Below are 71806 nucleotides of genomic sequence, written 5' to 3'. Positions count from 1 at the left end.
TGCATAGGTTGTATTCCCGTTTCCATTCAAAGAGACTTGACTTAGGGGAAGGCGGGGCCGGGGAGAGAGGAGTAAAAGTGCTAGGTCAGAGAAAAGAGGTTTTAGAGGTTGGGAGAGATCTCTTTCAGGAGACATTTCAAGCATGTTTCACACATGTTCTATAGAAGATGAATATTGTTGAAGTCCACTGCAACCACGAGGACTAGAAATTTAGTAAATTAATGGGATGAGTCATTAGTCCTGGCCATAATAATATAACCACATGGGGGTTCCTAGAGAAGAATCTGTTGGAGTTTGCAAGTCCTCTCCCTGAAGTCATGAAAGAATGAGCTGTTTGTTTACGCTGATGTTTTAGCTAGCTTAAGGTTACAGACTAATGAAATAGCCTTCACGTTTTTGCCACCAGAACAAGGTGACAATATGCATAATGAGTTAGGTAGGTTTGGGATACTCCAATTGGGTAATCAGAAGATGTCCCAGAGGGTGGAGACTGAAAAAGTTAATTGTTCTTTCTCCTGGGCAAATACATGAGTTTTAGATTTTAGAGCGGAGAGTGGCCAAATAGCTTAATGTAAGAGCCACATAGAATAAATGTCAGATGTTTTAGAGCCACAAGACAGGAATGTCAAATTTTTGAGGGAAGGAAGGAAAGGTAGAAAGAAAGCAACTTTAAATGCATTCTCCAAGCCACCAGCTGGCTTGACTTGGATAAGTTCTTTAATGAGACAGATGCCTTCTCCAAGCTGGTCAGTGGGTCGGTGGGGGTTTTGAGAGCCACACAATATGTGTGAAAGAGCCACATGTGGCTCCTGAACCACAGTTTGGCCACCCCTGTTTTAGAGAATCAACATGTAGGCTTATGAAGTCAAGAGAAAATAGTAATTCTTTGTTTTCTAGACTTTCCCGGTTTCTCTTCCCTCTCTAGATGAATAAAGATTACTTTTTTAAAGGTAATACATGTGCCTAAGCTGCTTTATTTCCATTTACCTTTTGCATATCTCTGCTACCAGAAAACCTAACAGAATCTACCGTATTTTGGATTGTTTACATAATTTTCCATTCACCCTTCAGCTTTTTACCTTTAATATTGTGTTCTCATGTATTTTTCCTTTAATTATGAGACATTTATACCTAAACATTTCACCCACTGCTTCAGGCATTCTTGTGAACCTTTCGGAGCATTCACTGAACAGCAAACAATGCTTCGGCTTACCAAAGTGCTGCGCAATAGCCGTTTGCAATTTTTTTAGTCCCCTCTGTGTTTTGCCAAGGTTTAGGCTGGGTCACTTGAGTTAAAGCTTGTGTGCTTACTTGGTTCCAAACCAGGATGCAGCTCGAGGTGCTTGGGAAGAAAACTCAGCATTGAGAGAGCATTTTCCAAGTGCAGAACTAGACTTTTCAGTTGCCCTGACCTGGATAGCCCAGAGGAGCCTGATTTCATCAGATCTCAAAAGCTAAGTGGGGTCAGCCCTGGCTGGTGTTTGGATGGGAGACCTCCAAGGAATACTAGGGTCATGACCTGGAGGCAGGCAAAGGCAAACCACCTCTGAATGTCTCTTGGCTTGAAAACCCTCTGGGATCACCATAAGTCAGCTGCGACTTGACAGTATCAACAGCATAGGCTTCTCCTTTCTTTCTGCAAACATAGATGTCATTTTTGCCATGCATTGTAACATTATCCTTGCCAAGCCCAGCAAAAATCCCCATACAATTACTAATGTAGCTTGGCAGGCAAAGCATAGTGGACGGTGCCTCTATTGTATAACGTCCCTTGGCAAGATGGAACGATAGCCACTAGGCCAGAAAGAATTGAGCAGAAACAAACAAGCAAACAAAACCCTGGAATTGGAAGAACACTCACAAACATATTTAACATATTTCAAGTGCTCATTGGGTGGATGGTCTCTTGTGATTTTTACATCACCCAATAAGGTAGGTCCAGTAATATTATTCCCCAGGGCTTTTTTTGAGCAGGAATGCAGTTCCGGCTGGCTTTGTGTCAAGGGGTGTGGCTTAATATGCAAATGAATTCCTGCTGGGCTTTCCCACAAAAAATCCCTGTGTGGAACAATGGTGATGTCGGGGTGTGTGGCCTAATATGCAAATGAGTTCCTGCTGGGCCTTTTCCACATAAAAAGCCCTGTTATTCCCATAGATGAACCAAGCGAATAGTCTCTTGCTTGGGGCTTGCACAAGGGAACTGGGCCTTGAACAAATGGCTATTGCATCATATGTGCCAGGGAAGAACAGAAGGTAGGGAACATACATTGGGACGATGTGACAATTTGAGAGGAGAAATGCATTTTACAGAGAGGGAAGGAAGCAACAGAACGAGGTCGGTTTTGATGGCAGCCTTATGGAGCTCACAACCCGCATCTCGCTCTCTAACGTTAACGATTTCGTTTGGAAATCAAGACTCCCTGCTGGTAGGGGAGCAATATTGGTTGATGTGCAATTATTTGAAACTTGAAGAGTTTTGTAATTCAAAGTAACTAAGCAGCAGTTTTTAAAACTTCATTTGCTTTATTACAAACATTTAAACGGCAGTCCCAGTACAGACACATCCCATTTCTCAAGCTGCAGCCACCGCCGGGATTACGCTCTCTGAGCAATTCAGCGGCTGCCATGGACTTTGCGCAAATCCTGCAAACCTAATTAATTTTTAACAGCTAGTGAGAATGTTCACAAGGTTTTGGCGCACAGCAGCCACCAACCACTCAGAAATCACATGGCGGTTTAAAAGCTTCCCTGCTAAAAGACTTTCTGTGTAGCCATCCGTTTCCAGTTACGTATTTAAAGGCTAAGAAACTTCCCAAATCCCTTTGTGCACGTTAAGGGTGTATGCAGAGCCCAGTTTTAATATTGAGCTCAGTGTAAGTAAACATTTAGATTTTGAATTAAAGTTCTACAACATAACAGTTCTATCAACAGGAGAAATGACTATAAAATGCGTTCAACACAATGCACAAAGGGGATCTTTGACCAATTTTAATAAACCCAATTAGCTGCCTGCAACTCCTTGTTCTCAGAAGAAAGGCACACCGTTCATTTGGCCTGCAGTCATCTCAATTTCACCAGCAAGAGAGGCTTGAAAACATAAAACACCATGAGTAACTTCATGGTGCAGGGTGGAGTGGGGGTCAGCAGCCCAGTACTTCACTGACTTTGATTTGGAGACAGTGCTGTTGAGTGGATAACATTAGATTTGAGTGCAGGAATGCTAGATTCAGATTTCTGCTGTGCCTTTGTTTTTTGATCTGTAAAATGGCTGTGACAATGAACCAGCTTCACACTATTGTTCTGAGGACAATGCGTTTCACGGTGCTTCTTTTGCTTAGTACGTGCTATGCTCAGATCAAACACTGCTTGGTTGAGAAATTTTTAAAAGATACTGTGATGTTTTAATTGAGCACTTTATTAAATTGCATGATTCAAGCAGTAATGTTATTAAATTGCAGCTTGTTTCTTGCCTACCTACTGGGATTCTAAACCAGGGTCTCTGGAATCCTGGTGTGCAGGTGAAAAACAAACTACAGTTCATTAAAGCATCTCCTTCAAGTTCTGCAACAAATTTGGGTCAGTCAGTTTCAAACCAACAAGGCTTTTATCTTGGTGGATTGGGAGGGAGGTCATTCAGACCCGGATTTCACAAGTTAATTCTCAATTTCTTTGCATCACCTGACTACAACCTGTCTGTTGTTCAAATCTCACACCAATCTTGCACAACCCCTGTTTACTCAAAAGTTCGGTGTGATTTATGTGTTAGTGAATGTGTTCAGTATTGCGGCTTTTACCAATATACTGGGCCAACGCCACACTGCACTGCTACTTAAGTTTTGATTAAAACAGGTAATAATGTGCAAACTGCTGTTCAAGCTGTTATGGTTCATTTTGCAGACATAAAAATTATGGAAGCAATGCAAGACCTTTTCATTCCAGAAAGATCTGATTAGTCAAGGGATTTCTAGTGGTAACATCATTAATGTTTAATTTTTTTAAAAAAAATACTTTTATTTTGAAACGTTACTGCCTGAATCATGCACTATACCACTTAGCATGTTAAATGAGAACTGGGGAGAGATTAAAATCCCTGTTCTCCTATGAAGCTAACTGGGCCAGTCATTCTGTTAGCCTAACCTACCTCTCAGGGTTGTTGTGATGATAACATAGAAGAGAGTAGAACCACAGTGCTCCTTGGAGGTAGGGTGAGATAAAAATGTAATTTTATAGATCAGCATAGTGTACCTACTGTAATCTGTATTCCAGATTTTGCAGTTGATGATAGAGAAAATACAAATGACATTTATCAAAGTGAGCTGTGGCTTTTATCGTTAAGTACATATCTTACATGTGAAACCCTCCTTTCCTTCCTTCCTTCCTTCCTTCCTTCCTTCCTTCCTTCCTTCCTTCCTTCCTTCCTTCCTTCCTTCCTTCCTTCCTTCCTTCCAAAAAAGGCATCAGTACTAAGAACTTGCCATTTAAATGTAATTGCTCAATTTAAAGCCAGATGATTGGCAACCATGAGCTACTGAGAAGGAAGGAGTGGGAGGCAATTATAGTCTCATAGCACGAGGGAGGGAGGAGAGCAGTTTAGGGCAGTAAGTAAAAGGTCTCCACAATCAAAGTTAGTGAAAGTCCTCCTTATACAGTCTTGAGTTGTGGGGTAACTTCAGGGGAGAGAGGATGGGCCTGTACAGGCCTCTTAAACCCCACCCTGCCACCACAAGGGCATTCTATAGACTATAGCAGTGTAATGGCTGCCTTTCTGGATTGTTACATTTAAAGCAGTGGTCTCCAACATGGTATCAATGGCAAACATTTTGTTATTGGTCCTGTCTCACATGGCACAGTCAGTTTGTGGTGACACCCACTACAATTTCTCAGACCTCCCTAAGTGGCTCAGAAAAAGTGATGAACCCCTGATTTAAAGAATAGTGCATCCTGCCTTTCATTAATCCTGGCCTGGTAGTGATTATGCAGCAAGAGGTCATGTTAGTGGCTTGCCCATCTGAGTTTTTGAAGGTAAAAGTAACACTGAGGATGAATCTGGGGGGGGAAGCAGTTTGTAATCTGCTGCTCTAACATTTATTGATCATATTTATAGTCCAGTTTCCCAACGCTTAGCTCCCAAAGAGGCTCAAAAGGCATGATCCTTGCGACTTAATCTTAGTACCAAAAACCAGACCAAACAAGGTGATAAGTATTTATGTGTCAACTTGGACAGATCTATATTTACATAAAACGATGCCTCTTATCTATTCATGAGAACATGTCCTCCAGAATGTGTGCCACAACTGAGACATGAATGTTTTGAAGACCAGCCAAAACCTCAAACTTCTGAAGAAACCCTGGCATTAACCTTGCTTTCTTTTCTTTCATCTCCTTGCAGTATGCCACCACGGGCTGTTCGCTGACCCTCCATCATACAGAAAAGCCAGAGCACGAAGACATTTGTGAATACCGCCCGTACTCCTGTCCATGTCCCGGTGCCTCTTGCAAATGGCAGGGCTCATTAGAAGCGGTCATGTCTCACCTCATGCACGCCCACAAGAGCATCACTACCCTGCAAGGAGAAGACATTGTCTTCCTCGCCACAGACATTAACTTGCCGGGGGCTGTCGACTGGGTGATGATGCAGTCGTGCTTCGGGCACCACTTCATGCTGGTGCTGGAGAAGCAGGAGAAGTACGAGGGCCACCAGCAGTTCTTTGCCATCGTCCTGCTGATCGGCACCCGCAAGCAAGCTGAGAACTTTGCATACAGACTTGAGTTGAACGGCAACCGGCGGAGGCTGACCTGGGAGGCCACACCGCGGTCCATCCATGACGGTGTGGCGGCGGCCATCATGAACAGCGACTGTCTTGTTTTTGACACTGCCATAGCACACCTTTTCGCAGATAATGGAAACCTTGGGATCAACGTCACTATTTCTACATGCTGTCCATGAGACTTCGGTGTAATTAGTGAGACGGATGTGGTTGTCTGGACATAGTGTTTTTTTCCATTCATGGTTTTTAAAATGTATTCAACTATGTCTTCATGAGTAGTCGGGTTCTTCTTTAGCCTACCATTTTGTAACTCCTCCCCTCCCTCCTTGGGCTCTTTGTTAAAGCACAGATCACAGGGCAATAAACTGATGGAAGACGAGTTTATCCTGTTAAATCAGAAAAAGAAAGCAGGAGTTAATTTTTTCAACACACTGTGTTTTTGAAGAGATGAAAAGCAAAGTTTCATTTAACATACAGAGTAGGAGATAGGGAGTGTACATCAGAGTACCATCCCCTTTAGCAAAAAAAAAAGAGAGAGAAAAAGGCAGCTTATGGCTGTGAAAGATGAGGTGGTGAGAATCTTCAGAAGCTAAAATGGTTCATACAGTTTTGGAATTCTCCCAGCACAACTCCTTTTATGCTGATGCTCTAGTATTTCTAGGAGAGCAGCACATCCCTGCTGTTATTTTTCTGCAGGCAGGAAATTTGTAATGGTGGGGAAGCATTCAAAAATTCAACCCTTCACCTGTAGTGGAAGACCATCACTCCAGGATTCTACCAGCTTGTTCTGGCTACAGTTGCAGCTGCCTCCAAGGTAGAAAATGAGGACATTCTCCAGACTGGCCTCATAAACTAGAATTACAGGGTGGAATTGGGAAAGATTTGCTCTATTGGTTAAGACAGTGACACAGGAACAGAAGGCACTTTGCCTTCATGTTGCTGTGCTTCTGCTGGTTTTTTTTTAAAAATAGGTTTGCCCTGTTACAAGAAAACAGTTCCATTGGCCTGCAAAATGTTTGACCGTCCTCGTCATCCATCCATTTCAGCAAGAGCTAAAGGGGCTCAGTGCTTTTGTGAGAGCTGCTTTGGTCTGGATTGCAAAAAATAAAAATAAAAAAGCCCTGAGATGTTTTTGAGCCGTTAAAAGTAGACCCCATCTATAAATATATTCCGGTTGTTTACATGTGGCTGCCCTTTGGGAAGACATACTTGACATCGACATTGTAAAGACTGGCTAAAATAACACATTACCGGCCTATGTCTTGTCCTTTTTGCTATTTAAGCTTTTTTTCCTTGTTGTTGCCATATTTACTCTAGTTTTTTAAATAAATATTTTGCAAAAATAACCAGGCGGTCTGCTCAGTTGTCTAGATAAACATTGGTCAAAGAATAGCATCAGTGCTCTGCTACAGTTGGCTAGACATCCCAAGATACACCTCAGTGCTGAAGCATATGCCTTGCCTTTATTAAACTAAAAAAGAATGTGGGGAAAACATCCATTTGGAGCCTTGGAAACACTTCTGATCTGGTAGACTGGTTCTTACAGTCAGTGTAAGGTAGCAGTTCTATCTCTTTCTATCCTGCCATTTCTCCTTTGCATTGCATGGTTTGGTCTCCCAAGTATGCCTTACAGTGTTCCACTCCATGCGCCTCAACACTGCCTCAAGCAGCTATCACTCCAGTCTGATTTACACCTGTAGGAGAATGAGGTATTAGATTGTTGAAGTGGTTAAATGGGCTACACCACAGGGAGAGCAGTGGTAGATCATCTGCTTTGCATGCAGAAGGTCCCAGGTTTGATCCTTGGCATCCCCAGTTAAAACGATCAGGTAGTAAGTGAAATAAAAGATCCCTACCAAAATGCTGAACAGCTGCTGGCAGTTAGAATAGGCAGTACTGATAAAAGAACATAAGAGAAGCCATGTTGGATCAGGCCAATCCAGTCCAACGCTCTGTGTCACACAGTGGCCCCCCCAAAAAAGTGCCATCAGGAGATCCATTAGTGGGGCCAGGACACTAGAAGCCCTTTCTCTGTGCCCTCCCTAAGCACCAAGAATACAGAGCATCACTGCCCCAGATAAAGAGTTCCTACAATATACTGTGACTAATAACCCCTGATGGACCTCTGCTCCATATGTTTATCCAATCCCCTATTGAAGCTGGCTATGCTTGTAGCCGCCACCGCTGCCACTTGATCTTGATAGACGTGAGATACTCAGGATAAAGTGACTTTGTACTGCAAGTGATGCTTCTTTACTTAAATAGCATAAACTTGGACAGAAAACTAGCAGAACAAGGAGAAAGCCATAGCTATTGCAGGAGTTGACCTTCAAAGGGCAGCTGGTGTGAGAGCCCTCTCAGCCCCACCCACCTCATAGGGTGTCTGTTGTGGGAGGAGAAGATATAGAAGATTGTAAGCCGTTCTGAGTCTCTGATTCAGAGAGAAGGGCGGGGTATAAATCTGAAATCTTCTTCCTGCTATTTGTTTACTGTGATGGGATTTTTTTCCTTGTTTGCAGGGAATTTTTAATGTAGGAATATTCCAAAATGTGAACCTCCATGATCTTCCTCCTATGACAATGGAGTCCATTTTACCACCTTCCGCAACCCTAGAGAATAGTGTCTCTGTGTATGCATTGCATTCCTAGAAAATACTCAGCTCAGAATACAAGGTTCTCCCTCCATTTTATCCTCCCAGCAGCCCTGTGAGTTAGGTTAGGCCAAGAGGTAGTGACTGGCTCAAAGTCACCAAGCGACCTTCCTAATTGACGGGATCTCTGCAGTTCTAGTCGAGCCCACTAACTGCTAGACCGCCCTGGCTGTTGGTGTGCCATCATGTCCTTGGGGGCTGGGCTATGAACTGGGAAGTACTTGACTGGAATCTTGCCTGTGCCAAGGACTTACTAAGCAGCCTATACCACCACCCCATCTGCAACTTATGAATAATACTTAATGGGCTGTTATAACGATTGCACTAGGTAATGTTGAATGCTTGAAAGCACTATGTAGTGTTAAACATTATTAACAGCCTCCAAGTTTCCATCTGGCCAATGCCTGCCCTGCAATATCTATATCAGAGGTGTCCAACTCATTTGTTATGAAAGCCAGATCTGAAATAAATGTCACTTTGTTAGGCTGGGTCATGTGTGCCATAAAATATAACACAAGGTACTTAAGGTATAAACTTCATAAAGATGATTTCAGATGTTAAATGGCAATAGCAGGCTTGGTTGGATTAGGTGTGACATGCAGAGGGGTAGTAGGTGTGGAGATACCAGTGTTGGTAATGAGACTGGAAACTAGGTCTCAGTTTGGTCCAGGAGGATGCAAAGAATACATGGACATGTGGGAGAAAATGTAAGAATACTGAAGCCATCAGAAACGAAACAACTACATATGATATCAGCACCAGATTGTTTTAATTATTGAATTTTAAATGGTCATATTAGTGCTATGCAATTTTTAAATTGATTGTTTTCATTTTATTGTTATGAGCCACCCTGAGCCTGCTCCGGTGGGAAGGGCAGGATATAAATCAAAATAAATAAATAAATCTGACATTGGAAACTGCAACTTTCAGTTGCTGACCTAAGAGTAGCAGCACTCTTACAAAGGAATTTCAGAGGGAGATTAGAAAGAAAGCTGAATTGCAATTCATAATGAAGTTTAAGACAATGCATTCTCCTGGACTGAGCTGAGAGCTAGTTTTCCTCTCTGTTACCAATGTGTGCTATTATCATTTGGCATCTGAAATCATGCCACTTTCCAAGATATAAAGACCAATCCAGGTATTCAAATTCCTAATCAGGATCTTTTTGAAAGCAAAAAAATCCAGATAGGAACAGAGAAATCATTTTAAACCAAAAAAACAGTTTTTCAGAATAAGCCAAAATGTGCATTGTGCTTGTCAGAAGAATCCACCTTCCCTCCAAAGGAGTAAACATTGTTGGTCTTGAAGCTGTTTTCTCTGTCCTCCCTTTCCCTTTCTTCTCAAAAGAGGAGCAGCAGCCCTGGATAAGGAAGCAGAATCTCTTCTCTCTCTCTCTGTATGTGTGTGAAAGAGAGAGACTTTATCCTGCAGGAAGCAGCCCCAGAGTATGCTGGGTGCCTGTGTGTGTGTGTGTGTGTGTGTGTGTGTGAAAGAGAGAGATATGGGAGGGATACAAGAGGCGGGAAACTGAGGGAGCTGGGGAAAATTAAGCTACAGGGCAGCTGCAGCAGCAGCCTTCAAAAAGGAAGCAAGAGAAGGAAATTGCTCAGGGGACAGATTTGAGCCCTGCTGGCTAACTAGCCCTGTAACTAACTAGCCACAATACAAGATATAGACCAGGGATGTTGAACTTGTGGCTCTTGGGCTACATCATGAGCCACATGTTTGACACGCCTGGTCTATACCTTGTACTGTGGCTAGTTAGCCAGCTAATGTGGTGAATGGCTCCTTCCCCTGTTCTGATATATAGGTCTATACCTATATATCTGATATATAGGTCTATACACAAGCAGCCCATATTGACCTGCTGGAAATTTCCCCTGCCCCCCCTCTCCTGCTCTGCTACCTTTCTTTAAACACTTCAAGAAGGATGTGGACAGAATGGAGCAGGTGCAGAGGGGAGTGGCTGGGATGATCAGGGATGTGGAGACCGAGCCCTTATCAGGAAAGGCAGAGGGACTTGGGAATGTTCAGTTTGGAGAAGAGGAGGTTGAAGCGGTGACACAATTGCTCTCTCTAAGTATTTGAAGGACTTTCACTCACAGGAGACCAGGGAACTGTTCCCACTGACAGCAGAGGAGAGGAATCACAGTAATGGGATTAAAATAAGTATGGGAAGGTACCAGCTGAATATTAGGAAAAAACTTTTTTACAGTAAGAGTCATTCAGCAGTGGAATTAACTACCTAGGGAGGTGGTGAGCTTTCTGCTCACTGCCAGTCTTTAAGCTGCGGCTGGATGAACACTTGTCAGCAATGCTCCTGATACTGCATTGAGCAGGGAGTTGGACTCGATGGTCTGTATGGCCTCTTCCAATTCTATTATTCTATTTGAATATGTTTGGAAGAAAGGGCAGCATTTGGAATTGGACAGAACAAATGGAAAACTTTTTATCGTCCTTTGATTTTATCCAGTTCAGCAATCTTTGCTACATTATGCATCTTCCACAAGATTATCAGCACCAGGGCTTCTTTTGTAGAAAAAGCCCAGCAGGAACTCATTTGCATATTAGACCATACCTCCTGATACCAAGCCAGCTGGAACTGTGTTCCTGCTCAAAAAAAGCCCTGATCGGCACTACTGGAGCACAACATTCCCTAAACCAGGTAATGAGGGTGTGTGATCACAGACTAGTGTTATGTTGCCCTTCTTGGGTTCTCCATGCAAAGTGAGAACGGTGGTATAACTGAGGTGGTGGACCCTTTACCAGCCTTGGAGCCATGGAAGATGCCTCCTGGACCCAGCCATGATATTCCATATATTCCATGATGCAGAGTGCAAATGCAACAATTCATAGTGGGTATAAAATTCAGCCTCCTGAGAATCTCAGGCTTTACACTGACCTGCATGTGTTGTAAAATTTCAAAAACTCAAGGAAGGGGATGTCTGAGTGGCATTTCCCTGAATAGGGAAGTGAGGCTTCAGAGCCCTGTATAGTTGTGCCCCTTCCCCTGAATAGGACAATTTGCCAGTAAGCACACTGATAAGATATTACAGATGGCAGAATGTTCATTGGTTTTAGTCAATGATGTCTCACATTGCTGCCAGTGCAGAGGAAGAACAACTGTTGTTTGACATTGCCAGATGTCTTCTCAGCCAGTTGGCATTTGTAAGTGCAAAAGGTGGCTGGAAGAATGTTACACTATCTCCCTGTTGCCTATTTCCAGCTGTTCATCTTTCTTGGTGTGTTACTCTGTACAGACATCCCCCTGTCCTCTTTCAGCCTAAAGAATCTCAGAACCCCACAAACCCAGATGCTATGTATTTTTGATTTCCTCCATTTTGTGTAATGTTTCCATTTCTGGAGTGCTTGAAATGTTACCCAGAAAGGTTATGACTACCTTTGCCACTGAAAGGAAAATGTGGCTTTTGAAGGACTCAGCAGAACTTCTCCAATTATCATTCACTTATTCCCTGGTCTTGCTCCAACTACCGGGGGATAACCCTGCTCTCCATCGCAGGCAAAATCCTTGTCAGAATACTCCTGAACAGACTGGTGCCCGCCATTGCAGAAGAACTCCTCCCAGAGAGCCAGTGCGGCTTCAGAGCTAACAGGAGCACCACTGACATGGTATTTGTTCTCAGGCAGCTCCAAGAGAAATGCAGGGAACAGAACAAGGCTCTGTATGTGACTTTTGTCGACCTTACCAAAGCTTTCGATACCGTTAGCAGGAAAGGCCTGTGGCAAATCTTGGAACGTTTAGGATGTCCCCCAAGGTTCCTCAGCATGATCATCCAGCTACACGAAGACCAGCGAGGCCAAGTCAGACACTGCAACGACCTCTCGGAGCCCTTCCCAATAGGCACAGGTGTAAAGCAAGGCTGCGTTCTCGCGCCAACTCTCTTTACGATCTTCTTTAGCATGATGCTTCAAAGAGCCGCAGTAGATCTAGATGATGACGATGGTGTCTACATCCGCTATCGCACCGATGGCAGCCTGTTCAACCTGAGGCGACTAAAGGCCCACTCCAAGACAATGGAAAAACTCATCCGAGAGCTACTGTTTGCTGATGATGCTGCACTCGTCTCCCACTTGGTATCAGCTCTGCAGCATATGACGTCCTGCTTTGCAGAGGCTGCCAAGCTATTCGGCCTAGAAGTTAGTCTGAAGAAGACAGAAGTTCTCCACCAGCCTGCACCCCAGGAAGATTATCACCCTCCCTGCATCACTGTGGGTGAATCAGTTCTGAAGATAGCCCAGCAGTTCAGCTACCTGGGGTGCATCATCTCCTCAGATGCTAAGATCGACAAGGAGATTGACAACAGGCTGGCAAAGGCAAACCGTGCCTTTGGCCGACTGCACAAAAGAGTGTGGAGCAACAAGCATCTGAAAAAAGGCACAAAGATCAATGTTTACAAAGCGGTTGTGATGACAACCCTCATCTACGGCTCCGAATCGTGGGTTTTATACCGTCATCACCTGCGACTCCTCGAGCGCTTTCATCAGCGCTGCCTTCGCACCATCCTCAACATCCACTGGAGTGACTTTGTGACCAACACTGAAGTTCTCAAGCGGGCGGAGGTTACCAGCATCGAGGCACTACTGTTGAAGACGCAGCTGCGCTGGGCAGGGCATATTTCTAGGATGGAAAACCACCGCCTTCCCAAGATTGCCCTGTATGGCGAACTCTCCACCGGCCATCAAAATAGAGGGGCACCAAAGAAGAGGTACAAGGACTCCTTGAAGAAATCCCTTGGCACCTGTTGCATCAACCATCACCAGTGGTCTGACCTAGCCTCAGATCGCAAAGCATGGAGGCACACCCTCCACCAGGCTGTCTCTTCTTTTGAGAACGCACGCATAGCTGGTCTTGAGGCCAAGAGGAGATTGAGGAAGAATCGCACTGCTACAGCACCAACCCCAAATCAGACTTTTCCCTGCAGCCACTGTGGCCGGACCTGCCTGTCCCGCATTGGTCTTGTCAGCCACCAGCGAGCCTGCAGCAGACGTGGACTATTGCACCCTTCTTAAATCTTCGTTCGCGAAGCCAAGCCGAGAGAGATTCCCTGTGTTAGGCAGGTGCCTCTTTGATTTCCTCCCAGCCCTGTTCTTGTTCTTCTTATGCTAAAATCTAACAGTTTAGTCCTTTCCACATGCCTAGCACTATTCTTATGAAAAATTTAGTTTAAATATCCTTCTGTGTAATAGTTCCCTCACAAGCATTTATATCCTGTCACTTTTACTATGCTGGAGTCCAAGACTATCTGCTGTTATTACTTACAAAAATTCCATACATTTGTTTCCCTGAATCATGCTGTGCTGGAACTTGCCAAACAATAACAGTTGATATTGTCAATTGGAAGTCTGTGCCACCTTTTAAAAAGGCTATACCCAGGGCTTTTTTTTTTTAGGAAAAAAACAACAGGAACTCATTTGCACATTAGGCCACACCCCCAGATGTCACCATTATTTTGCACAGGGTTTTTTGGTAGAAAAAGCCCAGAAGGACCTCATTTGCATATTAGGCCACACACTATGACACCAAGTCAGCTGGAACTGCATTCCTGTGCGTTCCTGCTCAAAAAAAGCCCTGTTCTTACCTGTTTTCCATACCCCAAAACACATAGTAGGGAGACTCATCAGTAATCCATAAAAAGGGGATTCTAGTTGCTAATATCTAATTCAGAGCAAGATTAAAATTCAGCAGCACCTTGAAGACTAACAATATTTCCAGAGTAAAAGCTTTCATGAGTCAAAGATACCCTAGAACTCATTGTTGATTTTTAGGGGGCTACTGCTCTTCTATTGCAGACCAACACAGCAAATCTCCTAAATCTAAAGCTAATTCAGAGCAACATACTAAATTCAGACTGCCATATTATGGGAGGTAGCTAGAAACAAACTTTCTTAAGATGGCTACACTGGCCTCACGTTCTCACATAGGCTGAAAACTTCTAGCAAGAGCCTCTTACCCTTGTTCGAGAATAATGATACTTAAAATTTTTAGAGTACTCTGTGGCATTCAAAGCATTTCACATGCAAATATTGTGACATCAGTAACAGAGTCCCAGAAACAGAAAGTAGCCCCATAAGAAGTGATGATTAAGATTAAGCCTGTCACCTGGTCCTTCTTGCATTTTTACTTTGTAGTAGAACTGGACTGCTCTTGTGCAGTTGTTTACTTTCCATGATAACTTACTTGCCACTCTGAGAATAGAAAGCTTTTCTGACAGTTCATCTGGAGAGATACACCATGAGTAAAATGTTAAGAATATGATGTTGAAAAGTTCCCTAGATCTTTCCCAACATCTTGAGAATTCCACATTTGCACATCTCTGCTCTGGGCTGATTTATGGGCTGATTTTGCAATTTCTGGACATTTGTTGTACACAACAGGAGTTCAGCAACTAAGGACCAAGGTCAGATTTGACTAAAAGTTCGGTTTCCTTTTTTCTGTTTTCAAATCCTGTACTTAGACATAAGCCTGTTTTTCTGCATGGCAGTTAGTAAAACCACCTCTGATTTGATTGCATTGGGCAGCTGAGAGAAATCTGCCTACACTTACTAAAAAGAGCCCATTTTTTTCAGTTGTGAACTATTTCAAATCGTTTGTACAACTCCAGTGGCAGAGATTAAATGGCAGTGTTAATGCCTATGCAAGTTGTGGAGGAAGGAAACCTTTGGGGACATGTATTTTCATTTGTTTTTGCGTGTATTATTTGCCTGGGGTAGATTTACTGGACTATGAGGCCTGCAAGATTCCTAGAACTTGGAGAGCCTTTAAATTGTAACACTGGCTCAGGAGCCTTTAAATTGTGACACTGTCCTTAGAATAGCTACTGTACATTCCAAAAGTGACCTCACCAGGATATTGAAAGCAAGGATGCCAACACAGCAATGCCTGCAGCTGCTCTTCCCTGTCACTTCCCAGGATGGTGTTTGCATTTCTCTCATGAAGGGAGCTAGAGGGACAAACATGGAGGTGTCAATGGGCAAACATCACCTTTTGACCATATCAATGCAGAGGATAACTGAGCACAACCTACGGCATAAGACAAGAATGCCAATTACTTCCTAAGTGATGTTTCCAGGCCAGAATGAGAACCATCTGAGCAAGCAGAGAGGCTGCCAGGTCCTACTGAGGGCATTAAATGGATTTCCCCCAGCAGAAGCTTCAAGCTTTGTGATGAGCAAAGTAACTCTATTCTTGAACTCTTTCTGTACCCTGTTCACATTGGGTTTCCCCATTTAAGGATTTGTTTGCGTTCTCTTTGAGTCATCTTAAAAACCTTCTCATTTGCAAATCTCTCACCATAGGTCTGTTTGATCTCTTGAATGCACATCATTTGATCGCCCTTGGTGACTGGCCGCTGAATGTGTGAAAGGCTGCTTTTGAAATGCGTTGTGATGATGAACGTGATATGACAGTTTGGTTAATGGTGTTTAATAAGTGATAACTTGTTCACGAGCCCTGAAGTGGATAGCCAAGGCCTGATCTCAGAAGATAAGCAGGGTTGGCCCTGGTCCACACTTGGATTGGAGACCACCAAGGAAGTCCAGGGTTGTTACGTAGAGAAGCCAATGGCAAACCACCTCTGAATGTTTATTGACTTGAAACCCCCATGGGGTCACCGTAAGTTGGCTGCAACTCGAAGGCAAAAAAAAAAGAGATAGTTTAAAAATAGTATTCATCAGTCTAGCCTGATCTCATCAGAAGCTAACCAGGGTCAGTCCTGGTTAGTGCTTGGGAGACCACAAAGGAATTCCAGGGTTGCTTTGCAGAGGAAGGCAATGGCAAACCACCTCTGTTAGTCACTTGCCTCGAAAACTCGGTTGGGTCACCATAAGTTCACTGTGACTTGAGGGCACTTCACACACACAGCTTGTCTGCAGAGGTATTCAAACACTCACCAGTTCAAACACCCATCAGCTCACATCTTGTTCCTCCCTTGTAAACAGGGAGATTTGGGGGTGGACTATTCATCTTCTTGCCAACCAGTATGTGGGTGTTCAGCAGTTTGCTGGACCCTATTCCTTCCCAACAATACAATGCAATGCAATGCAATTGGCTTTTTACACATGTTCATTCTCACACAGCCTGATTGAGCTCTGCTCCCCCTGTTCTTATTGTGCTGCTGTCCTACTTGGTGAGCAGTTGTTTATTTTAAATAGACAATCAAATCAGTCACAAACCATTTACGTCAATCATAAATATAGGTTGGACTTTTTTCAAATAAATCCTACCTTTCCATGTTCATCTAAGTAGACATTAGGGGAGGGAGTTCTCCCTTTCTCCATACAAGGCTGCTGAGGGTCTGCTAAGTGTGAAGTAGCATTTTGCAGTGTCTCCAACCAAACTATTTATTTTGCTGTCTATGCTTCCAGGGCCTTCAGCAAACTGTTTCCATGAGAGACAGGACATTTTCTGTGGTGGCCCCTCACCTCTGGAATGCCTCCACTCTTAAGGCTTGAGTACTTCCTACCTTACTTTCTTTAGGCACCAACCAAAGCATTTATTTTTGTTTAGGCTTTTAACTGAGGGTTTCCTTGTTTGTTTGTTTCTAGATTGATTACTATTTTATAAACATTATTTTAGGCTGCTGAATGTTTTATGTTGTTTTTATATCCCTGGCTTGATTTTATGGCTTCCTTTACATTGATAATTCTTACGTTGTTTTTGTGCTTTTGTTGTATAGTACTTTACAGGTCTCTGGAGAGGAGGCATATACATTTTTGAAATAAATTTTACTTCTTCATTAAAGTCAAGATACTTTAGAAGAAAAACAAACTGACTCCTGAGGCTGACGTCTGTTCAAATGTGTTCAACAGATGTGCAAGCAAGGAACTGGCTTCAATAATATGATGAATGTGGGGATGTGTTTATCATATGGCAAACTTCAGAGTCCATTCTGCAACTGTTCTGGGGCTCAGATCCTCCATTTGGAAAGAATGTTTAATCATAATTCCAGGTCCATCTTTGCTTACCCTCTTTTAGTATCCAAATACTTTACATATTTAAGCCAGTTCAAATACCAGCATCTTCATTTGCTGATGAGGTAGGTCAACAGCTATCACTGGGACAACTTGTAAATTTGCAAAGACTCTAGCTCAGCAAAGCAAGACAGATATGCATTCGTCTAGCAAGAAAGGTACAAGCATATTTATCACATGTGATGACCTGGAGATGGAATTAATGGTATTTCCTGCACAGACATTTCTACAAAAGTAGTCTTTTTCATGTAGTTGTGTTAGAAGCAGCCCTCGGTTTATTTAGTCACTGTAATGAAATGGTGGCGATCATAATTTTATATTCCAAATTTGCATTCATGTATGCACATGCTAAATTTTACTTTAATGAATAGATTCCTCAAATGATATAAAAAAGGGATAGTAGTATCCCACAGGGCTTATACGAAGGAATTGTTTGGAAAGTTTCAAAATGTTTCTATGTCAACAGTTCTGATCATTCAAAAAATTTCCATTCACCAAACAGGGTGGAGCTGATGTTCTATTCATAGAGTGGGGATTTTTGTTGTGCAGCTAAAATATGTGAACATTTTGCACAAAATTTTTTATTGTTTTCATACTTGGGATATTCTTAAACATTTTTTTATGGTTTAGTTATACAATAACACAGTATAATTTTTATTCTGTATAACTTGGTAATCCTCTTATTTTGTATAAAGGCATGATGATGATGATGATGATGATGACAATAACACAGTAATAGTCTTAACAGTGCAGTATTTAGCTTTTCTAATGTGTACTGTTATACATGTTTGTATTTTGTAACAACTCATTGGCTCAAAAGTACATTTTGATGAGAAGCAAGTGTTTCTATGGAACCAGAGAAACTTCTGCTACCGGACATGTTCACTCTCACAGATCTACATATGGTTTCCAGGCATGGCAAGGCAACTAGTGAGAGACCAGGGGGCAGGAACAAGGGGGGAGGTTGTCAGCAATGGTGTGACTGCACTTTCAGGGGAACCCAGAAGTGACAGCATGCTTCTCTAGGAATTGCTAAAAACTCTTAAAATGAGACCAGATTTACACTACGGCAGCAGTCATCTTGAAGAATCACTGGACACTACTGCTTTACCATAGAGTTTCTGCAAATTCCTAGAGAGGTCTGATGTCACTTCAGGGTTTTCCTTGGAGATAATATCACACTACTGGCCCAAAGACCATTGCAGTTATTTTTCTCCCACCATTGCTTGGGGCATTGACAGAAAATGGGATCTGTGGGGGGGGGGAGGAGATCCCCATCCCCACCAGGGCACTAGCAGCCCTGATGACATCCCCTGTGCTGCAAAGTGCAGAAAAGCTGAGATGCAATTACAAATCAATCATCCTCCTAGGCAAACAAGTCAAAATCTGATAAATGTATTTACAGAAAATATTTATAGTCCACCTTGCCCATTCAGCTCAAGGTGGCTTATAAAACATGGCCGCCTGCCAAGCAAAAAACAAGAGAAGAAATATAAGGCAAAAATTGCAGTATAGAGCCATAGATTGCTGAAAAAAAACTCCAGCCAATACAAATGAATGGCCCGTCATAGAGAAATGAATTTATGCACTAACTTAAGACATGCACTATTTTGGACAAGGACTATCAATATAGAGCAGTCTTAACTCTGCTCCCAGCAAAAGACATCAGCATGCTGCATCAGTGCCTTCTGAATTCCACAGCATAAGAGCAGCCACTGAAAAGGCCCTGTTTCTTACACACCCACAACTGCATTCAAAGTTCTCTTTCTGCACACATCTGCCATGGAGGTGGATGAAAAGTTCTTCTGAATTTAGTCTGGAATCAATGATGTTGCAGACACTGACATGTTCAAACCCAATGTGCACACTCTTTTTGGGCAGAGCTCCTGTTGAACACTTTTAAAAAATCCTCCATGGGCACTTCCACATATTTAATGAGATACTCATAAAATGCATGCACACAGCTGCCTGAGTCCCACCAGATATTTCTTCCCAACAAGACACAGAGCCGGCTGTTCAAAAGAGAGAAAGTAACCTGCTGCAGGACTTTAAATGAAGGACCAGGGATCATCTTTCCTATAAATTATTATTCCCAGCCCAATCTCCTGCCAAGATTTATGGGAACTGTAGTTGCCATGGCCACCTTGAACTGAATGGGCAAGGAAGCATGTGCCAAAAGTGAGCTATGAGCCAACAGCAGTGGTTGGCTGACTGCCTCTGTGCTCATCAGTGCTGGCTTGCTGTAGAGATGGAACCATGCTTGCATTTGCAAACAAGAGAAAGCAAGCACTGCCAACAGGTTACATTTGATTTTTCAAAGACATTATAAGCAAGGATTACAGCATCACCTTGCCACTTTTCAGTTGCTTGATGGCTTTAACAGTCTCTTCTAGGGTGGGGATCTCATCCAACTCTGTTTTCACTGGTTGAAGTGGGGTGAGGTGGATTGCTGGATCTTGAACTACGCGGTTGGCACTGAAGAGAACCTGAAAATACTCCGACCACCGGTTCAGTATGGATGCCTTGTCTGTGAGGAGCACTTGGCCGTCTGCACTACGCAAGGGACTCTGAGCCTGATATGATGGGCCATATACTGCCTTCAGGGCTTCGTAGAACCCTCTTAAATCACCAGTGTCTGCACACAGCTGGGTTCTCTCTACAAGCTTGGTCCACCACTCGTTCTGAATGTCTCGAAGCTTGCGCTGGAGGTTGCTACATGCAGTGCGAAAGATTGCTTTTTTCCCGGGACAGGAGGGCTGAGCAAGATGTGCTTCGTAGGCAGATCTCTTTTTCGCTAGTAATTCTTGGATCTCTTGATTGTTCTCGTCAAACCAGTCCTTGTTCTTCCTTGTGGAGAACCCGAGGACTTCTTCAGAGATCGACAGGATGGTAGTTTGTAGGTGTTCCCAGAGTGCTTCTGGAGAAGGGTCTGTGGGGCAACTGGGGTCCTCAATTCTTGACTGGAGTTTTGCCTGGAAGACAGCTTTAACTTCGGCTGACTGAAGGCTGCCAACCTGAAGCTTCCTCCGAGGGATACCTCCTCTCCTGGGTGTGGGTTTAAAGTGAAGACGGAGATTGCAGCGTACAAGACATCTCGAAGGTCTCTCTGGCACACCAGAATGTAGTCGATAAGGTGCCAGTGCTTGGACTGTGGGTGCATCCAGGTTGTCTTCAGGCTGTTCTTCTGCTGAAAGATAGTGTTGGTGATGGTGAGCTGGTGCTCCGTGCAGAATTCTAGCAGGAGGCGCCCGTTATCATTGCAGTTGCCAATGCCGTGTTTGCCAAGTACTCCTTTCCAGGCTTCCGAGTCTTTACCTACTCTGGCATTGAAGTCGCCAAGGATGATCACCTTGTCCTCTGTAGGGGTCTTCCGTACGAGGTAGCGTAGATCAGCATAGAACTTGTTCTTTTCTGCAGGATCTGCTTGAAGGGTTGGGGCATACACACTGAAGAGTGTTGCATGCTGCTTGTTTTGAAGTGGGAGGCGCATGGACATGATGCGATCTGAGTGACCTGTTGGCAGGTTTTCGAGTTTGGAGGCAATGGAGTTCCTGACCATGAAGCCAACGCCAGAAAGGCGGCTCTCAGCCTTTGACTTACCCGACCAGTAGCGGGTATAGCCAGCACCATGTTCTTGAAGACTACCTTCCTCAGGGAAACGGACCTCAATGAGAGGCAGCGGGAGTTGATGGAATCCCACCAGAGATCTGGAAGCATGGGGGCACAGTACTACATAGCACACTTCACAAAGTACTTGTCACCTGCTGGGAACAAGGCAAACTACCACAGGACTTTCGCGATGCAATCATCATCACTCTACACAAGAACAAAGGGGAAAAGTCAGACTGCTCCAACTACCGGGGGATAACCCTGCTCTCCATCGCAGGCAAAATCCTTGCCAGAATACTCCTGAACAGACTGGTGCCCACCATTGCAGAAGAACTCCTCCCAGAGAGCCAGTGCGGCTTCAGAGCTAACAGGAGCACCGACATGGTATTTGTTCTCAGGCAGCTCCAAGAGAAATGCAGGGAACAGAACAAGGGTCTATATGTGACTTTTGTCGACCTTACCAAAGCTTTCGATACCGTTAGCAGGAAAGGCCTGTGGCAAATCTTGGAACGTTTAGGATGTCCCCCAAGGTTCCTCAGCATGATCATCCAGCTACATGAAGACCAGTGAGGCCAAGTCAGACACTGCAATGACCTCTCGGAGCCCTTCCCAATAGGCACAGGTGTAAAGCAAGGCTGCGTTCTCGCGCCAACTCTCTTTACGATCTTCTTTAGCATGACGCTTCAAAGAGCCGCAGTAGATCTAGATGATGACGATGGTGTCTACATCCGCTATTGCACTGATGGCAGCCTGTTCAACCTGAGGCGACTAAAGGCTCACTCCAAGACAATGGAAAAACTTATCCGAGAGCTACTGTTTGCTGATGATGCTGCACTTGTCTCTCACTCGGTATCAGCTCTGCAGCATATGACGTCCTGCTTTGCAGAGGCTGCCAAGCTATTCAGCCTAGAAGTTAGTCTGAAGAAGACAGAAGTTCTCCACCAGCCTGCACCCCAGGAAGATTATCACCCTCCCTGCATCACTGTGGGTGAATCAGTTCTGAAGACAGTCCAGCAGTTCAGCTACCTGGGGTGTATCATCTCCTCAGATGCCAAGATCGACAAGGAGATTGACAACAGGCTGGCAAAGGCAAACCGTGCATTTGGCCGACTGCACAAAAGAGTGTGGAGCAACAAGCATCTGAAAAAAGGCACAAAGATCAATGTTTACAAAGCAGTTGTGATGACAACCCTCATCTACGGCTCCAAATCGTGGGTTTTATACCGTCATCACCTGCGACTCCTTGAGCGCTTTCATCAGCGCTGCCTTCGCACCATCCTCAACATCCACTGGAGTGACTTTGTGACCAACACTGAAGTCCTCAAGAGGGCGGAGGTTACAAGCATCAAGGCACTGCTGTTGACGCAGCTGCGCTGGGCAGGGCATATTTCTAGGATGGAAAAGCACCGCCTTCCCCAGATTGCTCTGTATGGTGAACTTTCCACCGGCCACCGAAATAGAGGGGCACCAAAGAAGAGGTACAAGGACTCCTTGAAGAAATCCCTTGGCACCTGTTGCATCAACCATCACCAGTGGTCTGACCTAGCCTCAGATCGCAAAGCATGGAGGCATACCATCCACCAGGCTGTCTCTTCCTTTGAGAACGCACGCATAGCTGGTCTTGAGGACAAAAGGAGATTGAGGAAGAATCGCACTGCTACAGCACCAACCCCAAATCAGACTTTTCCCTGCAGCCACTGTGGCCGGATCTGCCTGTCCCGCATTGGTCTTGTCAGCCACCAGCAAGCCTGCAGCAGACGTGGACTACTGCACCCTTCTTAAATCTTCGTTCACGAAGTCAAGCCGAGAGAGACAGCATCACCTACTGTCATTTTCCTTATCCAGGACTGATTGGTATTTCTTTATTTTCTTCCTAGTGGAGGCTTACATCATTCTCCACTCCTCTGTTCTTTCCTCACAATAACTGTGTGATGTGAGGTAGATTAGAGTGTGTGACTGGCCCAGGACTACACAGTCAGCTTCCATGGCAGACTGGAGATTCCAGCCTGGGTCGCCCAGATCCTAGTCAGACACTCCAACCATGGCACCACCCTAGCCTTAACACTAAAATCCTCCAGCCACTTGCACAGGAACAAATATCCCAAAGAGATCAGTCACACCACAGTTTTGCGATCACAGTCATATCAGGATTGTCCACTCACTTCTGTGCTTGTGCAAAAGTCATCTTAAAAAAAAAATGCTACCTGCTGATCAGCAACATTGAGCTCCGTGAGCTGTTCTGAATATAGCATGTTCTGCATAAGAACATAAGAGAAGCCATGTTGGATCAGGCCAATGGCCCATCCAGTCCAACACTCTGTGACACGCAGTGGCAAAATACACACACAAACTGTGGCTAATAGCCACTGATGGACCTCTGCTCCATATTTTTATCTAAACCCCTCTTGAAGGTGGCTATGCTTGTGGCCGCCACCACCTCCTGTGGCAGTGAATTCCACATGTTAATCACCCTTTGGGTGAAGAAGTACTTCCTTTTATCCGTTTTAACCTGACTGCTCAGCAATTTCATTGGATGCCCACGAGTTCTTGTATTGTGAGAAAGGGAGAAAAGTACTTCTTTCTCTACTTTCTCCATCCCATGTGGCTGGAAGATGCACATCAGTTTGCTTGGAACAGCATCATGGATATACAAAGATACAAGTGGGGATATGTGCATCTGGAGCCCTATATTTTGCACTGCTCCAGATGTGGGTCTTTAACCTAATTCATAGATGTTGGGCCCAGCAGACATGCTCCTGTTCCATTCCCTGCACGAATCACGTGAAGGAAGGGTCAACGGTCTGGCAAACCGACCTTGTCCTGAATTCATCTATAGACTTAGAAGGCAGCCTTAAGCCTTTTGTACTTTGCCCTATGCAAGAATGCTGAGGGCCTCGGAATGTTCTGCCCTTTCACCTCATTCCTGGAATACACATTTGGGGTAAGAAGCTAAGGTAAACTTCTGTCTCCTTGTTCTGTATACTTCTATTAAATGAGTGTGTAAAGACAAGTGTATAAAATAAAATGACCATTGTAAAATAAAGAGACCACTGTCAGACAAGACAGAGACAGACTGGTACAAGATCCTCAACGCTGAGTCGTGTGACATTCCTACAATCATGCATTTGAATGTCTGCACAACCTTGCAAAGTCAGAATAGGGTTGCCACTGCCAGCACCCCGGTTAGGAAACACCTGGAGATTCTAGGGATGGAGTCTGAAGAGGGGCAGTGTTTGGGAAGAAAATGATTAAAGGGTTGGTACCAATGTTCCCTCTAAGCTGTAGAGTCTTGTGAGCAAAAATTCTGCTTTATGAGCTATTGGCATTAAAGTTGTGAGCTAGTGGCATTAAAGTGCTGAGCAACTGCATAAATTATTGTGTGACACAGCGTGTTGGACTGGATGGGCCATTGGCCTGATCCAACATGGCTTCTCTTATGTTATGTTCTAAGGGACTTCAGTGGGATATAATGCCAGAGAGTCCATCTTCCAGAGTGGCCATTTTCTCCCGAAGAACTTCTCTCTGTTGCCTGCAGATCAGTTGTAATCAATATTCATTCTAAACTGAGTTAGTGTGAGCTAGCTCAGATTTTTAGCCTCCAGCTTACGCATTGTCTTAGCTCAGGAAGGATTGTCCCAGAGGAAATTAATGTATGCAGTATTCAAATAGCTCATTCACAACTTTAATGCCAGTAGCTCTTCAAGAATTTTTGCATACAAGACTCCAGTTTAGAGGGAGCACTGGCTGTAATCCCAGGAAATCTCCAGCCTCCATCTGGAGGTTGGTTACCCTAGGAGTAAAGTAATGCTGCTAAATAATTTCTTCCATTAATGAGCCCAACAACAGTTCCCAAGATTGGGGTCGTTTCAACACACCCACTGTCATTTATTTTGTATTCCACTGGATTTTCTGTGGCAGAATTAAAGCTGCGTGGAGTTTGCTCATTTGTGCAACTTTGTTGACGTAGCTTCTAACTCGTTTTTCTTCCAAAACGGAGCATAACCTTTTGATATTGGCCCTTCTAGGCCCACATACACATCTCTTTCTGTGGGAAGAATAGGTCTCTGCGTCCCTTGAGACCACAGCTTGCACCCGGCACACTAAAAAATTACCACTGCATATGGTGTCTGCAAATTCCCAAAAGATACACGCACTACTATGGTTGTGTGCTCTGGGTTGTGAAATCCTTATTGGGGCGGGGGGATGGAGTCTGGGGAGGACAGGGACCTCACAGGATACAGTGCCTCCAAAGCAGCCATTTTCACTAGAGGAACTGATCTTGGTCTTTTGACAATCAATTTAGCAGATCTTCAGGCGCCCACCTGGAGGTCGGCAGCCTCATAAAGTACCGATATATTTGGACTTTCCAGCCACCGCTGTTTATTTGGAAGCAACTAGCAACTTACTCCGCCTCCTGACAGAGTTTCAAAGGCACAGAATAGAAATGAACAAGAGAGAAAGGAGGAGCGAGTTTGATTCCAAATAGGTCAGGCCTAGAAAAAGCAGGATTAAAAAGGAAAACCTGCCCCAACCGTTGTCGCCTTGACGGCAGGAGGCGGGGCCTTGGCAAAGGCTACCTCCAGCTCCGAGCGTCTGAAGTCTGCGGCGGCGTCTCCCCGGAGACAAGAACGCAAAACATTGTTGGACGTCACAGAGGACGCAGAACACCGCCTCTCCGAGCGCTCCAAGGAGTCTTAAAGGGGCCGCTGCCTCCGCGGCGATGCGCTTGCGAGGAGCGGTCAGGTGCACCGCATCATGGAAGGCGCTTCCGAAAACGCAGGGAAGGAGGACCATGGAGCCGAGGATCCAGGTGCTGCTCGAGGGTCTCTGCCCTGGACCATCGATGCCGCTGGAAAACAAGGAAGAAAAAGCCCTGGGGGGAAGGAGGCAGTGAGATTTTGGGTGCAGTGCATTTTGAGTGCCCCAAGAGGATAGCTGCCAGCCTAGGCTCTAGGGAGGGAATCAAAAGTGCGCGGAATCCGGTGATGTCACGTGGCGCAAGGAGACAGCAGGGGCACTGGAGGAGGGTTGCCAGACTCCAGGGGGTGGCTGGACATCTCCCCCATTATGACGAAGATTAGTTCACCTGGAGAAAATGGCCCCTTTGGAAGGTGAACGCTATGGCATATCCGATTCTCATTGAAGTCCCTCCCCAAACCCCGCCCTCCTCAGGCTCCACCGCCCAAATCTTCAGGTATTCCTCAACCCGGAGCTGGCAACCCTCTCCTGGAGTGCTTAATTCAGCTAACTTTAGGCCCCTCGCAAGATGCCGGGTTAGCACAGTTGGGCCCTATGAAGTCTCAATTTTCGATCCGCTGTGGTTCAAAGAGGCGAGCTGGTTCTTGCAAACGCAACGCAGTGGTACTTCTTGTAAGTTTTGCCGTGTTTCCGACGGCTATGGCGGTTCTCATAACTGAGCCCCAACTTCGTGCTGCCCTCTGGTGCCGCCCTGACGCTATGAACGGTTGAGCAATTCCCCCTTTTCCTTTCCACTGCGTCATCAGGATCAAAGGGGGGTGGGAGAGGGGGTCAAGATGAAGCGAAGATCAGTTCCACCCCTAAGACGTCACATGCCAGGTTTATTTATGATTTATATTTTCGTCCCACTGTATGCCTGGGGGTTAAGTGCGGCTTGCAGCAATTTCCTCCAAGTCATTTCAGTCACTGCCTCTGAAAGGCTTGCAATTTAAGTTCCTCCTGCCACATCCACTCAATAAAGGCATAATAGCATCAGTGGATCCTTGTGACATTCTGGTGGAAAGGCACAGGGGGTGAGGGAAGTTGTACAGAATGGGCGAGTCACACATTACAGAGTGCACAGGTTAAGGTTCTGAGCTTGCATCACAGAAGTGAATTGTGAGTTCTCTCACCATTCCCCATCAAGACACAGCCTGATTCTCATTGTCTCTAGTAGCAAGATAGCTATTTTAATACAGTGTTTAGTGGAATGTTGGTAGATTTGGACAATACAGCATCCCTGGACACACCTTACAGATATAAAGAGTTCCAACTAAATAACATGTCGAAGCAAAAGCATTCTGCAAGCTTGCAGAAGAGAGATCAAGCATATGAACTTTTCTGCTTTTTCTGTTATTGAAATGGTGGTGGTGCTGTTTTTGTTTCCTTACCATTGAATGACCAACTAAAATCAGCAGTGACTCTCTGTGCTTCTAAATTGACTTAAATTGATTAAAATCTTCCTAAACTGAACTGTTGAATTCAGAGCTAGCTTCAAGTGTGCACAGAACTGTGGTTGCCACCATGGCTGACTTTAGCTGAAGTAGAGCCGATATTCTGCCAAGCATGTGTGTTTTACTTTAAACTGTATCACCAAAGTGTTGAAAACTATACATAGATACATTTGTTGTATTTCTATTTCACTTATGCCCCACCTTTCTTCCCAGTGGAGACCTAAAGTGGCTTACATAGGTTTCCACTCCTCTGTTTTATCCTCACAACAACCCTGTGAGGTAGGCTAGGCCCAAGGTCACCCTGTTAGCTTCCATGAAAGAGTGGGGATTCAAACCCAGGTCTCCTGGATCCTAATCTGACATTTTAATCACTACACCATATTGTTTTTATATAGACACAATTAGTAAGTTATTTCAAGCCACCTTGCCTACAACTTTTTGTGTTTAACAGAGAGTGAAGATTTTGAGCAAGGATATTCAGCTCCAGCAACTGATATTTCTAGTGGGTAAGTCAAATGGTAAAGCTCTTATTTTCTTCACTACTTCAGTGTCATTGTTTGTCCCATTGTTGCAGGAATCCTGCAGTGTATCACTGGAGACTGACTATTCATTCAAGACCCATCCACTCACAATAACTGGCAACAGGAGGTTCAGGACTAATGAAAGAAAGTACTCTTCATATAACACATTATTAACTTACATAATTAATTGCCCATGATGGCCATGTGCTCAGAAGGCTTTAAAGATAGAGAGCAAGCCTATGTGTTTAACAACCAAAAATGGAACCTCCTTGTTTAGTAACAACAAACCTGTAATCTATAAATGCTGAGGTTAAATTACAAAAATGGTTGTTTACCCCATGCCTTCTTAGTAAGTTTTCTGGATCAAGCTGATTGGCTGCTTAGACAAAATACGTACCTGCTAAATACTTATCTGGTCTGATTGAGCACAACAATTTTTACATAGGCAGAGCTTGTACTGCATTTTGTGCAGTGTTGTAAACAGTCGTCTATATTTCCAGAGATTGCAGAGTGCTATGTTGGTCTGAAGAAATCTCAACCTGAAGCCTTTTATTAGGTCCAACCAAAATGAAACAAAATAGTGTGCAAACTGTCAAGTCCTCCAGAACTCTTTATTAGGAGGGATGTTTGAAATAGAAGGGTAAAAGAAAACAACAACACTGTTTCAATACCTGATATGCACATACACACGAGGCTGCCATTTCCCCTTTTTCCTTCTACTAGATCACTGATACCATCTCCACTCAATACTACTTTGTGCAAATCTGCTTAGGATTTTACAAGGAGCCTCAAGATCAGCCTGAAAATCTTATTTTTCCCTGTCTCTCCCCATTTTTGCTTTATATATGCATTCTAGTAAACAGTTCTGAAGAACTCGAAAGCTTTCATGTGTTTGTTAACAACAACAACAACAAAATTTTATTTATATCCCGCCCTCCCCGCCGGGGCAGGCTCAGGGCGGCTAACAACACAATTCAAGTTTAGCTATCAAGTGCCATCAAGTCATTTCCAGCTTATGGTGATCCTATGAATGAATGTTCTCCAAAGTGCCCTATTGTTAACAGCCATTCTTTGGGCTTGCAAACTGAGGGCCAAGGCTTCCTTGATTTTATTTATTTATTTTATTCAATTTCTATGCCACGCTTTCCACATACAGGCTCAGGGCAGGTTACAACATTAGATTATAACAATAAAACATTAACATTTGTATAACTATCACTCTAACAAGATGGTATTCAGACAATAGTGTCCCAATAGCACATAGTATAAAAAGGTAAAGATAACCCCCTGTGCAAGCACTGGGTTGTTACCGACCCATGGGGTGACGTCACATCAGAACATTTTCATGGCAGACTTTTATGGGATGGTTTGCCATTGCCTTCCCCGGTCATCTACACTTTCCCCCCAGCAAGCTGGGTACTCATTTTACCGACCTCAGAAGAATGGAAGGCTGAGTCAACCTTGAACTGGCTACCTGAATCCAGCTTCTGCTGGGATTGAACTCAGGTTGTGAGCAAAGCTTGGACTGTAGTACTACAACTTACCACTCTACATCATGAGGCTCTTAGTACATAGCATAAGAGATAGTAAATGCTCTGCTCTTGGCCAAGCCAAGGCGAGGTCTGTCATTTAAGATCCTCAGTTGACCTTCTAAATGATGACAGACAGTAACAAACCTGAGTTGAGTCAATCTATCTCATGTTGGGGCTTCTTCTTTTCATGCTGCCTTCAACTTTTCCAAGCATTCTTGTCTTTTCCAGTGACTTTTCCAGTCTTCTCATCATGTGACCAAATTACTGTAGCCTCAGTTCAGTCATTTTATTTTCTAAGGAGAATTCAGGTTTATTAAAAATGCTTGCATGATTTGTATTATTTTGGCTGGCCTAAATAAATTATATATATTTATAAGCAGGGGACTCGCAAGGATTATTTAATTCATTCATACCCTGCCTTTCTCCAAAGTGAGGAATGGCAAACCATTCCTGCTGTGAAAACATTGTGAAAGCAACGTCACCCCAGAGTAAAAAATGACTGGTGCTTGCACAGGGGACTACCTTTACCTTTTTAAAGCAGCTTACACCATTCTCACCATCTCCTTTTTTAACTTTACAACAATTCTATGTGGTAAGTTAGGCTGGAAGGATGTGAATGGCCTAAGGTCAGCTAGTGAGCTTTCATGGCAGACGGGTAGTTTAAACCTATGTTTCTCAAACTACTGTGAAGTTCTCACTACTACACTACACTGGCTTTCATAGGGTGGCTGGTTTTAACAAGAGCAAGCAGCCAGTCCTAGGTAAGTCATGCAAGTGGGGTGGTATCAAGTTGTCCAATGGTTGCTGCCAGGCCTGGCCCAATAAGTCCTTCCTCAAAGGCCAAAACAGCCCGATTTCTTTCCCCTGCCCTTTACTGACAGAAAACAGGCCTAGAATTCTGGCAAAGCTCTTCTGGTTGCCTAGCAATGGCCACTGGGGGCACCAGTTTCTTAAAGCTACAGGTGCTCCTTTTATCATTTTGGGGTTCCCCCCCCCCCCCCTGTGTGTATGTGTTGTTTGTTTCTGCAAACCTGCATTTTTTAGATTTGTAGAAAGATTTGTTTAATACACTGGACTAATGTATAATGTTCCAAATGTATATTTTATTATCACAACTGTTTTATTGTGTGATACAGAAATTATTATTAATATCTGTCTGTCTGAAACATTTATAATATATGTCCATTGTTCCAGAGCTGACTAGAGTTTCACATGTAAAGCATCTTAAAAGAACTATATAATTAAATCATCATAAATGCAAATAATGGCCATAAGTAGGAAAGGAAATGGCCATAAGTAGGCCATAAGTTGGTATTCAGACCCCCATTATTAACATGTAATTATCATACAGTTTACTATTGCACAAACTTGATTGTTTTTGAAATTCACCCATGTACTCACCATAATGATACTCTAGGTTTCCTTCTCCTCCCAGAAATTGTTGAAGTCTGAGTATATGGTGTTTGAATTAAATGGAGAATAATAATGTGTTGCTCATTTTAATAATGGCTTTACTTTCCCATGCCCATTTTAAAAGCAACATTGACTAGCTCTCAAAGAGGTTAATCTTGGTTATCAAAAGCATTTTGTTTGAAATTCATTGCTGCCCTGTTCTCTGTGAAATATAAAAAGGATAGATTCATAATGCTGTTAACGGTTAGGATTTCCCTGTAATATCTCTTCCTTTCCCCAGATTATGAAACATAATCTCTCCACCCGCAATACTTTTGTCTGAACATATTTTAAACTTCGGTTCCATTGAGTATTTAGGCCACTGACGGTAAGCAGAGAGCCTGATATAGTATTTTGTGGGGCCTGGCAGTTAAGAGCGAGCTTCTTTTCAATATGTATATAGTTTTGTTCTTTCTTAGATAAGATGTGTGTGCTGTTGGTCTCCTTTTCTGGAACAGACATGCCCCCAGACCATCCTATTGGCCTATTTGTTCTGCAGGATTGAAGTACTGTTGGACTGGTGCTGTTGTGATGGCCTGATTCTGTTCATCAAGAGCTGTTTGGTATTCAGACCCCCATTATTAACATGTAATTGTGGAAAAGATCCATGAGAAGTGCTAGATTTATTGGGTTTATATTGAGCAAGATAATGAATAGTACTTAGAATCTTTTGGAGAAAGACCCTTCTAGTTGCTATGTTGTTACATGCCATCCTTCAAGAAGATATGGTCCATGTACTTAATGGCAACCACCAGAAATTGAATTTTGCCTATAAAAAATTGATTCTGCTTCTTTTCAAAAACGTCTCAGTGCACTTAATCATGTTCCTCTTTGGGGAATGCTGCAATAATAATTTCAACTGCAATGCCAAGGACACCTGGACTATCCCACAGACACGTGATTCTGTTGAAAGACCTCATGGTAGTCTTGAGGCCAAAGGGCAGCCAGTTAAAGGGATATATCCTGTATGGGGTGTTGAAGGCACACAGTTCTGCAGACTGTTTATCTAGGACTGCTTGCTAGTAGCCATCTTTTTCATCCAAGATGGTGAATAGCTTTTTACCAGCAAGGTGACTCTGTACATCTTCTAACACGGGGATGGAGAAACACTATTGCACTTAACTGCCCTGAGAGATCCTCAGAGTTCAGGCACAACCTGAGTGATCTTTTCTTTTCTCTTTTGAGTTAACCCCAGGGTTCTGACTCATGCTGTTGATTTGGTTAACGTTCTGATGATCCTTTCTAGGACTGATTTGGAGGTTACAAAGATAGCACTGTGGGGTCCTTATAGAAATGCTGTATTCCTGGAAAGTGCCCAAGGCCTTCAAAGTAATCAGATAAATACTTGGAAAAGTCCTTTGCTATGGTTGGGGAAGCAACACAATGTCATGGACAAACCAGTGTCAGATGGCCTTCCCATTAATGGTGGGCCCACCTTTTGTGTGATATAGAAGGTTAGATTGGATATGGTAGAGCCACACTTGTACTGAGCCACAGTGGTATATGTTCGTTCAGTCTTCCACACACACACCCAAAGGTAATTAGCATCATGTTTGTCCTACATACTTCTGCAACATCCTGGGTTGAGTATGTTGACCTCCACTCTTGCATCAACTTTTAAAAAAGATTGGTGAATGGGCTACAGTGATCAAGCTATGCCAGGCATCTGAACTCCCCACATCTTTGCTTGCTGGTGTGCAGTCATGGCTCTTATGAATAGATCTTTCATGTCTTTAGCTAGATGAGAAGGAACTTGTTTTGCTTCGTACATTTTAGCAAAATGCACACCCTGTGCACCTACTGCAGATTTCTCAAAAAGCTGGGCACTGCCTAGGCCTGTAGACATCACATTCCCACCTTTCTTCCAGGAATTGTTCTTTGTAGTTGCAAAGCCCTTTGCTGGAGAAGATTGCCCCAGTGTGTGGCTTCCTTTGTGAAGGTATCTGGGAAATTTGTTCCTTTGCTGCGAGGATTTGGGGCTCTGTGGACATTGCTGATGCTTGAGCCTTTGCTCTGTCAATATCAGCAGCTTAGGCCTGAGTCAAATGGGAGTTTTCCAGGAGCTCCTCCTTGACCTTGCTGTCTGCAAATGCTGAAGACAATCTCATCTCTTAGCATCAAGTCTGGAGAGACCCTGGATACACACTGAACTGAGAATTTCCCCTGAGGACTGTAGTGTGCCTGAGAGAAGTTGACAGAACTGAAACCGTTCAAAAACAGCTATCTTTCTAGGCTTAAAATAATTCTAGAATTCAGTAGGACTTCTGCCAAAATCTTGTTTGGTGAATCTGCATAGATATCAGGCATGGTGTCTTTCTGATGCCTTATTTCCTAAGCACTGTAGCATTGCAGCAGTTTTATAAACCTCTGGCTCACTGTCAGTGTCTGTTTCCATTTTCTCCAGTTGTCTCCTAAATTTCCAGCAACTTTAATCTCAGAGGAAGGTTTAAATTGCTCCCATCCTTTCTGTTGAATGCAAGGTTCCAAACCTAGAAGTCTTTCAGCAGATGGTTTTGTTAGAAGAGCAGGCCACTCCTGACACCATGTAGCATCTTCCTGCTTCCTGTGCACCCTTTAGTCTTGCTCAGTGCTTAACTACAGGAGATTCTAGTAGCTTAACAACAGGCTTCTTCATTGCTTCCAGCTGGGAAGGAATACATACGAATAGAGGGTACTAATGAAAGACTACAACACATCAGCACCAAAACACAAGATCCAAGTGAGAGGGAAATGGAAACTAGTTCTTGAGGGTTCAATTACAGCTATGCACACATGCATAGTTAGGCTTTATGTAGACTCCTGCTCATTAAGGCAAATTATCATTCCCTAGATTAGAACATAAGAGTGGTAATAGTTATGGCCTTCAAAATCATCAGAGAAATACTTGGAAAAATATATGCTCATTGAGGCATATTATCATTCCCTAGAACATAAGAGTGGTGATGGTTATGGAAATTGCTGTCAAGTTTCAGCCAAATTATGGCAACCCCATAGGGTTTTTTAGGCACAAGACGTTCAGAGTTGGTTTGCCATTGCCTTCCTCTACACAACAACCCTGGACCAGTTTGGTGTAGTGGTTAAGTGCGTGGACTCTTATCTGGGAGAACCAGGTTTGATTCCTCACTCCTCCACTTACAGCTGCTGGAATGGCCTTGGGTCAGCCATAGCTCTCGTAGGAATTGTCCTTGAAACGGTAGCATCTATGAGAGCTCACTCAGCCCACCCACCTCACAGGGTATCTGTTGGGAGGGAAGGTAAAGGAGATTGTGACCGCTCTGAGATTCAGAGTATAGGGCAGGATATAAATCCAATATCATCATCTTCTTCGTCTTCCATCCAAATGCTAACCAGAGCTTCTGAGATCTGATGAGATGGGCAACCTTGGCCATCCAGGTCAGGACAGAACATACAAGTAGTCTTACTGAATCAGACCAGTGGTTCATCTAGTCCAGCATCCTGTGTCACACAGTGGCCAATCAGATGCACCCCTTAAAGTCTATAAGATGGGAACGAAGGGCAGAGCTGTTCCCTGTTTCTGCTCCCAGTAACTGGCATTCAGAAGATTACTGTCTCTGAAAGCAGATGCTCTATTTAGTCATCATCTACTTTCCTTTCCTTTGGGCACCAGGCTGAAATGCATTTTTTTTACCTAGGCTTTTAATTAGGGGTTTTATCATACCAGCTTTTTAATGGCCTGTTTCTTATGGATAGTTTTTATGCTGCTTATGTCTAATAGCTTGGGGTTTTTTACATGCTGTGGTTTTTCATTGTAAGCCGCCTCAAGCCAGACCCTGAAGAGGTAGCTTAAAAACAAACAAATAAATCTTGGTTCTTGATGGACCTGTCCTCCACAAATTTGCCTATTCCCCTTTGAAAGCCTGCATCAGCATCTGAACATTCTTGGAGCTGAAATGAAGGGATGGGCAGGATAGGAAGAGTACTGTTAAGTACCTTCCTGCTACCCATATAAAAACAATTCTGGAGGACCAGAGTGATATCCTGGTCACTTCTAAAATGGAAGGGAGCCAAAGGGTTGCATGTTTGTGCTGCTTTCACAGTGACAGAGAAGGGAACAGTAAGTGCACAGAGTTAGTAAGCCCTTAGGGGTAGGAGTTCGGCTGAAGAGTAGTAAGCAGGCCTCTGACCCTTGCTTCTCTTAATTCTGAGGTCTAAAAAGGAGGAAGAGGAGGGAATGGACCTTGTAGTATTCTTGGGTGCCTCTTTACTTCATATTTTAAAGAACTATGTAATAGGGAAATTGGCCATAAAGGACACATTTCCTCTGAGGCCAGTTCCCTCCTGCCCAGTGTTCATCTATGACAGGGGTGGCCAAACTTGCTTAACGTAAGAACCACATAGAATAAACAGCAGATGCTTGAGAGCTGCAAGGCATGAACATCAGCTGTTGAAAGGAAGGAAGGCAGGAAGGTAAATAGATGGGGGATGGAAGGAGAGGTGGGAAGAAAGCAACTTCTCCAAGTCAGTCAACTGGGTGGTGGGAGCTTTGAGAGCCACACAATACATGTGAAAGAGCCGCATGTGGCTCCCGAGCCACAGTTTGGCCACCCCTGATCTGTGAGCATGTTCCCACAGGCCTCCATTTGTTGTACATGTGGCCCTATGGAAGCAGTTATCAGCAATGCATATGATTTTCTGTTACAAAGAAGTGAAATACTTCTCAGACAAAGTTGACTTAAAATGGTTGCTGTAAGGTAACATCCTTTCTCTATAAATTTTCCCCCCCTCAATATAGGGCATCTGAAGATAATTTGACAGTTCCAGATTTTGGCAGCATTACAGAGGTGGAATTGGAGACCATATATGGACTAGATATAGAACCAGGTAATATAAGATTAGGATTTTGAAACAAGACAGAAGACAGTATTTTTTTCAGGGAAATGAAAGCAAATATTTTGAAGCCTACTGACTATACAAGGTCACCTCCACCACATTCTCATGGCTCAACAAACCAGTTTTGCTGTGCTTGAATTCCTGTTGCTCTTCTTAACCAGTTGTGTTTCCTACAAGCTGTATTATTCATCTGCCCTTCTTATTGTCAGGAACATTTTGCCTGCTTTCCATGAATTTCCTGAGTCATCAGGTTTCTTTGTCTTAACCACTGTTTCAAAGCATGGAGAATGCTGTTTTGCATCCACATCCTCTGTGTGGGGATAGCTTTTGTACAGCCTATTTTTTTGCTTAATAAGAGAGAGCACACCCCAAAATGTGTGATAGCTTAGTAATAATTATACAGGTTGAGCAGGTATGATGAGGGTACAGAAGCAAATGCACAGGATGTGCAGTCCTATATCAGTTCAATTTCAGCACCTGCAAATCCAAATTAGCAGGTAGGATAGCAAAAAGTTTTAAAAATCATTTTTGTTGTTTTGTTTTGCAAGCTGTCTAAATTTTCTCAAGGAAAGCAGATCAATACTTATCCAGTAGATTGTGAACCCCTTCTTCACATTCTTGATTAATGGCATTTTTTGTTGCAGCATGTTTTGTCCAGTAGCATGTGTTTTCCACATGCCTTGGTTTTGCAAAAGCCTACTGAATGGGTTATATTTCCACTTTATATAAAAGGACAATGCACATTAAGCAAAAAATAGTATTATTGCAAAAAAATTCTGCTCTCAATAATTGATGCCCTGGTTAGTATCTAGTGTTACTTTAGTAGTAGTACACACCTGGACAGAAACAGGGGAGAGGTGAGTTGTTGGGTTGTTTCTTTTTTCAACATCTAGGAAATAGTTATAATAGTTAAGTTACCTTTGTTGGCATTAAACATCTAGGAAATAGTAAACCATTCTCATTTATGAATGGATGTGTGATTCTCCATTATATCATTTTTAGCATAAGAAAAATAGCTTTTTTATCACATCAAATGGATTTTCATGTTATTTGTAATATGAAAAGTTCAGTAAGGATGCTTTGTATCTGCCTACTCTTCTAAGTGCTGTCATGATTCACTGTTAATGGTTCTTGTATGCACAGATGCTGAAGAATATCCAGGAAGGACAGAAAGTAGAACTTTTGTGTCTTCAGAGAGGTAATGAAGCATCTGGGAGGGGGGATTGTGTTTATGGGGGGGAGCCTTCCTGCGTGTAATCAACGGAATCAGTCTTGTTAAACTCAGAGGAAGTTACAACAAAATTTGTTAGGGCTGCTATAGGGATTAATTTTGACCATTTTTAAAATCTTGCTGTATTGCATTCAGACTGTACCTTGGGATCTGGAAGCTCTGTGCGGCAAGTATCCCCAAGTATCTCCTGAGATTTTCTGACAGCAGCTACTGCACTCTTGAGATCGCCTTCTCAAGAGTGAAGAATTTGTCACAGCTAGAGCTGTGGCTGTCTTGGGAATGCTTTCTTTGCTTTAGAAAACAGTGTGGTTATCACTTCTGGGGATAGAGTTCCTACACTCCTCAGACATTTCCTTAATCTTTAACAAGATGTGTTGCCTTGTTTTAAATTGGCTGCTGCTTGCTCTGTCTCTGCTCTTCCGTGGGACAAAATACAATAAGATTATAGCAGGGTGTCTACTGCATAGGCACTACAATTATGTTTACTTCCAATACAGTACACTGAGGTTAAAACGTGAATTTCTCTGGACCAGGCTATATGGTGCCCTGATTGGATGGCTCAGGCTAGCCTGATCTCATCTCAGAAGCAAAGCAAGGTCAGCCCTGGTTAGTACTTGTGAGGGAGACCTCCAAGGAAGTCCAGGGTCACTATACAGAGGGAGGCGACAACAAACCACCTCTGTTAGACTCTTGCTTTAAAATCCTTCCAGGTTGGCCATATGTCATCTGCAACTTGATTGCACTTTACACCCACAGAAACCACATGCCACATTTACTGTGTGATCACCATGGGAACTTGCAGCAAGACAATGGCATCAAGAAGAAGAGAAAAGATTGGATTTATATCCCGCCCTTCAATCAGAGTCTCAGAGCAGCTTACAATCTCCTTCCCTTCCCCACAGTAGACACACTGTGAGGTAGGTGGGGCTGAGAGAGCTCTTTTGAGAGCTGCTGTTGAGAGAACAGCTCTGAGAGAACTTGTGACTGACTTAAGATCACATCAGCAGGTGCATGTGGAGGAGTGGGGAATCAAACCCGGTTCTCCCAGATTAGAGTCCACACTCCTAACCACTGCACTGAACTGGCACTTGATTAAGTTCCCCAAGGGAACTCAGTTCAGAAGCACTTCTGGGCCCTGATTCAGAATGGGACCCTTGCATTGGGGAGGAGGGGCACCTTCCTCCTTGTGCCATTTGCCCAACTTGAAACTGCCCGGGGGGGGCTGCACTAGCACAACTTCAGCAAAAGTACAGTTCACCCACAGGGCAAATAATGCTCCCCTGGGCTGTTTTGGGTTAGGAACATGTTGGGGGAGACAGGAGTCCTTCCTACCCCATGCTGTGGTCCCAATCTGAATCAGGCTCATGTAACAATCTAGAATTGAGTTCCCACAGGAAACTCGCACCTGTCACTCTGCTGCAAATCCCTGTAGTGATTACATAGTAGATGTAATGTGTAGTTTGGACCTCATGAACTGACAAATGATCATTACTGAATATCAGGGCTTTTTCCCCCTGGAAAAACAGGTGCCAGAACTCTCAGGAGGGAAATAAAGGAGAAACACATGGGATTTTTTTTTTTAAATTATTTTCATGCACTACAGACTTACCTCTACTTTAAAGCAGTTTCCAAATTTTAGACATGTCACCAACTTCCTCACTTATTTTTTGGGTCTTGCTTTTGGTGCCTATTGCTGAATGATGTCCTTGGAGCAACTGTGTTTTAACAGACTTTGTTGGCTCAAGGGAGGCCCCACAGTTCTTATAAACAATAACGATGTTATGGTCTTGACTGATGAGGAGGAGACGATCAGGTTCATCTGGGAAAATTCTCTTTCACACTCACGGGAGGAAAAAGCAATTGTATCGAGAGTATGCCAAATCCAAGACAGTTATTGAGTGTTTCTTCTCTGGGAGTCAGCGCATGGAGCACCAGCCGGGGTACACTGCTGGGGCGGGGGGGGGGGGGCAGGGCGGAGAAAAGCTTCGGTTGGGTAGACTGCAGTTGATTTTCTCTCTCCTGCCTGAACCCACCCCAGGCTCTTAGCCTGCATCTCACCCTTGGCAAGAGCAACAAGTCCCCTGCACTGTCTAACTGCTTACCTACCCTCCTACTCAGCATCCCCTAGTTTAAATACTTTTTTAAAAAAATATTATATTTTTTTTGTGTTGTCACTTGTGACATCATGCTTCCTTGGTGCCCCTCATGAACTTTTAAACTTTTTTTAAAAAAGAATTTTGTTTCCACAAAGAGGTGTCAGAACTCCATTCCAGCACATTCCCCCTGGGAAAAAAGCCCTGATGGCACTGTTTATTTTAGGGCAGAAAGCTTTGTCTTGAAGTCAGGGTGGGCAATTGTTTGATAAGGTCCATATCCAAGCACCCAATCTGTGTTTTGTGGAGCTCAATGTCATAGCATAGCCTGCCTTTATAGGAATTCATGATGCCTTGATGTTACTTGCAGTTCCTTAGGAATTATTAGATTATCCTGTGTTTGCTTAGGTCTTCCCATGAGGAGATTCAAATGGAGAAGGCTGATGGCATTTCAGAGCCAGACTCAGCAGTTACTCCCTCAGAAACAGTGACAGAGTCACCCTACGAAGAAGAACTACCCTCTGAAGGCACCAAGTCACCATTGCCAAGCACAGGTACTAGGCAGTCCAAGTGCAAATGTTACTATGCCCTGTGAGTTTTTAAAAAAAATCCGTGCAATTGCTTACAAAAGAAAGCAGAGAACCCCAAGACCTGGCCCAGAGCTGGTGTCATGAGAATTGTAGTAGGCATTGTCCCACGTTGGGGGAATGGACTCCCCAGTTTCCTGCAAAGAGGAGCCCAAAGCGAAAATCACACATGTGCTAGCCCAGAACATCACTTAAGAAAGTGTTCAGGGGCCTGATTAAGAAGGACAATGGAAAGAGGAAAAGGTGAAGAGGGAAGGAAGATGTATTCAGTTCAGGCCAGGACTCCTGTTCCCTCCTTGCCAGAGTGTGTTTGGGCAGAATTAGACATCCTGTGATTATTTTTCCCTGACACTACAGTAAAAAAAAATGCAGGTAAAGCACTAATTTAAATGGGCAGACCATTGCGCAAGAATGTTTAACAATTTCCTGTTTCGATCCAAAGTTCACCACCCCCAAAAGCCCCGCTCCTATATTTACAGGTATATGTATGTTGTCTTCAAATAAAAGTTGCTTTGGAGTAGTTTTCCCATGATGGGCTCCCGTTTAAATGGCATCTTCTATGGTCTACATTCTTTTCTTTTTTTAAGATGGGAGAAAATAATAAGAATGCACTATGTGTAGTTCTTCCCTCTTCTTTGTATTAGGTCCTCAAATCTATTCCCAAATCACTAAAATAGAATGGGGGAAATTGTTGTCCCCATCTATAACAAGGGGGGAAAGGAGGATCTGGGTAGCTACCAGCCTGTCAGTTTGACATCTATTCCTGAAAAAGGCATTCATGGAACATTTAGAAAGGATGGCTGTGATGGCATAAGTTTCTCAAGAACAAGTCATGTCAGATTAACCCAATCTCTCTTTTTTTTTTGAGGAAGTTACTACCTTTCTGGATTAGGGGCGTGCTGTAGACATGTTGTTGTTCAGTTGCACAGTCGAGTCTGACTCTTTGCGACCCCATGGACAAAGTCACGCCAGGCCCTCCTGTCTTCCACCATTCTCCGAAGTCTGCTCAAATTTGTGTTTGTTACATCAGTAACACTGTCCAGCCATCTCATCTTTTGCCATCCCCTTCTTCTTTTGCCTTCTGTCTTTCCTAGCATCAGGATCTTCTCCAGGGAATGCTCCCTTCTCATTTGGTGGTGAAAGTATTTGAGCTTCAGCTTCAGCATCTGACCTTCCAGGGAACAGTCTGGGTTGATTTCCCTTAGGACTGATTGATTTGATCTTCTTGCAGTCCAAGGGACTCTCAAGAATCTTCTCCAGCACCACATCTCAAAAGCATCTATTCTTCTGCGCTCGGCCTTCCTTATGGTCCAGCTCTCACAGCAATACATTACTACTGAGAATACCATCGCTTTGACTATATGGACTTTTGTTGGCAGGGTGATGTCTCTACTTTTTATTATACTGCCCAGGTTTGTCATAGCTGTCCTCCCAAGGAGCAAACGTCTTTTAATTTCATGGCTACAGTCACCATCTGCAGTGATCTTGGATCCCAGAAATGTGAAGTCTGTCACTACTTCCACGTCTTCTCCTTTTATTTGCCAAGGTATGATGGGGCCATATCCCATGATCTTAGTTTTTTTGATGTTGAGTTTCAAGCTACTTTTATGCTGTCTTCTTTCACTCTCAACAAGAGGTTCTTTAGGTCCTCCTCACTTTCTGCCATTAGAGTGGTGTCATCTGCATATCTGAGGTTGTTGATGTTTTTCCTGGCAATCTTAATTCCGGCTTGTGCTTCATCCAGGCCAGCATTCCGCATGATGTACTCTGCATATAAATTAAATAAGCAGGGTGACAATATATATCCTTGTCGGACTCCTTTTCCTATTCTAAACCAATCAGTTGTTCCATATCCCATTCTGACAGTTGCTTCTTGACCCTTATACAGGTTTCTCAGGAGACATGTGAGGTGGTCTGGTACTCCCATCTCTTTAAGGACTTGCCGCAGTTTGTTGTGATCCATACAATCAAAGGCTTTAGTGTAGTCAATGAAACAGAAATAGATGTTTTTCTGATACTCCCGTGCTTTCTCCATAATCCATCGAATGTTGGCAATTTGATCTCTAGTTTCTCTACCTCTCCAAAAATCTGGTAGTTCCCTATCTACATACTGCTGAAGCCTAGCTTGTAGGATCTTTAACATGACCTTGCTGGCATGTGAAATGAGTGCGATGGTGTGATAGTTTGAACATTCCTTGGCATTACCCTTCTTTGGGATTGGAATATAAACTGATCTTTTCCATTCCTGTGGCCACTGTTGTGCTTTCCAAATTTGTTGACATAATATGTGCATCACTTTAACAGCATCATCTTTTAGAACTTTGAATAGCTCAACTATTGAATAGCTGTAGACAGGTTTATCTTTATTTCAGTAAGGCTTTTTATAAGATTCTACATAATATTCTTGTTGACTAGTTGGTAAAATGTGATTTGGATTCTATCACTGGTAGGTAGATCTGTAACTTGTTGACAGATTGCACCCAAAGAGTACTTGTTAATGGTTTCTCGTCCTCTTGGAGAGGAGTGACAAGTGGAGTGCCTCAAGGGATCTGTCCGGGACCTGTTTTGTTCAACATCTTTATAAATGTTTTGGATGAAGGACTAGAGGGAATGCTTATTAAATTTGCAGGTGCTACTAAATTGGGAGGGGTAGCAAATGCGGTAGAAGTCAGGATTCAGGATGATCTTAACAGGCTGGAAAACTGGGCTAAAACAAATAAAATGAATTTTAATAGGGATAAATGTAAAGTTCTGCATTGTGCAGGGAGTTGGACCAGATGACTCTGGAGGTCCCTTCCAACTCTTATGATTCTATGACTTGGAGAGGATAGGGGGAGGGTCTGTTCGAGCAGCCCCATGCACCCAAGCCCTGGCATGTGCTGCTCCTTTCATAAAGGGAGAACACTTCTTGTTTTTTTCTACAGCCAGCAGAACAACAGTGATTAGTAAACTGCATGTGTAACTAGTTCAGTTTGTACTTAGCAGGTACAAAGGGTTATCCTACAATCCTTGGAGGAGTCAGGAGAGAAATTTCCTCTCTATACAAGTTAAGCAGGTGAGTATCTGATATTTTCCCTTCCCTACTAAAGAGAGATTGCTAATGGTGCTACTGAGTACCAGAGTCCAAGGCCAGTTCCACACTAGACTTTTAATCTTGGTTCAGCCCTAACCTAACCTAGAATCATAGACTCATAGAGTTGGTTTCTATGATTCTAGTGTAGAATGTCAGTTTGGAGACAGGGCTGAACCAGGATTAAAGGTCTAGTGCGGAATTAGTTTAAATCTCCAAATTTGTCATGATTTGATACATTTCTTTCCTCAAGTTGCAATGAAGGCCAGAAGAAATAACTTGTGTATGTGCGTGTGTATGGTTGATAAATCTCATGTGTATGTATATATAGAAGAAGAATTGCAGATTTATACCCCGCCTTTCTCCCTGAATCAGAGACTCAGAGCGGCTTACAATCTCCTTTATCTTCTCCCCCCACAACAGACACCCTGTGAGGTGGGTGGGGCTGAGAGGGCTCTCACAGCAGCTGCCTTTCAAGGGCAAGTCCTGCAAAAGCTATGGCTAACCCAAGGCCATTCCAGCAGGTGCAAGTGGAGGAGTGGGGAATCAAACCTGGTTCTCCCAGATAAGAGTCTGCACACTTAACTACTACACCAAACTGGCTCTATATATATGAAGTCAGCTGCAAAACCAAACAGGTGTGACAGTGAGTTTGATGGAAGATAGCCAAGCTATCTTCTATATTTTCTCCACAGTGTTGTACCCACTAGTGAAATTAGGCTTTTTTGCAATTGTGTTTGGAGTATATTTCCCTACACTGTTTATGAAGGCATCTTCCAGGCTATATTGATGAGTGCTCTTCCCCTCCACCTCCACCAGGGTAAGCACAAATAGCAAGGGTTATTATACAAATGTCTTGCTGTTGTTGGGAATGGAATTCTAAGCCTGTATCTAAGCACAATTACTACCTTACCATGTATCCACCTGTGTAGTCCTAAGAACACACAATACTCAGAAACCTGAGTAGTATTCTGAGTTGACCCACTTAGGATGGCACTATTGTTTGTTTCTTCTTTCAGTGATTTACTTGCTGCTTCTCAGAAATTTAACATCAAACTAAAGTCTGGTATTTGCTTTGAGAAATACACTGATGGTTTGGTTTCCTTAAATATGTTCTGTCTAGTGAAAGGGAGACATTGGATACCATGGATGCTGATATGTTCCAGAAACCCTTTAGGGTGTCTGTCTCCATGCAGACAGATTCTAGTTGGCTTTATGATCACATGTTCAAGAAAAAGCGTGAGTAATACATTTATTGTGATGTTTACACTATACAGAGCAAAAAAGGATTAGTATCCTTCATTGTAAAGTTCAACCTTAGACATGCTTACTTTAAACCCTGTTGAATTCAGTGGGTCAAATCCAACAAAGTGAGGGGGAAGGAAAGAGCCAGAGGAAGAGAGAGGGATGGGAGTCCTGTGGCAGCTTTAAGACTAATGATGTTTTATTCCCAGTATAAGCTTTTGTGTCTAAGCACATTTCTTCAGAGAGGAGAGAGGGGGATGAGAGATGGGACACAGCCTTTCAGTCCTTAAAAAGAAGTTTGTCTGGGGTCTGTAACAGGGAAGGGAGAGACTGTTTTAATCAACAAGACCTCTTAAAACGGGTGTCAAACAGGGCTCCTCTCTGTCCTGTGAGCAAATGGCTCTAGTCTGCTTCCTGTGTTGCAGCTTGCTTTTGCCCAGCTTTCTCCTCTCCTGCTTCACAAAGGAGAGAAAGAAAGCCAAGACTCCCTTCTCTTGATTGGCTGAGGGCTTCTCCTCCTTTTGGGAGGAAGTGAGGGGGAAGGAAAGATCCAGAGGGGAGGACGAGAGAGGGACAGAGTCCCGTGGCAGCTTAAAAAACAATGAAGTTTTTCCAAGTATAAACTTTTGTGTGCAAGCACATTTCTTCAGAGAGAGAGAGAGATCTCCCTTTCTAGTTCTAACAGATGAGGGGGGGGGAAGAAACCTAACAGCACAGCTTGCAATCTTTATTGGGGGAAAAGTCCATTAGCACCTTAAGGACTAACAAAATTTGTAGTAGGGTATGAGCTTTTGTGAGTCACTGCTCACTTCTTCAAACTTTTTTGCATTTATTCTTTGCATCCTCCTGGATTGAATCCTCCTGGATCAAATAGAGAACTAGGCTTCCTGTCTCATTACCAATGCTGATATCTCCATGCTTACTATCCCTCTGCATATCACACCTAATCCAATCAAGGCTGCTATTGTCATTTGGCATCTGAAATAATTTTTATAAAGTTTATGTCTCTGGTTCCTCAAGTTACAGTTCATGGCACACATGGCCTGGCCCAACAAAGGGACATTTATGTCAGTTCCTTCCGGCCCTCATAACAAACATTTGACACCTCTGAAAACATGCATTCTCCCTCCCTTTTAAAATGTTAATACAAACCAGGGAGCCTGATTTTTGCATAGTAATACAGGGTGGACGTAGAAGGGTTAAACATGGATTCCTTTTCCTGCACAGCCCTGAAGCAAATTCTGGTCACCACACTTCAAAAACGATGATATAGCATTGGAAAAAGTGCAGAAAAGGGCAACTAGAATGATGAAAGGGTTGGAACACTTTCCCTTTGAAGAAAGGTTAAAATGCTTGGAGCTCTTTAGTTTGGAGAAACATCGACTGAGGGGTGACATGATAGAGATTTACAAGATTATGCATGGGATAGAGAAGGTAGAGAAAAAAGTACTTTCTCACAATATGAGAACTCACGGGCACTCAATGAAATTGCTGAGCAATTGGGTTTGAACAGATGAAAGAAAGTACTTCTTCACTCAAAGAGTGATTAACACATGGACTTCACTGCCACAGGAGGTGGTAGTGACTACAAGCATAGATGGCTTCAAGAGGGGATTGGATAAACATATGGAGCAGAGGTCCATCAGTGGCTATTACCCACAAGTTATAGATGGAATTCTCTGTCTAGGGCAAGTGATGCTCTGTATTCCTGGTGCTTGGGAGGGCAACAAGGGGAGGGCTTCTAGTATTCAGGCCCCACTGATGGGCCTCCTGATGGCACCTGGGTTTTTTTGGCTACTATGTGGCTGAGTGTTGGACTGGATGGGCCATTGGCCTGACCCAACATGGCTTCTCTTATGTTCTTATGTTCAAATTAAGGCTGCAAGGAGCCTGCAGTTTGCATTTTATGGACCTATGCAATTCATCAGTTTGAGCCCTTAAGCAGAGTTCTGTCTAAGGGAAAGATCTTTCCTACCTCCCCCTTCCACTGCAGCCCTCTATGTCCCCCTAAAACCCATTTCCAAGGTTCAGGGAGCACACAGGAATAGTGTAGGCTGTGGGGGTGGTTGCAGCTGGGAGAGAGAACTGGTGGAAATTACAGGCACCCCCACATGTTTAACCACACATACCTTTTGCTCAGACAAACCAGCCCTTTCAGACTAACCCATGGTTAAGTGTACCTAGGATTACAGCTTTAATGGAATTATCTATTTACAGCATTATTTATCCGTGTGTAGGCCGAAATCTGGAGGAAGGGGTTTTTTGTTGTTGTTGTTCTGTGGTTTCTTATTTTAGGGAAGTTAGTGGGGGAAGTAAACAGTATGGTATTTTTCAGGAACTGTCCCAATGTAACCCAATGGTAGAATTTAGAAGCAAAAGTCTGACAGCCAGGAGTAGCGTTCTTCAGCCTTCTAAATACAGGCTCCAGCCATATTTTTTTTATAGGGAGCTGATTTATTTTAGGGGACTCCATTAAGCACTTCATGGGAATGCTTGACAGAGCACAGGAAGAGTTGTATATATAGTACCGGTATGGCAGTATTCATGGTCTTCCTGCCTTTATGAAATGGTACCCTTAAAATATCAAAATAAGGATTCTTATACCTGTGTCTCCACATCACCACCACCGCTGCTGCCTTTCCTTTCTTTTTGCTTCTTCTAGAGGAGGTTATTCACACTTGCAGATATTGTGATGGCTTCCCTACTCATGCTCAAACCTTGCCAGTGGGACAGAGTTCCAGTGTTTCAATTCTGGAAGTGTTCCAGCTATAGTTTGCCCACATCACTCACACCTGAAGCTGGGCTGGTGGTGTTTCACTCATAAATATGTTTGCTTTAATTATGGGATCATGTGGAACAGCCAGATTAGAGTCTGCCCCTTTGTTTTCAGACTAGTCTCCACCTATGGTTCTCGTTGTTGTTAGACCCTGTGTCATGTTTGTTCTGCTTTCTTTCCAGCCAAGATGAAGCGGAAGGATGAAAACGCCCTTCTTGGGAATGGTAAATTGATCCCATCCCCCCACCCCCAGTCATTGTTATCTTCTTTCCTGTTTTTAAACACTGCTTTTAGATCTAGATAAAAGAGCTCCGTGGCGCAGAGTGTTAAAGCTGCAGTACTGCAGTCCTAAACTCTGCTCATGACCTGAGTTCGATCCCCAGCGGAAGCTGGGTTTTCAGGTAGCTGGCTTGAGGTTGACTCAACCTTCCATGCTTCCAAGGTCAGTAAAATGAGTACCCAGCTTGCTGGGGGGAAAGTGTAGTTGACTGGGGAAGGCAATGGCAAACCACTCCGTAAAAAGTCTGCTGTGAAAACGTTGTGAAAGTAACGTCACCCCAGAGTCGGAAACGACTGGTGCTTGCGCAGGGGACCTTTCCTTTTCCTTTAGATCTAGACAGATCCATAGAATACCAGCAGGAGAGCCAGTGGGCTGTGAACCTAAAAACTGCAACTTCTGCTCAGCCATAGACCCCCTCCACTCCACACCCTATGCCAGTCAGTTCTCCTGAACACATACATGGTTATGTCTCAGTCCTAGGTGCATAAATGAGAATATTAATTAACCAATTTAAATGGATGTTTTGATGATCTGTGAAATAAGGCTTGTAAACATATTTTGCCCAATAAGGGTGGAGATTTGTGTTTGTTTTTTGAGAAGTCAGCTTGCTCTGACCTGGATGGCCCAGGCTAGCCTGATCCTGGAAGCTAAGCAAGATTAGCCCTGATTACTACTAGAATGGAAGACCATGAAGGAAGTCCCAGGGTTGCTACACAGAGAGCCTGCAATAAGTTGGCTGCAACTTGAGAATACCTTCCAACAACAACAGGAGGCAGCTTGAAAGATGGACTGTAAATTGTGTGGCATGTTGACAGAGGCTTTTGCCAAAATCCCAAAATTTGCCAAAATGATTTGGCTGGATGCACCAGAGGGCCAAAACAAAGGGATCTGTAAACAATGGGAAGTGATGTCCTTCATAAATCAATTTCAGTTCTCAAATAGTCTGGTTCCAGCCTGAGACCTTTACTCATAGACTGGTAGAATTGACTTCCTTCCTTCCTCATATTGTCTCAAAATATTCTTGTTGTGCTGTTTGTGCATTTGCAAATGCAAATATCAACATGCAAGAACAGTTGTGGCAGACACCAACTTGGCACGAGAATCTAAGGCACTTACAAATAGGTCTGTTTGCCCTTGCTATTTGAAATGGCAGACTACAGACTTCGTTCACGTTAACATCTTCACCTGAGATTTCACATAGAAAGCTCATTTCCCCCCACTTTGTAAATGTTCTGCAGGCTCCAGATGCTGTGTTTCAAGGATATTACATTTTGCAGCATTCAGAGTGCAATATCTTCCGTCACAGATAATGTGATTCTTTGTGTAGAATGCTCAGCCACTGTAGCGATCAGCTGTGGAATGTAGATCTAAGAGTACAATGTAAAGCCTATGGCATAAGTTTTCATGGACTTCAGCCTGTTTCATCAGACATAAGCATATGATAAAAGTGAGCTCTAATCTACTAAAGTTTGTGCTGCAATAATTGTGCTGGTCTCTGAAGTACCACAATACCTCTGTTTGGTTTAACTATGTCCCCATTGCTTTGCGGTTTCAGTTCATATATGTTGTGTTCAGTTCATTTGTGTTGTGTGCATGCTTTACACTAGAATGCTATGCAAAATTACTTCCTTCTAAGTCCATTGGCATGAATCCTGCCACTCCACTGTGCAAAGTTTGGATGGCGCCTTCCTTCAACTTGTGTGGATCCATTCCAATGGAAGAGTCACTTGTTGGAAGAAGACTACTCAGCGTAGAGGAATTTCCTCCAGCCTAAGATAGGATACATACCATTGACTTTCATGGATTTAGAAGGAACTCTGCTTAGGATTGCACTGTGACTGAGAGCTGCCACCTATATTCCTGCTACGTATGAACTTTCACGTAACCTGAAAACAAAAGAGGTCTTACTGATAGAACCTCTTGAAAACGCTTCTTAAGTCCTGTCCCTGACTCTGGACACTCCCAGAAGTGTGGAACAGAAGTAGAAGTCTTTTAAAGGCACATTCACAAAAGACAAATGATGTGTTGAGCACATGAGGAATGTCTCTGGAAAGGGAAGATAATCTTTCCTCCACAACACTCTGAGCCTCACAGTTCATTGTTGTGCACACTGATGGGGGAATCAGTGCAAGTTGTAACATCCTGCTCTGTTTGTCTGTGGGCGTGGGGGGGCTGCTCATGCTCTTTCAGCATACCCACTGGCCTAAATAAGAAAGTCACTTGGACATATATGAAGACAAGTCAGTTCTAACAAGCAAGAACATGCTGATTTCCTAACTAATTCTTATTGCTGATGTTTAGATTTCTACGCTGTCTTGCCCCAAGATTTCAGCGGTTTAGACATTTTATGCGACTCGGAGGTATGAATCCCTTGGTCTCTGATTTAAAATGTATTCCCATATAAGCTGCCCTGTGCAACTGCCACTTGTAACAAATCCAGGCTGAAAGTACTTATCCAGGAGTAAGCCTGTGGGGGGATATTCTGGCCAAAGTGGGTTGAAATTGAATGGTCTCTTATTGAGTACTGTTTTTCTCTGGGTTTTGATTTTTAGTTTAAAGAAGAATTCACAAAGCTGTTTCAGGAATCGTTGCAAACACTCTCCAGCGTTGGGCCTCCGACTATCCTAGCATATAGACGGGAAACATCACGAGGAGACATTGAAATAGCGGTGAGGGCTCTTTCCACTCAGTAATTACGGTTCCATAGTAACAAGGGAGGTGTGTGAATTTTATATTACAGATCATGGCTATCTTTTAACCACCCTCACTTATTTATGCCAGTAGGGGTTTTTTTTCTGTATTTGTGGTTAGCTGGGTGTATTTTAATAGGATAGGTGTAATCACCTCATGCCCCAGTTTGATTGTGATTACAGGTATGCATTGATGTGCATACATTGCATGCACTGAAGAGCTGGCCCTAATTAGTACTTAGATGAAAGAACAAAAGTCCAGGGTTGCTGCACAGAGGCATGTAATGGCAAATTGCCTTTGAACATCTCTTTCCTTAAAAACCCAATGGGATTGCCATAAATTGGCTGCAGCATGGAGGCACTTTCCATCACCTTGGACCCTGTAGCCCTTTCCCATTGCAGATGGGGAACCAGCTGAAAGAGGGCTGTGCTTGAACAATCAGTGACTGGCAAGAAGAGTACTGAGCAGCCCTTCACCCTTCCTCCTTGCCTGCTTGCCTCTCAAGATTCCAGCTTCCCATCAGTGGTTTTCCCTGGAATAGGAAAAAGAGTTGTATAAGTAATGTTAATGTGCCAGTTGACTGAGGGATGACGTGTTGTTGTTTTGAAATCACATATGGTGCAGTCCTTCCAGAACATTAGCATAAAAGAACATAAGAGAAGCCATGTTGGATCAGGTCAGTGGCCCATCCAGTCCAACACTCTGTGTCACACAATGGCCAAAACATAAGAGAAGCCAGGTTGGATCAGGCCAGTGGCCCATCCAGTCCAACACTCTGTGTCACACAGTGGCCAAAAAAATTATATATTATATTATATATCTATCTATCTATATATATATATATACACACACACACACTGTGGCTAATAGCCACTGATGGACCTCTGCTCCATATTTTTATCTAACCCCCTCTTGAAGCTGGCTATGCTTGTAGCCGCTACCACCTCCTGTGGCAGTGAATTCCTACTGTGGCAGTGAAAAAACCAGATGCCATCATAAGGTCCACCAGTGGGGCCAGGACACTAGAAGCCCTCCCACTGTTGTCCCCCCAAGCACCAAGAATACAGAGTATCACTTGCCCCAGAGAGTTCCATCAATACCCACAGTGGCTAATAGCCATGGATGGACCTCTGCTCCACTTCATAAAACAGGATTGGGATTACATGACTGAATAATCCCCCCCCCATAAACACTCTTAGTTTGCATGACTGAATGATTCTGCCCCCCACAATGAAAAACTCCTTGTTTACTGAAAGTTAACATATAAGGCAGAAGAGATGTCATGTAGCTTTATTTTTTTTATTTCAAGTATGCTTATTTATTTCAAGCATTGGAAAACATGCAGAAAATGGCAATTAGAATGCTTAAAGGGTTGGAACACTTTCCCTATGAAGGTGCTTGGTGGTCATTAGCTTGGTGGTCTTTAGCTGAGGGGTGACATTATAGAGGTGTGAAAGATAGTGCATGGGACAGAGAAGGAAGAGAAAGAAGTATTTTTCTCCCTTTCTCACAATACAAGAACTTGTGGGCACTCAATGAAATTCTGAGCAGTCAGGAGCCCCATAGTGCATAGTGGTAAACTGTAGTACTGCAGTCCAAGCTCTGCTCACGGCCTGAGTTCGATCTCGGCGGAAGCTGGGTTCAGGTAGCTGGCTCAAGGTTGACTCAGCCTTCCATCCTTCTGAGATCGGTAAAATGAGTACCCAGCTTGCTGGGGGAAAACTGTAGATGACTTGGGAAGGCAATGGCAAATCACCCTGTAAAAAGTCTGCCATGAAAACATCGTGATGCGACATCACCCCAGAGTCGGAAACGACTGGTGCTTGCACATCTTTACCTTTACCAGGTTAGAATGGATAAAAGGAAGTATTTCTTCACCCAAAGGGTGATTAACACATGGAATTCACTGCTACAGGAGGTGGTGGCAGATACAAGCATAGACGGCTTCAAGAGAGGATTGGATAAACATGGAGCAGAAGTCCATCAGCTGTTAACCACAGGGTACAGGTGGAACTCTGTCTGGGGCAAGTGATGCTCTGTATTCTTGGTGCTTGGGTGGGTGGGGAACAGTGGGAGGGCTTCTAGTATCCTGGCCCCACTGGTGGACCTCCTGCTGGCACCTGGGTTTGCTTGCTTGTTTTTGGCAACTGTGTGACCAAGTGTTGGACTGGATGGGCCATTGGCTTGATCCAGCGTAGCTTCTCTTATATTCTCATGTTCTTATACCTCCCTGTTCTCCCCCATGAGGACCCAAAGCAGCTTTCGTTATTCTTCTCTCCTGCATATTATTTTTCTTTCTTATGCTGTATTTTTCTGTGTACTGGGAGATTTTAGGCTGACATTAAAAAATGTGATCCTCTACCTGCTTTTCTGAAGTTATATAGCCCTGGGAAGACTAGGTTGGAGAAACAACCAAAAAAGTCTAGAAGGATGTTTCACATCAAACAAAATTGTTCAGAGTGGAGCTAATCAGAGACAGTCTGACTCCAGGAACATAGGTGGGCAAACCAGTTTATCTTGAGTGCTTTGCTGCTTGTCAAGCTCTTCAGGAGCCAGATGCCTCTAAAATCCCTAACGAAATAACAAATTGGATCATTTACAGTTGTCTGTAATCCCTTTAGAAAGTAAAAGGAAAATTAGTCTCTGAGCTGTCAGTCACGTTAGCCCTGCTGCACCATCTGGATTTGTACAAGGATACAGACAAAGACAAAGGACCAGTGGGTGAAGACTGAATGGCCTTGGTTCATCACTGTTGAATACTTGAGTGGAAATGTAGAACCCCAGGCTAGTGGCAAAGGTATAAGGACAGGAGAAGTCAGGGAAATAATCTCTGTCGGTTTGGTAGAAAAACTGGATTAGAAAAAGACACCTGTTCCTTGGGCCTTGCTTTAGTCTCAGTATTTCACTAATTAGGTTGCTTTTATTTCTGCCGTCATGTTGCAGCTGACTGACGGCAACCCTGTAGGGTTTTGAAGGCAAGAGACAATCAGAGGTGGTTTGCCATTGCCTTCCTTTGTGTAGTGACCCTGGGCTTTCTTGGTCATCCATCCAAATACTAGCCATGGGCTGACCCTGCTTAGCTTCCAAGACATAATGAGATCAGGCTAGCCTGGGTTATCCAGGTTGCATATTAATAATTGTAAATCTTCTATTTGAAACTAGAGTGCTTCTTTGAAGGAGTGTTAGGCCTCTGCCCTGCATTTACTGTGTGAAAATTTACAGTACGGCAAATATTTGATCAAAACCCATTGCACAGCTTTTTCCCTACATTTTTGTGGATGGGTAGAGAAGAAGCATAACCAGTATTGCTGAAAAATCCCAGATTTTCTACAAAAATGATAAGTGAAGCTGAGTTGTTACTATAATTAGTGACTGTTAGACATGTGGCATGTAAATAAAAGAGTGGCTCTTTTATACATGTGTATGTGTCAGCTTTTGGTTCTAGCTCTTTTCCTGCCTGAAGCATCCTATGTGCTCCTGGTGATTTCTCATTAACTGAACAATCCAAAGCAGAGGTATACCTTTCTAAGCTCTTTGATTTCAAGGGTGTAATTCTCCTAAGGAAAGGACTATGTGCACTTAACTTGGACACTGAAACCAATATTGTTTTAAGCATTCTTAGCTTTGCCACCAGATTGTGTCACATTCATCACCTCTAAATTAGATCTGGGCTGCAGCCAAAATGTGTGTTTTGAAGAAAACATTTTATACATTCATAAAGACATTAGAGGAAGTGGCTTGTTCATTTGGCTTTCTTGGTATGATGTTATGAACCCCAGCCATTTTATCTTATTTTTCTGTATTAAATCTTAGACTGCAATACATACCCCTGGAATACTAGACAAAATTAAGATTTTCTCAGTCCCATACACAAGGTGATTCCTTCCCTTCCCCGTCCCCTGTCCTGGCTTTCTGAAATCTTGGTTGTCATGGAGGTGCCTAAAGAGAACCTCCAAGCCAGGAGGCAACATCAGGGGAAGGCCTCAGCCACTTTGCCCTGTTGTTGGGCCTCCAGAGTAACTGGTTGGCCACTGTGTGAGATAGGATGCTGGAGCAAATGGACCACTGATCTAATCCAGCAGGGCTCTTCTTATGTTCTTTTGATTGTGTATTGAAATTCTAATGGGTACAGATAGATCTCATTACAGTTAGCTGGAAGTGAGTTCAGATGTGTTAGTTTGTTCCCAGTAGCCATGAATCTGATCTGTAGCCAATCTTGCACACTCCCTCTCTCACCCATTTTCCCTCCTGTGCATGGCATACTACAAATCAGTTGTGATGTCCTAATATGGGTGCCTTAATAAATCAAGGGCAGTTTACTTCCCAGTTTTGTTTTTCTAAAACAAATTTAAAAATCCAGCTATCCAAGTTAATAAATTACCTACCTTTGAATGTCACAACTCCTTGGTGTTAAATTGGAGAAGTCCATCTTGTGTCTTTGATCTCAGTGTTCTGGACAAGAGGAAGGAAGGAATACACAAGGCCAAATTCTCTTCATGGGTGTCATGTTCACTGCTAAGCCTGGAGCTGTTGCTTTACCTGGGGTTTCTGGAATACACAAATGCAGTGACAAGTACAGAAATACACAGGAGCAAGGTCTAAAAACTGGTCCAGAGCCAGATATCTGAAAATATCCTGTCCAAGGGTCATGGTAGGAGGGTCAAGGATCCAAAGCTTGGGAACAGGTGCAGGATACAGAGGTCTGGATTCAGGGGCAAGCACAGATTACTAGAGACAAGGTACAAGGCAGCAGGGTCAGGATATCGCTCTGCTTGCTAAATAGGTCAGCACACATGAGGGGTGGCAAGCACACCTCACTCACCATGTTCCTTTTATCTGCACCTTTTTGCTGACTCATCCCCTAAGGGCTAGGTGTTGCTCTCTACAGTTACCTTCACCTTCCTACAGATATGGGTCTTTTACTGTTTCTCTATCATTTTGTCAGTTCTGGGCCTGCAAGGACTCTGCTCCAGAGACTAATGCTGGCCATTGCTGAGCAGCCAAGCAGGCACTCTATCATCTTTCCTGAGCCATCAAGTGCTCTCTTCTTCTGAACTCCACTGGCTCAGGAGAGGGGCGAGGGAGGGAGAGAGAAGGTCAGCCTCTGTGGCATCTCTCCTCCTGGATGATGAAACAGCCTGGCTATGACTGGGAAGTGTTTTCACTTCCCAGTGATTCCCCTGTTGGGTCCACTGCCACATCTGGCTGCTCAGGTGGGGATTCTATCAGTGCAGGGCCTGATTTTTCAGATTCCTTCTCATTAGAGGAGGTGGCAGCTGGCTGGCTCATGACCCCAGGGACCACAATCTCCACTTTGATCATGACATCTGGGCTGAGCATTGAAATCACCATTAAATGAAAAGGCAACATTGGATCCAATCCATACTTTATCACCAAACATACTGGAGAGAGTTCCTGGGTTTATGAGTGAACTTTGGGGAACAAAAGGGTTCCACAGAAGCAGCTTCATCCTGTTTCGTTGCTGCACTGGAGAATGTTTGCATTCCTCTTTCCTGCCTGCTGTAATAGTAGAGATTGTCCATGTGACTTTGTATTGGATGCAAAGACTCCTGCAGCCACAAAATGAACAAAGCTTTACTGGCATAAAAGCTACCAGTTGTTGAGTCTGGCTGATGTAGTGGTTAGAGTGTGAGTTTTGGGAGGACCGGGGTTTGAATCCTTCCTTTACCATGAAGCTCACTAGGTGATCTTGAGCCAGTCATCCTCAGCCACACCTACCTTACAGTGTTGTTGTGAGGATAAAATGGGTGGGGGGAGAGGGCCAGGAATGCCACCCTAAACTCCTCCGAAGGAGGGTGAGATTTTTTAAAAGTCTAATAAATAAGGAAGGTGAACCAAGACCTAACCTGAAAATTCAGAGATCACATCAATATATATTTCACTTCCTTCAAAGGCTAAGGCAACTGATGTGAAGCAGTGTTATCTTAAAATCAGTTTACAAATATTTAAAAAAAACCCAATATATACCATAGTGCAACTTAAACAGCAAGAAAATAAAACTAACCAGAAGAACACTATTCTTTATGAGCCTGCATCATGATTGTTATCACTCATATTTTTTAAAATTTTGTTTCAATTCTTCTCCACAGTTGGAGGAAGAATATCCTGCATATTGCGAGTTCTGTGGCAGCTTGTTGAGAATCTATCCTTCATTTGACAGTCTAGAAAAAATAGCTGAATATGAATCTGTAAGTAATGGAAAAGCATTCTTTTGGACTCTTTGCAAAGCCAAGAACCACACTGCCAGGTAATAGCAGGAACTTGCTTTCCAGCTTTTCTGTTGCCAGGAATGCAGAAACCTACAGGAGTTCCTTGTGAATGAAAAGAAGAACTTAAAAGAGAGGGTAGTGGAACGGATAGATGTCAGTCCCCATAAAGCCCACGGGACTGAGGCGGAGAGGAAATTAGCACGGGAAAGAGCCCGCCAAAGGTACTGCTTTCTCAGTCATTTTCAGAAATTTGGAACTTTGGAGCAAGCTTGCATCACAAATCAGTTTTAAAGCATGAAGAGAAATGGGGGAGCGGAAACATATTCTCCATGATTTTCCCTGCTGCTTAGTCAGAGGCTCCAGCCTGGATTCTTATTTATTTATTTTACAAACTTTATATTCTGCCTTTTTGCCCTCAGAAGAGCCAACAAGATGGCTAACAAATTAAAGCATCATTAAAACAGTTTAAAAACAGAATTAAAATATGTACAAATTCATAAAAACAACCATTAAAACATTCGATGAGGAAGGGGGGAATCAATGAGGGAATGCCAATCAGAACAAAAAAGGTCTTCACCTGCTGATGGAAGGCAGTAACATGTCACTTTCCCTGGGGAGAGAGTTCCAGAGAACCCTCTCCCAGGTTGCCACTTGCCTAATCTGAGAAGGCAGAGGCACCCAAAGCAGGTGCTCCAAAATGATCCTAATGGCCAAGTGGAATAGACTCTTAATGCCTAACTGCATTAGTAGGATTGCCAGCCCACCCCCCACCCCTGTGGAGGTAGGGAATCCCCTCCCATCAGACCCCTTTCTCCCCCCTGCCAATCAGCTGGCTGGCAGGGATGCCTGTTGGAAGAAGAAAGGAGATCTAAGCTACATTGCCAGTGACATGGCAACACCATTTCTGGCACACACCAGCAGTAACATCATCATGTTAGTGAAATCACAGCCATGCTCTGGTGTTCAGGCTAAATCTCAATGATAGAAACCATTTTTTTTTCCATAGAGTTTTTGCTCAAATACCAGGGAGTTGCCACAACATCACAACGTGATGACATTGTTTGCAGTACTCCCTGGAAATGACATAGCTGCATCATACCAGCAATGTCTCCTGGGCCTTCCTCTGACTCTCAATACCGCCCCCCCCCCAATTCCCTGCCAGTTGCTAGGAGGGACCTGGCAGCCCCATGCATTACACATAAGCACATATTCCAGAGCTTTGCCAGCGGCTTCTGCTGCAGAAAAGCTGCTGGAGAGAGGAAGTATTAGAATAGCAGTTTTCCTGTAACTGTGGCTATGTTGTCAGTTACTTTCACTACCCTTCCAAGAGCACGTGTAAACTCAGGAAACCAGGAACTTATGCCAGGTTAACTTTGATTTTACAGGATGCGAGAGAGACAAGTGGCAAAACAGTTGTCCTTCTTGGTAGCGCAACAAGGAAAACAAATCTCTCCAGTACATTCCACTCCTGAGCGTGAGTTGAATTATCCCGTTACAGCTAATTGTGTTTGTTAATGCGTACAGCAGTCAGTGACCCTAGCAAAGGAATATAGCCTTATTCACTCTTGCATACTACAGACAGCCTCAACTCAAACTGGAATTCACTGTTGTGGTGCTATACATATAAATCCAAAAAAAAAAAAAAGAACACGAATTCTCTAGTATGGAGCATGGTCTTGAATGAAGCAAGCTGGCCTCTACCGATAGATCATTAGTCCATCTAAAGCAGGAGTCCTCAATGTGGTGCCCGTGGGCACCATGGCACCTGCTGAAATCTTTCTTGGTGCCCACCACATTTTTAGAACATGGGTAGGGCCCAGTCTGCCTTTGACCCAGCAAGGCTTCTGATTGGCCATTGGAGATTCAATTGGCTGTGCAGATTTTTAAGAACATTGCTTTGGCAGCAGTTATCACCACAGCACAAGGCTCTTCACTGTGTGATTGAAGGTACATTGTGGCAGCCATTTTGGGGTTGGGTTTGCCTTTTGCAGTAGCCATTTTGTGGCAGCCATTTTATGCCCACTGTGCTGTGTTAGAATTCCAAAGATACCCACAAGCTCAAAAAGGTTGGGAACCCCTGATCCAGAGTATGATATGTTCTGAGTGGCAGCAATCCCTTAAAGTCTCAAGCAGAGAAAGATCTTTCTCAATATCAGCTGCTAGTGGCACTTTAGTTGATGCGGGATATAACCAGACACTGGGGGCAGGGAGATGTCTGTTGGGCACTCCATTATATCTTATGGCGATCAGTCCCCATAGGGTATAATGGAGAATAGATCTGTGAGTATCTGGGGCTCTGAGGGGGGGCTGTTTGTTGAGGTAGAGGCACCAAATTTTCAGCATAGCAACTAGTGCCTCTCCTCAAAAAACCCTCCCAAGTTTCAAAAAAATTGGACCACGGGGCCCAATTCTATGAGCCCCAAAAGAAGGTGCCCCCATCCTCCTGTATTTCCAATTGAGGGAAGGCATTTAAAAGGCAAATGGTCCCTTTAAATGTGATGGCCAGAACTCCCTTTGGAGTTCAATCATGCTTGTCACAACCTTGCTCCTGGCTCCACCCCCAAAGTCCTCAGATACTTCCTGAGTCAGACGTGGCAACCCTAAGTTAACCATGCAGGAAATGAAGAAGCTTCCTATATCACAGCAGATTTCTGCTTTGGGATCTTTAGCAAGATAACAGAAAGATGCCTGATTAGATACATTTAATTGTTCAAATAAATACACACATAAGTATGTCTAAAGCTGCCCTTGTTTAAATATACATGGACCACATAAGGTTAGGCTTACAATGTGATATCATTCTGTGGTAGCCAAATATATCAGGGGAGATTAGTGTGCATGAAATAATGTGAGTATGCTCACAGCTTTTGGGGTCAGAGGGCAGGGTTCAGTTTAGCAGCCTTGTAGTTCTAACCTGCAAACCACATTTTATGCCTTCTTCCCTGAGTTTAAACAAAAATGGCTCAGCATTGACACCTGTTGGAATGTAGGGGTGCTCTCAGTTACTAGCTTTCTCCAGAAATTGTAGAGCTTTTGGAAGTGATCAACAAACTGTCCTATCAGTATGATCCATAGCTCAGGTCTGACATAATCCAAATGGATCCCTGCAATCTTATCAGTTGGTCCAGACATACTGGCAGGGTCAGCCATAGGGAGCAATGAGCAGTGGTCCTTCCAAACCCTCATGATAGTGGGTACTTCACCTATGAATTATTTCTCATTGCTGGGGCAAATGTCACATGAGTCAAAGCTTTAGTGGTATGTGTGGATCTAGGAATGTCTAATGTATTTGTATTATTGCAGTAAGCTTTTCTCTCAGATGCCAGTGCTTATATCACCATAAACCATCATTTCAGTCCCAGTTAGTTGAGACATCAGAGTACAGATGGTCTAACGAACTGTGGTAGGCTGGGATTTCATTCTAGTAATTTGTTAACCACTGTTTCTGCTAGTTGTGGTTTGTTGTGACATCTGAATTTCCGAAACTGCAGTTTTGTTGAGTAGCAGTACCTCTTGTGGCTACCTAACCATGGAAATGTCAGTGTGGGACGGATGTCCTTCATACTGAAAGGTGGATGAGGAAGCAAAGCCAGAATTTATACACAACCCAGAATTTATTACCTACATCTGGAAGAGTAACTAGGTTTTGTTGAATGGGATTTGTGGGGATGCCCAAATGCAGCTAATGACAAAGAACTAGAAATTTTACAATTTAGATGCCATTTGAAAATAGTGTATGTAATGTACTGTGTGTGCACCTATTAATGATTTTATCCTGGGCCAGTGTAGCAGGTAGCCCTGGTTCCCATTTTCTGCTATGGCTGCTGTTTGATGAAGATCTAAGAAACAAAGACTGGTGCCCAGTGCAACAGTGGTGGAACAATGAGCCTGCAAAGGTTGGATCCAAAGAGCTGCAAGCAGAGCTTGGCTAGCAGAGTGGATTATCCTGCTTCTCCATGTGCCTCCCAAAATGGTGCTTCAAAGCGAATAGTTGGGCTACAGTAAGACAGGGGGTGGCAGTAGAAGTGGAGAATTTGCAGAATGACAGATCTCTGCTTGTATAGACTTCTGCTCATGGAAAGGCACATCTGGATCCAATTTTGTGTCACCATGCAGAGGCTGTTTTCAAATGGTCTTTGCACAAGAAGAATCCCACATAGACTACCTCTATGGCTATTGCTGAAAACCACTCTAAAATGGGCAAAACAAACCATGATTAACTAATGTAATATTATCAGTCCCAGGAGGAGAACCAATTTCCACAGACAAGACTACATGTATACTCTTATTTGATTGTCTCAGTAAAATTTTAAACATACCCTGGTTATTTAAAGTTGCACAGAAGAAACTGGCAAATATAAACTACAACTCCAGATTTTATCTTATCTAGAACTAGGATGCAATTTTTAAAAAGACTAAATGGAAATCTTCTGAAATATATGAATTTTAATTAGACATTGGCTTAACTATCATTTAATTTGAATTATTAGTGCATATTTAGACAAGAGGTCATATGCAACATAGTGTTTTTGTGTGCAATACAATGTGTATACAGTATACATTCTTTGTTGTTTTATATTCTTTAGATAATAAACAACTCAGAACTATTTCATACGTTCTGTCCCAAGAGCCTCCATCTTCAACAGGCTGGACTAAGATTCCTGTCATTCCAGCTGAACAAAGGGGAAGTGAAGAAATCACCTATAACATCTCTTGCTGTGATTTCACCATTGCAGGTGGAAAGGTAACTCTTGCTCTTGGGTCTTAACCTTCCATGTTGACATCCCTGTCCCTGTCTATAGTCTTGGGCTTACACATCACCTATGAAAATGCGGAACTAGAGAAGACTCAGAGACCTCCATGTCTACATAATAGATCACACTCTGGACAATCAGTTGGCGCAGCCCCTTTAAGCTGCACTGCTTCAGTATGTTTGACTGCTCCTCCTTATAAAGAATATTCATGGTATATGAAAGGTTAGTCTGTCAATGAAAACAGTGCTAACTTAGCTTTTATCCCAGAAGGGTAAGTTTTATGTATGTGTAAGAGGGGTATAGTATGACGAGTAGTCTGTCATTTTTTAAATGTGACCCCCCCACCACCACCTTTGCAGTTTTAATTGGTAGATTTCAGGAGGAATTATTTTACCTGGTTTCTCAGTAGTACTGTCAACAGGACCAAAAGATAGAGAGTTTCCTGGATGCTACCACTTCAGGATGCAGGTGGAAGCGCTGCATGTTCTAATATCCCTGTAGAGTCAAGTCTTTGCACATATAAACCCAGTACTTGAAATGGGATGAGAGGCTGTCCTGCCTTTTTAGGTCATCCAAATCCATGCCCTTTATATTTGAACAGATGAAACCCCTCCCAGCATAGAATAGGTTTGCTGAATATTAAGGCATTGTTCACTAATGTTTTAAAGGTCATTTATAATGTACCTGCAGTCATTTCAAAGAGTGCATGCCTAATATGAGCTTGTGAAAGAAACAGTTGTATTGTTTCAGTTGTTTGCCACCTCTGGTAGGTCTCTGGAGAAGCACAGTGTAAGTTTCATAAATAAAAATCTGTGCAGCAGATGGTGCAAAATGGAGCACAAGTTAAATTTCATTTGGCCTAATCTGGAAAAAAGAATGTTTTTTTTCTCCAACTCATAATAATAATAAATTGTCATCAAGTTGCAATCAATTGATGGTTGGCCACTCTGTGAGAAAGGATACTGGACTGTTAGACCACTGGTGTGATCCAGCAGGGCTCTTCTTATGTTCTTAGGACAACATTTTATGGGGTTTTCAAGGCAAGAGATGAGCAAAGGTGGTTTGACATTGCCTTCCTCTGCATAGCAACACTAGTCTTTCTTGGTGGTCTCCATCCCACTACTAACCATGGTTGACCCTGCTTTGCTTCCAAACTGTCACAAGCGCTGACTTTATCCACTGGGAAACCCTACTTATATCCCACAGAAGCTGGGAGTGTCAGAACCTGGAAATGTCAACCCATTCATTAAATTAATCAATGCCAAGGGGTGTGACAAAGTTCAACTTTTTGTGTTTCTGGTTGCCACCATCCTCTTCCTATTGTTCTTGCTTTTGAAAGCTGATTCTCATGCAGATAAGGACAGTTTTTCCTTATCTCTTCTTCTCTCTCCTTGCGCAGTTATTGAAGAACCAGTTCTTGCAACAATACTACAAAAATGGTGTAAAGTTTCTAACTATGTTTCCGGATGGGACGGCGCAAATATTGTATCCTTTTGTGGCTTATCTTATGTCACTGGCAGGAGCATCTGAAACATATTTTGACAATATCTGAGTGAAGTGTATTTAAAGTCCCATTGGTTTCACTGAAAGGGTTAAGCATTAGTTTAAAACTCACCTGCTGAAAACATTGAGACTTAAAATCACTCAACACTGGCTGACTTGTGGCCTTAGTCATGAATAATTGTACTGTAGTGGGTAAAGCACTGTAGATGAATTGGGGCGAACTGACGTCAGTTATATATCCACCCATGTTGCTCACTTGCAGTCCCTAAACAGAACCACACCTTTCTAAGTCCATTGAAGTCAGTATGCTCTGAAGGTGGAACACTGCTAAAGAAAACACTGTTGGTGACTTTAGGCCAGTCCTTCTTCCTCAGCTTAATGCCGAGGATAAAAGAGGAGAAGCTCCTCGTGTGTGTCATCATGAGCTCCTTGGGAGAACAGAGAGATGAAAAAATGATGACATTTACACACAGAGCAATCAAGAAGCACCAGTGTGGAACAGTGAGTGGGGTGTAAAACCAGGACTGGGGAGTCCCCATGGTGAAATCCTTACTCAGCCATGAATATCACTTAGGTATCACTAAGATACCAGCCCTTAGCTTGTATCTAGACCTGGGTTTTTTTGTAGCAGGAACTCCTTTGCATATTAGGCTACACCTCCCTGGTGTAGCCAATCCTCCAAGAGCTTACAGGGCTCTTCTTACAGGGCCTACTGTAAGCTCTTGGAGGATTGGCTACATCGGGGGTGTAGCCTAATATGCAAAGGAGTTCCTGCTACAAAAAAAAGCCCTGATCCAGACAAAGTGTTCTAATAGCAAAATGAATTTTTCCTGCCTCCCTCCTCCCACTACAGGCAATTAATCTCCATAAAATGCTCCTCCTAGGAGAAAGGGGATCTTAAGGAATGATGTAAAGGGGGGAAAGAGCAGGAGGAGGGAATTGGTAACAAGTCCAGATTTGGTTTGGCTCCATCCTCTTGTCTCTCGACCTACCCTAGATCAAGTTTTCATGTGTATGTGGACAAGTGAACATATCATAGGTTGCATCCAGACTAATGTTTTCATGCGTGCGAGGACTGACCCCCATGGAACTTGCTTTTCCTGCGCCCCCCCCTCCCATGGCATCCTGAAATGCCACCCAAACTCCTGTTCCTGGGGAGAGGAGACTAACAGGACTGGGAAGGCATTTTAGACAGCTCTCGGAGGTAAGAAATCACACTTAATGAGCATCTGCAAAAACATCAGTCTGAATGCAGACCTATGCCCGCAGAATGGAACATTGGAACTGAAACTGTGAGAGCATCTTGCTTAGAGAAATGACCACAACACATGCCACTTATAACTGGCTTTCAGAAATTCTAGGCACTATTTCCTGGGTGGCATCCAATTAAATATGTTCAAGAACTAATTAATCGAAGATGGCCCAAAAACCTGGTAATGCAGCAACATTCCTAAGCAAGCAACTGGGCTGTAGGATCCTTATCCCTGTGCAGCTATCCCTCTGGAAATCTGGCAGTTATTGTTGTGCAAAAGAAGGAGAGTAACGGTTATATTTGTATTGTGCAAGAAGACAGCTCTGAGAATGCAAGCATCCAAGCGGTATTTGAATCCTCTGGACAAGGGACTTGCTATCATCCCAATGGAATTGTATGGTATGTCCATTTGGGTTTCTCTCTCTCTCTCTGGATTTAGAGTGGATTATGCATATCTGTCTTTTGTATTTAAAAAGAGTCGGTAGATTTTATTGTTTTATCAATACATCCAGTGTGATCTAGCACTCCCTTTTTGATGGTTAGAGAGCTGCTGCCTTGCCTTGACACTAAGCATGTGTGAAACTTTCATTAAATTCCAAATGGTAAAAGCAGTTAGCCCAAAGAATATTGGACTTTGAAAGTGCACATGTTTTCTGTTTCAGTATATTTGCCTTAGGTGCTCTAACACAAATACTGGCAATAATCCTCTTCATCTTCTTCCATCTAGCAATAGTGGCTCAGCCAGTTTTAAACTGAAATGGGAAGATATTGGAAGTGTGATCTGGCTCACAGGGGAATGGAGAGCAAAAGGCAGAAAAGGGTTCAGACGGGAGTCTGAGCAAGTTGCTGGGCCAGGGATGAGCGCCAGTCAGGAAGAAGTGGTGAGAGAAGAGCGGTAAGGTTGCCGCCACCCATCTTTAGAAGGGGCAGACTGGCCAGAGGGTCACTGCAATATTGTGAGGGCAGAAATAATCCCTCTAGTTTACCAAGCCTGGCTATGGAGAGGAGGTTCTTACGAGCTGGTTGGGATTGTGTCACAGCAAGCAAGTTGAAGTTTTGAGGCATACAGTGAAGAAGAAGATATTGGATTTATATCCCACCCTCCACTCTGAATCTCAGAGTGGCTCACAATCTCCTTTACCTTCCTCCTTTACCCACAACAGACACCCTGTGAGCTGGGTGGGGCTGAGAGGACTCTCACAGCAGCTGCCCTTTCAAGGACAACCTCTGCCAGAGCTATGGCTAACCCAAGGCCACTCCAGCAGGTGCAAGTGGAGGAGTGGGGAATCAAACCCGGTTCTCCCAGATAAGAGTCCGCACACTTAACCCCTACATCAAACTGGCTCTCGCCTTCAGTGAATCTGCTAGGGGAGCAAGTAAGAACTCATTCTTTACCGTGGGTGAAAGCCAATGTGGGCCAGTACTGCATACCAGTAGGGGAGGAAAGTGGCCCATGTGGTACCTCCCATCTTCTGATTTGTGCCCCATCCCCCACCCGGGAAACAGTCCTGATAAAAATATGTTAGTTACTTTCACCGCAGGTTTTAGGGTTGCAGACCAGGGGCTGAATCCAACCAACTTTAATGGACAGGAAAGAGGGTTCCTTTGGATCAACCAAAGAAAGGCTATGCTAGGAATCATGGGACCTGCGTGGACATAGGCCATTTAGAAGGAGAGCCTGTAGTAAAGAGGAGGATCAGAAAAGACTGTATTTACAAAACTGGCTGGATACAATTCAAAGTCTGAGGGTGTACATGGAGGGCAAACGGAAGAGGAAGAATCATGTATGCCGTTCTGAGCATTTCGTAAGAAGAGCAGGATAAATATATAGGACAAACAATATGGATGTCTTTTTTTTCCTTATTGAGCTCATTTCGAATTATTATCTTACTCCTGTAGGATAAATATTACAGTTCGAGGAGGACATTATTCAGACCATGGTGGCAGCAAAGTGAGAACATGGATCTGGCCCAACCACTTGCAGAAGTACACTCCCACTGTAGAATTTAAGCCTGTATTTGTGTCCTTGAACCAGAATGTTGGTGTCAGGATTCTTGGGCAAGAAAAAGTTGCCATTTCCTTCCTGGCAATGGGGAAGCAAGCAAAAATCAACGTAGGAACCAAAGTGAAGGTACTTCATTTTGAAGGATCCAGAGGATGAATAAATTCACATGCTCTTGTAATCTGCAGTAGAGTAGGGAAAATGTGGGATTGTTTTGCAGCTGATGGCAGAAACCTTAGTAAAAAAATTTCTTCAAACTATTAGAGGTATTAGAAGACTGAAGACTGGAACAAAATTGATCTGGGTTGTACAGGACAATTGATTATCATTTGATCAAATAAATGGCGGGGGGGGGATATCCAGAAATTTAAATAATTGAAATATCCTGTTCTGAAATAACAGATCTTTATATATTTACAAAACATTGCAACAATATATACAAGCAAAGTAGACTGGGATAATCAATCATGTTGGATAATCAACTGTGTATTGAAACCAATGGATTAGACTGCAGTAACTCAGCATACAATATCACTACATGGCAAAAGGATGTTTGTGAGGCCTCCTAAGAATCTGGCCTTTTGGCTTAGTCAATTGCATACATGCAGAGTGTTGTTTCTTATTGTATGCCTTCTAGTCTTGCTCCAGAGAATACAGGTACAGGCTGCTGATCTGTTTGCTGTTTCGGTATAATTTTTTTTACTATTATATCATGAGCCATTGTTGTCCATTGAAGGAGGACAATTTAGGCCAAAATGTGTTGGGTTGCAATAGTTTCCTTTTGTAAACATTGTATGTTTATGTTGTCATGAGGCTAAAGTTTGGCCCATGAATGGTTTTAACCGTATAATAATAAATACATGAATTTCTGATAATATTTAGGTTTTGCATATAGTTTTTAATTATTGGCCCTCTATTAGTTGAATAAAAGGAGCCTGCTGGCTTTGACCAAAGATCCATCTAGATCAGCATCCTGTTTCCTGCAAAGTCCACTGGCGACTGGCATGAATGGCATGCCACCTTTGAACATGAAGATTCCGTTTAGTCATTGTTGCTAATAAGGATTCAATAGAACTATCCCCTGTGAGCTTGTTCAATCCACTCTAATACTCACTTGCTCCAATGGCCCTCATTGCATGTTGCGGCATTGGATGCTGTAAACTGAAAAAGTACTTTCTTTAGTTTGTTCAGAATCTATTGCCAATCAATGTAATTGAGTGCTCCTGAGTTCTAAAAACATGGGAAGAGAAACTCTTATCTCTAGCCATTTTCTGCACACTATGCATACTGTTTAAATCTTCATCACATCCTCTCCTGCTCATTTTTCAAAACCAAGAAGTTCCCAAACACATTGCCCTTTCCATATAGGAATGATCCTTTAACCTCATGGGTAATTTTGGTTGCTCTTTTTCTGCAACACCAGCTGTATGCTAACTTTTTTGAGATGCGACTATAGAACTGTGACAATTGTCCAAATATAAGAGTGCTCCAATATACCATTTATTGCAAAAAAAAAAAAAAAATTGAAATGCTATCAGTTTTATTGTCAGTCCCCTTCTTTGGAATCCCAATCAATGAGTTTTCCTTTTTTTAAAAATCACTATTACATAAAAGAGATCCTTTCTGGAGCTCTTTGCAATCAGTTTGAGTTTTCACCATCTTGAATGATGAGTCATGTATGAACAAATTCATTGCTGAATCCTGTAAAGATTACTGGTGTGATCTCCAAATGCTTCCTTCCCTCTAGTCTAAGAACAATATTCCTACCTCACCCCACTTTTTTTACTTAAACCAGTTACCCATCTTTGAGAATACACCACTCTTGTAGCCCATGACTGTTACATTTACTCAGGGTTCTTTTATGAGGGACTTTATCAATAGTATTGTGGATTGGTTTTTTGTTTGGGAGGGGGCGAGGTTTGGGAAGAGAGAGATCACCCTTCCCATAAGTTTTTCAACACTTCAAAAACAAACTCTAAAGAGCCCTGACCTCGATAGCCCAGGCAAGCTTGATCTTGTCATATCTTGAAAGCTAAGCAGTACTGACCCTGTCAAGTGCTTGGATGGGAGACCTCCTTGGAATACCAGGGCTGGGACACAGAGGTAGGCAATGGCAAGCCATCTCTCTGAATGTCCAAATCCCCCTAGGGTTCACCGGAAGTCAGCCATGACTTCCGTGCACACATGTACATACAAAAAAAAATCACCCTCAAAACAAACTAAAGAGTTTGTGAGGTAAGACTTCTCTTTCTAGGATCCATGCTCAGTCTCCTCAAGAAGGCATCTTTTTATGATTATCAGTCTATCTTTTGCAATGCCTTTTACCAATTTGCTTGGGAGACATATTAGACTAAAAGTCCTGTAATTTCCTGACAATCCTGGCATCCCTCCTCTCCCCCCTCCCATGGCATTATTTGAGACAATGTGTGCAGTCTATTGAATTTCTGTTGGACAGAAGTACTATGTTGCTTTGTTAACTCTGTTTTTTCTTTCCATAAAGCCATCCACAAATCACCATCCATGGCCAAGGCACGTGTCTGAAGATGACCTTGTGCTGTTTGCAAGCAGAATAAAGATTCTCAAGGTGTTTGCTAAATTGCATGGCTGTTTAGAATTTTCTTCCAATGATCAGTGGACTAAAATTCAGTTCCCTTCATACATTTCGAAACAGGCTTTGAAGTTGATGGACCTTTGTAGAGAGTCTGCTATAAATGCTACTCTGGACAATTTAATCATGTCAATAATAAACATTTCAGCCTGATTAGTATTATGAGCTAGTTTTTCATTGTTCTTAAGAAGGTCTACAAGTATGGTAAATTCTATACCAGTGTCTTACTGCTGTGGTTGAATGGCTATAGGTAAACAAATTGAATCTGAATCCTGACATGGTGGAAGTAGTGTTGGTTAAGAGAGAGAGGGTTTTACTGGTTCCAGCCTTATTTCTGGAGAAGTAAGTTAATGCAGCTGCAAAAATGCTTTCTTCTACTTTACTGGAGAACATTGACAGGTCTTGACTGGGCTGATCTGATTACATGCTGTGGTTACATCAAGGCTAGACTATTGTAATGCACTCTACATAAGTCTGCCCTTAAAGTCAACCTGGAAATTCCAGTTGGTATAGACCCCTGTAGCCCAATTACAGTTGGGTGCTAGGCGAAATATGCATTTCACAGCCATTCTGTAGTCACTCCATTGATTGCTGATCAGTTACTGATTTAATTGAAGGTTCTGGTTATCACCTACAAAGCCCTTAGCAGCCTTGGACCAACACAGCTGGAGGAATGATCTCTGCTACTATGCTCCTCCACAACAGCTTCACTTATCTGAACAGAGTTGCCCCTGAAGCTCAGACCAGAACCAACAGGTTGAAATTAAACCAAAAGAATTTTTGGCTAAACATTAGGAAGAACTTCCTAACAGAGCAGTTCCTCAGCTCTCTTGGGAGGTGGTGGGCTCTCCCTCTTTGGAGATTTTTAAACAGAGGCTAGATGGCCATCTGACAGCAATGCCAATTCTGTGAGTTCAGGCAGATCATGAGAAGGAGGGCAGGAAGGGTTGCATCAGTGCTTAGTTCTTGTGGCCCTTTCTTACATGCCCAAGGAAATGTCAGGAAGCGATTTTTCTCCAGGCCACTTTGGGCAGAAATCCTGGAGGGGTTTTGCCATCTTCTGGCCATGGAACAGGGGTCACTGGGTGTGTGGGAAGGGAGGCATTTGTGAAGTTCCTGCATTGTGCAGGGGGTTGGACTAGATGACTCTGGAGGTCCCTGCCAACTCTATTATTCTGTGATTGTAATCCTTCTGCAAGTGCCACTCTGCAAATGAATAAGACCAACAACTGTCTGTTTATGCATATTCTCTGTTGCAGCTTCCACCTCATAGAACAGTTTGCTTGAGGAGGTCAGGAAGTCCTCCCACTGTTCTATCGTTTTATTAAATGTGCAAAATATAAATATTCAAGAGGACATAATAACATCAACAGTACAATGGCTAGTGGTTAAACCCAACAACTGGAATAAGTAGCAAGAAGTATGATAAAACAATAAAGATACACCTTTATTTCATGTTCTGTACTGATGCTTCAATTAAAAAGGAGCAGCATCAAAATGCACACCGTAGAACACTTGGCTCATTTTACCTTTCTTTCTCTCCCCCCATTGCATTATTTAGCCAACATGTGCAATTCTAAGTAGAGTTTTATCCTTCAAAATCAGTTGACATCAATGGGTTTAGAAAAATATAAAACTGTTTAGGATTGCACTGATGGAACCTGGTATATTTGCTTATAGAAGATAACATAAGCCTTACAATGGCAAAAAAGTAAAGACATACAAAGCATGTCCAGAAATCTGTCTGTGGCTTCAGTGTATTATTGAAGAATAATTTGGAGAAGCTTCAGCTGTTTTTCTTAGTTTCTCATCCTGATTTAATTTAAAGGATCGTTTTCACACCTTTACATAAAATATACCCATTCACACAGCACTTTTTCTAAATGCTCAGAGACCTTTCCATAAATTAGCTTGGTGGATGGCTGAAACCCAGAGAATACAAATTAGCTAAAGACTGAAGACAGAGCTAAGATTTGAAGAAAATACTTTCCAGTCAGATTACACATACAGAGAGAGACCTCTGAGGGTTGGACTAGATGAACCTGGAGGTCCCTTCCAGCTCTATGATTCTAAAACTCTTATGTTACAGGGAACCAAGTGAGGGACATTCCCTTTATCTGAAAATCCAGAACTCAACTTTCAGGATGGGAATAGCAATAAAAACCCACCACTCCTGATTAATGGGAAATCATTCAAGGATCTACACACTGTTTACAGTAGGAATTACTCTTAGAAATTACCCTTTGTGAGACAACTGTTCACATGAATACATGAGGCAGCCTTATACTGAATTCGATTCTTGGTCTATCAAAGTCAATATTGTCTCTGTCACTCTACTTAGATTGTCAGAGGGTCTCCAGGGTCTCAAGCAGAAGTCTTTCACATCACCTACTACTTTATTCTTCTAACTGGAAATGTCAGGGATTGAACATGGAACCTTCTGCATGCCAAGCAGAGGCTCTTCCACTGAGCCACAGCCTCTCCCCTGCTGATGAAGATAGACAGCCATTTGTCCATCTCTAAACTCTCAGTCAGGCAAAACAAGATCATTATTTCAACTCTCACCCCTGCTGTAATATACAGAGGGAATATTAAAACATCAGACTCAAGTTGCTTGCTAGAAACAAGGAAATGAAAAAAGGAAAGGTCTACTGTGCAAGCACCAGTCGTTTCTGACCCTGGGGTGATGTTGCTTTCACAACGTTTTCACGGCAGACTTTTTATGGGGTGGTTTGCCATTGCCTTCCCCAGTCATCTACACTTTCCCCCAAGCAAGCAGGGTACTCATTTTACCGACCTCGGAAGGATGGAAGGCTGAGTCAACCTCGAGCTGGCTACTGAAAACCTAGCTTGTGCCGGGGATCGAACTCAGGTCGTGAGCAGAGCTTAGGACTGCAGCTTTAACACTCTGTGCCTTGGGGCTCTGCTAGAAACAAAGGGGTCTTAAAAAAATTATAGTTGTTTTTAGCCCTTTATTTGCTATCACAAGCATTCTCTCAATATGCCATTTCCAAGATGTTATCCCATTTGTGGGTTTCAGAACAGCACATATAAAACATACCCTGGATGAACAAGAAGTATATGATATCCATGCCATTTGTAGCTGTAGTTAAGTGCCCTGGTTCACTCATATATAATTAATGTTTTAGTTAACCCACATATGGCGATCTTTGTATCACTAGATCTATCCAGGAGATCAAGTCACGATGTAGGCAACACACATTTTGGTTCCAAATCCTGATTGCAGAAGGGAACTTTTCCTACATTACCTCTTTATTGATTGCCAATGCACAAGAAACCTCTTCACCTCTCTTAAGGCTAGGCTTTTGTTTAATCTGCCTGAGATCAAGATATTGAGAACACTGCTCTGAAGTCTGAAGAACTCTTGCAGGTAGGAGAGTTAGAAGCTTGATCCCCAGATGAGTCTCGCTTTGTGGCTCCTCCAGAGGCGAAGTTACATTGAGCCCTCATGTTGAAATGGATCAGAGCCAAGTCATTAGCCCTGCATGGTTTTATTTGGCCTTTGGTCTTGCACTTCATCAGTTTGGAAAGCTGAGTTCTTATATCTTTACTATACAGTGAGTAGATAAAAGGGTTGACCAGGGAATTGGTTTCTCCGAGAATGAATAGTAAATTCTTCAGCAGCGGACTTAGAATGCAGGAACTGCAAGTAGCTTTCACGATGGCCGCCACATAATAAGGGCCCCAGAAGAGAATGAAGCAGATGATCACAACAAGGACTGTCCTCAGTGCTTTGAAATGGCGGAAATGAGCAGAGGAGGTGTCCATGTGCAGGAAGGCATGACGGATCCTCATGTGCTGTAGGTAGGCGATCCTTCCCACTGAAATGTGCAAACAGACGAGGGTCAACAAAGCAGGGATGAAGATGCCAAAACAGATTATGAACAGATAGTCACTC

At 43.2% G+C, this 71806-nt stretch overlaps 3 protein-coding genes across 3 annotated transcripts in view; 2 read left to right on the top strand and 1 right to left on the bottom strand.

Annotated features, from left to right (window-relative positions):
- SIAH2 (siah E3 ubiquitin protein ligase 2) overlaps positions 1–6175 on the top strand; it is a 24129-nt gene extending 17954 nt beyond the window's left edge. The window contains exon 2 of the mRNA XM_060242344.1: positions 5390–6175. Coding sequence (XP_060098327.1) covers positions 5390–5947 — 558 coding nt within the window. The 3' untranslated portion in view covers positions 5948–6175. The remainder of the gene's footprint in view (positions 1–5389) is intronic.
- Positions 6176–25632: 19457 nt separating this feature from the next.
- On the top strand, positions 25633–68043 carry ERICH6 (glutamate rich 6). Its single transcript, XM_060242343.1, has 18 exons — positions 25633–25828; positions 27661–27715; positions 35468–35556; positions 36709–36763; positions 39298–39443; positions 42462–42531; positions 43676–43785; positions 46750–46791; positions 49149–49207; positions 49400–49516; positions 55649–55747; positions 55832–55989; positions 57154–57242; positions 60355–60512; positions 61922–62007; positions 63518–63676; positions 65177–65408; positions 67780–68043. Exons 1-18 carry the CDS (start codon positions 25774–25776, stop codon positions 68038–68040), a joined length of 2040 nt encoding a protein of 679 aa, XP_060098326.1. The 5' UTR covers positions 25633–25773; the 3' UTR covers positions 68041–68043.
- Positions 68044–71093: 3050 nt separating this feature from the next.
- Positions 71094–71806, bottom strand: part of LOC132573385 (glucose-dependent insulinotropic receptor-like) — a 1847-nt gene continuing 1134 nt past the window's right edge. The window contains exon 2 of the mRNA XM_060240888.1: positions 71094–71729. Coding sequence (XP_060096871.1) covers positions 71233–71729 — 497 coding nt within the window. The 3' untranslated portion in view covers positions 71094–71232. The remainder of the gene's footprint in view (positions 71730–71806) is intronic.

This window comes from Heteronotia binoei, chromosome 6 (genome assembly GCF_032191835.1).
Source record: "Heteronotia binoei isolate CCM8104 ecotype False Entrance Well chromosome 6, APGP_CSIRO_Hbin_v1, whole genome shotgun sequence".
NCBI lineage: Eukaryota > Metazoa > Chordata > Lepidosauria > Squamata > Gekkonidae > Heteronotia > Heteronotia binoei.
This window is presented reverse-complemented; position numbering and strand designations above follow the sequence as displayed.

Coding starts and splice junctions, on each gene's coding strand:
- ERICH6 (XM_060242343.1), top strand. CDS start 25,774: ATGGAAGGCGCTTCCGAAAACGCAGGGAAGGAGGACCATGGAGCCGAG. Junction 42,532..43,675: donor TCTCTATACAAGTTAAGCAG/GTGAGTATCTGA, acceptor GTCTAGTGAAAG/GGAGACATTGGATACCATGG. Junction 43,786..46,749: donor TCACATGTTCAAGAAAAAGC/GTGAGTAATACA, acceptor CTTTCTTTCCAG/CCAAGATGAAGCGGAAGGAT.